Source organism: Rhinoraja longicauda, chromosome 10 (genome assembly GCF_053455715.1).
Source record: "Rhinoraja longicauda isolate Sanriku21f chromosome 10, sRhiLon1.1, whole genome shotgun sequence".
Classification (NCBI taxonomy): domain Eukaryota; kingdom Metazoa; phylum Chordata; class Chondrichthyes; order Rajiformes; family Arhynchobatidae; genus Rhinoraja; species Rhinoraja longicauda.
This window is the reverse complement of record NC_135962.1, coordinates 28,191,437-28,263,525: the sequence shown is the minus strand read 5'-3', so window position 1 is coordinate 28,263,525 and position 72,089 is coordinate 28,191,437. Positions and strand designations below refer to the sequence as shown.

At 44.3% G+C, this 72,089-nt stretch overlaps 1 protein-coding gene across 1 annotated transcript; it reads left to right on the top strand.

Moving 5' to 3' along the window:
* The first annotated feature begins 23,170 nt into the window (after positions 1 to 23,170).
* On the top strand, positions 23,171 to 61,273 carry LOC144597640 (tumor necrosis factor alpha-induced protein 2-like). The gene is made up of 13 exons (XM_078407155.1): positions 23,171 to 23,285; positions 24,796 to 24,900; positions 35,616 to 35,825; positions 38,545 to 39,190; positions 44,161 to 44,272; positions 44,421 to 44,543; positions 45,217 to 45,317; positions 47,733 to 47,831; positions 48,778 to 48,904; positions 51,150 to 51,272; positions 53,063 to 53,218; positions 57,108 to 57,229; positions 58,737 to 61,273. Exons 2-13 carry the CDS (start codon positions 24,876 to 24,878, stop codon positions 58,882 to 58,884), a joined length of 1,992 nt encoding a protein of 663 aa, XP_078263281.1. The 5' UTR covers positions 23,171 to 23,285; positions 24,796 to 24,875; the 3' UTR covers positions 58,885 to 61,273.
* The last annotated feature ends 10,816 nt before the right edge of the window (positions 61,274 to 72,089 follow it).

Sequence of the window (72,089 nt, the reverse complement as noted above, 5' to 3'; positions counted from 1 at the left end):
GGCATCGAACACCCGGCGCTGAAGGGAGGGCAGGCACTACCGGCCTGGGACGGGGAAGGGAAACATCACACCAGACTTTTGTGCCCGCAGGCCCGCAGGCCACCTGAGCCAACTTCAACCCCGAAGTGGTGGACTGGTATACCGAGGCGGTATCCGACAGAAGCTGTGCCTCCGCAAGCTCCTGGGGATCCACCTCGCAGTCCACCGCTGAAATGGGGGAAAAAGCAGGCCGAGACAGGGCGTCAGCAACGGCATTAAGCTTACCTGCGACATGACGGACATCGGTGGTAAACACGGAGATGGCAGTCAGGTGCCGCTGCTGGCGGGCAGACCATGACTTTCCCATTGTCAGATACCTCTGCTGCCTCTTGTGCCAGGACCTTGGCCCTCCATTGGGTGGCACGTTTCGGGGTTCCGGCTGTTATTACCACCAACAGGGGGCCACAGTTCACTTCGACACTCTGGGCCACGCTAGCAGAGCTGTACGGTTCCCGGTTGCAACACACCACAGCGTACCACCCCCAGGCTAATGGGCTTGTGGAGAGGTTCCACCGACAACTCAAGGCGGCCCTCAGTGCGAGGCTGGAAGGCCCGGACTGGGTAGACCAACTTCCCTGGGTCCTTCTGGGCATCCGGACCGCCCCTAAGCAGGATCTCGGTGCTTCGTCCGCGGAACTAGTATATGGCTCGCCACTTCGAGTACCCGGGGATTTGCTTCCGGACTCCTCCGGCCAGCTGCCTCCAGTCCCATCAGTCTTAGCATCGCTCCGGGCACGCGTGGGTTCCCTGGCCCCGGTTCCGACTTCACGTCATGAGTGTCCCATGGTACACGAACCGCCTGCCCTGCAGGACTGCGAGTTTGTATTTCTGCGTAAGGATGCCCATCGTTCCCCATTGCAGAGGGTCTATGAAGGGCCGTTCCGGGTTTTGCGTAAGGGGACGGTCACCTTCACCTTAGACGTGGGCGGCAGGGGTGAGCTTGTCTCGGTGTCCAGGCTTAAACCTGCGCACTTGGATCCGGACCGCCCAGTCCTGGTCGGCCAACCACCTCGGCGAGGTCGGCCTCCTGCAGTTCCGCTCAGTCCAGGACCCCCCCGCTCCGGTAGTTCCACCAGGTCTGGAATCCTCTGCTCCTGTGGTTCAGGCTGCCCCTCTCCTTACTCGCTCTGGTCGCGAAATCCAGCTCCCTGCTAGGTTCTGTACCTCGGGTTCTGGGGGGGGTCATGTAGCGACCATAGAAAGTGGTCCTAGTTGTCGAACCCTCAGATTGGCCAGCAAGGTCACGTGTGGGTGCGACCGTAGGGATTGGTCCAGAGAGCGACACCGCTGATTGGACAGCGTGGTCATGTGCGCTTTTGGCTCCCAAAAAGAGTCAGTTGGGAGACGTCTTCGAAGAGAACAGTTAGTTTTAATGGTTGTCTGTAATCTTGTTAAGAAAACTTTGTAATCGAATATTGCTGTCGCAATAAACTTCTTCAACAAAGAACAAGTTTCCAGACTCGCCATACTACAATCCAAATAAATGACTCCAATCAATTCAGCTTCAGAAAATACATCAGAAAAGTTAGTTTACAACACGTTATTACTATCTACATGTTAGACCGATGCATGGAAAACAATTCTATAGATTTGGAATCATAGCATTAGTCTGCGGCAAGCAGCAGACCTTCCATGAACCTTGCTATAACTTTTCAGGGCAAGTTACAACAACCAAATAAATCACTCCAATCGATTCAGCTTCATGAGATACATCGAAAAAGTAGTTTACGACATGTTATTACTAACTACATGTTAGTTAGAGGCCGGTGTAGAGAAAACAACTCTACTGATTTGGAAATACTGAATTCGTCTGTTTGGAGCAAGCAGCATTCACTTCCATGAATCTTACAGGAACATTTCAGGGCAAGGTGTCACAAACAAAGAGTCGACTCCAATCAATTCAGCTTTATGAGTTACATCGGAAAAGTTAGTTTGCAACATGTGATTACTAACACGGGATGTATGGAAAACAACTCTATAGATTTGGAAACTATTGGTCTGTTTGCAGCAAGCAGCATTAATTTCCATGAAACTTGCAATAACTTTCCAGGGTGAGGTGCTACAATCAAATAAATGACTTCAATCGACTCAGCTTCATGGGGTACACCAGAAACGTAATTTTACAATATATTATTACTAACTGCATGTCGTTAGAGGCCGCTGTATGGAAAATAACACTACAGCTTTGAAAACACTGAATTTAGAATGTTTGCTTCAAGCCGCATTCATTTCCATGGATCTTGCAATAATTTTTCAGAGCAAGTTGCAACAATGAAATAAATCACTCCAATCGATTCAGCTTCATGAGATACATCAGAAAAGTTCGTTTACAACACGTTATTACTAACTACATGTTAGTTAGAGGGCGATGTATGGAAAACAACTATAGATTTGGAAACTATTGGTCTGTTTGCAGCAAGCAGCATTCATTTCCATGAAACTAGCAATAACTTTCCAGGGTGAGGTGCTACAATCAAATACAGGTGCTCCCCGCCTTACGATGCTTCGACATGATATTTTGACTTTGCGATGGTGCAAACGACAGCGACCTGTAGCGAGCCACGGCTCGCTTCCGGCCGCGTGATCACATGTGTTCAATGCGTTTTGACTTACAATATTTTTGGTTTCCGATGGGTTTCTTGGAACGTGACCCCATCGTAAGTTGAGGAGCCCCTGTAAATGACTTCAATCAACTCAGCTTCATGGGATACATCAGAAGTGTAATTTTACAACACGTTATTACTAACTGCATATTAGAGGTCAATGTATGGAAAATAACATTACAGCTTTGGAATCACTTAATTTGTAAGTTTGCAACAGGTAGCATTCCCTTCCATAAATCGTGCAATAACTTTTCAAGGCAAGCTGCAACAATCAAATAAATCATTACAATCGATTCAGCTTCACTTGGTACATCAGAAATGTTAGTTTACCATACATTATCACTAATTAGATGTTAGTGAGAGACCATGTTTGGAAAACAACTATAGATTTGCAAAAAGTCTATCCCCTATTCCCAATTCCTCCGTCTACGCCGCATCTGCGCCCGGGATGAGGTGTTTCACACTAGGGCTTCAGAGATGTCCTCGTTCTTCAGGGAACGGGGCTTCCCCTCCTCCATTATAGATGAGGCTCTCACTAGGGTCTCTTCTACATCCCGCAGCTCCGCTCTTGCTCCCACTCCCCCCACTCGCAACAAGGACAGAATCCCCCTCGTTCTCACCTTCCACCACACCAGCCAACGGATCCAACGAATCATCCACCAACATTTCCGTCACCTACAACGGGACCCCACCACTGGTCATATCTTCCCATCCCCTCCCCTCTCTGCGTTACGCAGAGACCGTTCCCTCCGTAACTCCCTGGTCCACTCGTCCCTTCCTACCCAAACCACCCCAACCCCGGGCACTTTCCCCAGCAACCGCACGAGATGCAACACCTGTCCCTTTACCTCCCCCCTTAACTCCATCCAAGGACCCAAACAGTCTTTCCAGGTGAGACAAAGATTCACCTGCACCTCCTCCAACCTCATCTATTGCATCCGCTGCTCTAGATGTCAACTTATTTACATCGGCGAAACCAAGCGCAGGCTTGGCGATCGCTTCGCTGAACACCTGCGCTCGGTCCGCATTAATCAAGTGTCAATTGAATGCCTGAACTACAGAGAGTGGTGAACACAGCCCAATCCATCTCAGGCTCATTACTTCCTTCCATCCAGTTCATCTTCTTTTGGCATTCATCAGTAAAACTAAAAGTATGGTCAAGGATGTTTGTCATGCTGACCATTTCCTTTTCCCTCTTCTACCTTCTGGGGTGAAGATATAGGAGCTTGAAAGCTCCGACGTCCAGACTCAAGAACAGCTCGGACACAAAGTGTTGGAGTGACTCAGTGGGTCAGGCAGTATCTCTGGAAAACATGGATAGGCAATGTTTCAGGTTATGACCGTCTTCAGGAGCAGCATGTTTCCCACTGCTAATTGACTCGTGAACGAATCACCTATTTTTCACACCTCTTTTCCCGAGATGCTGCCACATTCTCTTACTCTTAACTCTACCTCTGATTATTCTGTCATTGTACTTCAATATTCTTCTGCACTATTTGGTTTTTGCACTACAATCTTGCACCATTGTGCAGGTTTGTGCTCAAGGTTGTATTTATTGTTATATTTATCGTTACTAGGCGTATGCTATTTATTCTGTGAGCTTTATGTCAAGAGGGAATTCCATTGCACCCTGGTGCACATGACAATAAATTCATCTGTAATCTTTAATCATCTATTGAAAGTTATGTTCATGCTTTTGTTACCTTTGACTTTACTGAATGTCTTTAAAAATGATCATGCTCCTCCAGATATGACCACTTGAGGATCCCCAATTTTGATTGCTCCTCTATTTACAGCCATTAACTGCCAACATTTCAAGCTTTAAAGTCTCGGGAAAAAAATTTGTTTGTTTGCAGCATATGTCAGAAATATTTATAAATGCATTTACAAGAACCAAATGGAAATTTGAGACCTTCCAATAAATTCCTCATCCCAGACATGGGGTGAATGGTGGACCCAAGTCAAGAAAGTTCCAAAGTGCACTCTGTTTTACAACCTAGTGTGGCAGCAATACAATAATACCTATTTTGTGATGAAATCCACCATCCCCAGAAAAAATACACACTTGTGCAAGACGTGGGTCCGGCTGCATTTGGAGCATTGTATTCTGTTTTGGTAACCCTTCTATATGTTGTTAAGCTGGAAAGGGTGCAGAGACGATGTACGATGATGTTGCCAGGATTTGAAGGCCTGAGCTATAGGGAGAGGTTGTGGAGGCTAGGATTTTATTCCTTGGAGCGTAGGAGGATGAGGGCCGATCTTTAGCCTTTAGAGATAGAGCATGGAAACAGGCCCTTTGGCCCACCAAGTCTGCTGATGGGTAAAGCTGCTGTGTTTATTTCATTTCAAGGAATATTGTGGGAAAAGCAGATGAATGTAGAGCCTGGATCAGTGCTTGGGACTTATGATCATTGTGGAAACATAGTCGCGAGGGGGATATTACTGGAAGCTCGACGTTCTATGGTTTTGATGTTTCAGACGTGATAGAGAAGGAGGGAAAAGAGATGGAGGATTTACTCATTAGAGAGAATGGTAGCACTAGAGAGGACATACTGGATGCACTCAGAGGACACTACTGGAGGGTCCGTCCTTCAGCACTATAATGGAGTTGTACTGTAGGTTCCACAATAGCCAGTGGGAGATAGAGGAACAAATATGTAGACAGAATACCAATGGATGCTAAAGCAACAGGGTTGTCTTAATGGGTGACTTTAATTGACTGGGACTTGCTCTGTGCCAAAGACTTAGATGGTGCAGAATTTGTGAGGTATATCCAAGAGGGGTTTTTGAAATAATGTGGATAGTCTAACCTGAGAAGGGAACATACTGGACCTTGTGTTTGGAAATGAGCCTGGCCAGGTGACTGGTGTTTCAATGGAAGAACATTTTGGGGATAGCGATCACAACTCCTTAAGTTTTAAAATTGTTTTAAATAAAGAAATATCTGGCCTGGCAAGAAGGTATAAAATTGGAGTAAGACAAATTAAAATATCTACTTTCGACAAATGAGAAAGTCTATCAAAGTATACAGCGGGACACAGATCATCTACAGAAATGTGAGGAGAAATGGCAGATGTTTCCAAATACACAGGACAAGATGTTTGAGATCCAAAGTGCCAAATGTCAACTTGCTCCCGGTGGTGATGGGAGGCTTATGCACTCACCTATGCTCCTCCGATGTTGAGAAAGGCTAGGCAGACACGTCATTGGGGTTATCAAGTGGGCACCTACTTTCATCGACGTTTCGCTGATTGGACCCACGACGTCTCCAGTAGGCTCAGCAGTGCATTCTGGCGTCCCAGAACCACCCCACTCTGCATCTGCCTAGCCGGCTTATTTCAGAGACCAGATTGGGTCTTTCCTCTTTAGCCAGAGCCACTGGCTACTCCGCTCTGCCACCTGTGATGTTTCCTTGATAGCCTGGCGTAGGGCTTGTCCGCTGATCCCCAGGTCCTTCATCAGTCTTACGGTAGATGTTGCCACAAGTCCTCGACATCCAACTTCTACCGGGCAGATCTTTGCTCTCCAGCCCCGCTGTTCTGCCTCCGCTGCAAGCTCTGTGTAGCGCAGTTTCTTTCTTTCAAAGGCTTCCTGCACAGCATCCTCCCAAAGGACTGTGAGCTCCACAAAATACACCATGCGCTGAGAGTTCGACCAGAGGACAAGATCAGGCCTCAAGTTGGAATTAAGTCAAAGGTTTCAAAGGTCTTTTATTGTCACGTGTACCAATTAAGGTACAGTGATATTCGTATTATCATACAGCCACACTAAAAAAAAAGTAACACGACACACAACTACATAAAGGTAGACACAAAATGCTGGAGTAACTCAGCGGGTCATGGACAGCATCTCTGGAGAGAAGGAATGGGTGACATTTCGGGTCGAGATCCTTCAGACTGATGTCAGGGAGGGGGGGAGGCAAAGATAGGATGTAATCGGAGACAGGAAGACTAGTGGGAGAACTGGGAAAGGGGAGGGAATGAGAGGGGAAGCAGGAACTGCCTGAAGTTAGAGAAGTCAATGTTCATACCGCTGGGGTGTAAACTGCCCAAGCGAAATATGAGGTGCTGTTCCTTCAATTTACGCTGGCCTCACTCTGACAATGGAGGAGGCCCAGGACAAATAGGTCAGATTGGGAATGGGAGGGGGAGTTGAAGTGCTGAGCCACCGGGAGATCAGGTTGGTTGAGACGGACTGAGTGGAGGTGTTGAGCGAAACGATTGCCGATCCTGCTCTTGGTCTCGCCGATGTAGTGAAGTTGACATCTGGAACAGTGGATACAATAGATGAGATTGGAGGAGGTGCAGGTGAACCTCTGCCTAACCTGGAAAGACTGTTTGGGTCCTTGGATGGAGTCGAGGGGGGGAGGTAAAGGGACAGGTGTTGCATCTCCTGCAGTTTCAGGGGAAAGTACCTCGGGAGGGGGTGGTTTGGGTGGGAAGGGACGAGTTGACCAGGAAGTTTCAGAGGGAACGGTCTCTGCGGAAAACAGAAAGGGGTGGAGATGGGAAGATGTGGCCAGTAGTGGGCGTTTTCCTACACAACTACATAAAAGTTTACATAAACATCCACCACAGCGGATTCCCCACATTCCTCACTGTGATGGAAGGCAATAAAGTCCAATCTTCCCTCATTTTCTCCCGCAGTCGGGGCAGTCAAGCCATCTGTCGGGGCGATCGAAGCTCCTGCAGCCGGTGGTCGAAGCCCCCGAATGGGGTGGTCGAAGCTCCCGTGTCGGGGCGATCGAAGCTCCCACGTCAAGGCGGTCGAAGCCCCCACGTTGGGGCGGTTGAAGCTCCTGCGGTTGGAGCTCCCGATGTCGGTCTCGAACCAGAGACCGAGCTCCACGATGTTAAAGTCCGCAGGCTCCCGCGGTTGGAGCTCCGAGGTCGATCCCTGGCAAAGGGATCGCGAGCAACACAATGTTAAGTCCTGCAGGCTCCCAAAGTCGGTCTCCAGCAAAGGTCGCCAACTTGATATACGATACGGAAAGAAATCGCATCTCCGTCAAGGTAAGAGATTTAAAAAAAGTTTCCCCCACCTCCCACATAAAACAAGCGAAAGAACACTAAAACATACATTTAACATATACTATAAAACAACAGAGATGGAAGGGACAGACAGACTATTGGTGAGGCAACCACTGCTGGTGCCTCCCGGCCAGTTCAAGCAAGTATGAGATGATGCACTTTGGAAGATCAGATACAAGGAGAAAATGTACAATTAATGACAAGACCCTTCACAGCATTGATGTACAGAGGGATCTTGGAGTCCAAGACCATAAATCGCTAAAAGTAGCTGCACAAGTAGATAGGGTGGTAAAGAAGGCATATGGTATCCTTACCTTCATTGACTGAGGCAATGAGTATGAGAGTCAGGAAATCATGGTGCAGCTTTATAGGACTTTGTTTAGGCTGCATTTTGAGTATTGTGTGCAGTTCTGATCACTTCATTATAGACAGGATGTGGAGGCGTTGGAGGCAGTGTAGATGAAGTTTACCAGAATTAGATCTGGATTAGAGTGTATTAGCTATAAGGAGAGGTTGGATAAATTTAGATTGTTTTCTCTGGATTGTATTCTTTAGAACACCAGAGGTTGAGGGGATACGTGACAGAAGTGTATAAAATTACGGAAGGTATAGATAGGGTAAACAGAACTTTTTTCCCAGGATAGAAACAACAAATATTGAATGCAGAATTTAAACGAGATATGCAGGGCAAGTTGTTTACAGAGAGGGTGGTGAGTGCCTGGAATGCGCTGCCGGGGGGAAGGGGGGGGGGGTTGATGTGGGCAGATATGATAGTGGTATTTACGGATAGGCATATGCATTTGCAGGGTATGGAGGGATATGAGTTAAGTGCATGCAGATATGAGTTGTCATTGGCATCATGTTCAGCACAGACTTTGTGGACCAAAGGGACTTTTATTGTGCTGTACTGACCTATGTTAGAAACATAGAAAAATAGGAGCAGGAGTAAGCCATTTGGCCCTTTAAGCCAGCACCACCATTCAGAATGATCATGGGTGATCATCTAAAATAAGTACCCAGTTCCTACTTTTTACCCATATCCCTTGATTCCTTTAGCCCTAAGAGCTAAATCTCATTCTCTCTTGAAAACATCCAGTGAATTGGCCTCCACTGCCTTTTGTGGCAGAGAATTCCACAGATTCACAACTCTGGATGAAGAAGTTTTTCCTCATCACAGTCCTAAATGGCCAACTCGTTATTCTTAAACAGTCACCCCAGGTTCTGGACTCTCCCAACACGGGAACATTTTTCTTGCATCTAGCCTGTCCAATTCTTTAAGAATTTTATATGTTTCTATAAGATCTGCCCTCATCCTTCTAAAGTCCAGTGAATACAAGCCCAGTTGACCCATTCTTTCATCATATGACAGTCCCGCCATCCTAACCTAGTGAACCTACGCTGCACTACCTCAATAGCAATAATGTCCTTCCTCAAATTAGGAGACCAAAACTGAACACAATACTCCAGGTGTGGTCTCACCAGGGTCCTGTACAACTGCAGTAGGACCTCCTTGCATCAAAACTTGCTTCACTGCCTGCTCTGCCTGCATGCTTTCTTTCAGTGACTGATGTACAAGCACATCCAGGTCTCGTTGCACCTCCCCTTTTCCTAATCTGACACCATTCAGATAATAATCTGCCTTCCTGTTCTTGCCACCAAAGTGGATAACGTCACATTTATCCACATTATACTGCATCTGCCATGCATCTGCCCACTCACCCAACCTATCCAAGTCACCCTGCAGCCTCATAGCATCCTCATCACAGCCCACACTGCCATCCAGCTTTGTGTCATCTGCAAACTTGGAGATGTCACATTTAATTCCCTCGTCTAAATCATTAATATAGATTGTAAATACTGGGGTCCCCTGGACTGAGCCTTGCGGCATCCCACTAGTCACTGCCTGACATTCTGAAAAGGACCCGTTAATTCCTACTCTTTGCTTCCTGTCTGCCAACCCGTTCTCTATCCAAGTCAATACTCTACCCCCAATACCATGTGCTGTAATATTGCATATTAATCTCTTGTGTGGGACCTTGTCAAATGCTTTTGAGATATACCACATCTCCCTTATTCATTCTACTTGTTACATCCTCAAAAATTTCCAGAAGATTAGTCAAGCATGATTTCCCCTTCATAAACCAATGCTGACTTTGACCGATCGTGTCACTGCTTTCCAAATGCGCTGCTATAACATCTTTAATAATTGACTAAAGCATCTTCCCCACGACCAATGTAAGGCTAACTGGTCTATAATTCCCCATTTTCTCTCTCTTTTCTTAAAAAGTGGAGTTACATTGGCTACCCTCCAGTTCACAGGAATTGATCCAGAATCGAGAGAATACTCGACTTATTACTTGTTCTATAATACTAACCAGCCAACCCCTTATTTTGATCAAGCTTTCATCAAGAAGTCAGAAGAAGGGTCCAGACCTAAAATGTCATCTGTCCATGTTCTCCAGAGATGCTGCCTGACTCACTGAGTTACTCCAGCATTTTGTCTTTCAAGCTTTTATCAAGATTTTCTTCTCGATCCCTGCCATGTGACAACATCAACGAAGGGTCTCAACCCGAAACATCACCCATTCCTTCTCTCCTGAGATGCTGCCTGACCTGCTGTTACTCCAGCATTTTGTGAATAAATACCTTCGATTTGTACCAGCATCTGCAGTTATTTTCTTACTCAACAAAAGAACAAGTCATTGCATAAATAAGATGATCCCAGTGTGTCTAGTTCTGTGCTCAATGATCATTTGTATGTGTAAATATCAGGGATAATGCTTGTCAATAAATTTTAGACTGCTGATAAAATTAAATGTCCATATAGATAATGTCTGCAGCCTTGCCCTTTTAGTTACTTCTTCAAAAACTCAATCACATTTGTGAAACATGATCTCCCACATAAAAATTCTTGCTGACTCTCCTGAATCAACCCCTATCTATCCAGATGCATATATATTTTATCCTTCAGAATCCTCTCCAATAATTAACTGAACCCAGACATTAAGCTCACAGGTCTATAATTCCCAGGCGTTTCCTTGCAGCCCAGACACAACATTGGCCACCCTTCAGTCCTCCATCACCTCACCCATGTCTAATGATGATTCCTTTAACTTTTGCAATTTCTTCTCTAACTTCCCACAGTGCCCTCGGATACATCTGATCAAGGTCAGATTAGTTGTTTGTATGTTGTTTAATCTGTGAGCTCCATGTGAACAAGAACTTTCATTGTATCCTGATGAACTTTATATGGCGATAAATTAATCGCCAGGAATAACTAAACTAACTGACATCTCATATGTTCATTATTGATTGCATTGCTGTTTATATAATTTTACCTGTGGTGTTTCATTGGGATATTTTTTCACGTTCTGCATTATGTAGTTCCATGAGCCCTAACTAATGTTTCTATCGGAATGAGCTCAGGTAAAATTGAGAGGATACCCTTTGGTGTAGCTCCTTGCAAACTACCCTTGCATTTTGTAAGATTAGTTTACAGCAGCGCAAATGTATCTTGTGTTGAAAATAGAATACTAGTCATTAACAGAAATGTTACATTTCCATACATTGTAAAAGTTCCACTTTCTATGCGAGTTTAGACCAGTATGTTTCATTATATGTTGGACTAACATACTTGTACTCCAGCTCATTATAAATGAGTTTGGGGAGCAGTAAATTTTAGTTCTGTTTCTGTAATCTTCTCTACCCCAAGTTTCCCCATCTCCTCTTTCCTCACAGCTTGACTTGGTTTTGAAAAGAAACAATAAATGAATATTGTTTGAATACGTTATCATCTTCCTCTCTTGGTTTATGGACAAAACATTTCATGATGAATTTTCCCAATGCAATCGTTAATAATTAATTACACACACACACACACACACACACATATATATATATATATATATATATATATACACGGATGAGCCAAAACATTATGACCACCTGCCTAATATGCTGTTGGTCCTCCGTGTGCCGCCAAAACATCGCCGACTCATCGAGGCATGGACTCTACAAGGCCCCTGAAGGTGTCCTGTGATATCTGGGACCAAAACATTAGCAGCAGATCCTTCAAGTCCTGTACGTTGCGAGGTGGAACCACCGTGGATCGGATTTGTCGATCCAGCACATCCCACAGATGCTCAATCGGATTGAGATCTGGAGAATTTAGAGACCAGTGCAACACCATGAACACTTCATCATGTTCCCCAAACCATTCCCGAACAATGTGTGCAGTGTGGCAGGGCGCATTATCCTGCTGAAAGAGGCCACTGCCATCAGGAAACACCATTGCCATGAAGGGGTGTACCTGGTCTGCGAAGATGTTTAATAGGTGACACATGTCAAATTGACGTCCACATGAATTTGCTAGACACAGGATTTCCCAGCAGAACATTGCCCAGAGCATCACACACCCTCCACCAGCATGTCGTCTTCCCACAGTGCATCCTGGTGCCATCACTTGCCCAGGTAAACGGTGCACACGTATACGGCCATCCACGTGATCTAAAAGAAAACGGGACTAATCGGACCAGGCGACCTTCTTCCACTGTTCTAAGGTCCAGTTCCGACGCTCGCGTGCCCAATGTAGGCACTTTCCACGGTGGACAGAGGTCATCATGGGCACTCTGACCGGTCTGCGGCTACGCAGCCCCATACGCAGCAGGGTGCGATGCACTGTGTATTGTGACACATTCCTCCCGTGACCACCATTAAAAATTTCTGTGACTTGTGCCACAGTAGACCTTCTGTCGGTTCGGACCAGACGGGATAGCCTTCGTCGCCCTCGTGCATCGATGAGCCTTGGGCGCCCAACACCCTGTCGCTGGTTTGTGGTTTGTCCCTCCTCAGACCACTGTCGGTAGATACTCACCACTGCTGACTAGGTACACCCCACAAGCCTTGCTGTTTCAGAGATGCTCTGATCCAGTCATCTGGCCATAACAATTTGGCCCTTGTCAAAGTCGCTCAGGTCTTTACTCCTGCCCATTTCTCCTGCATCCAACACATCAACGTCAAGAACTGACTGTTCACTTGCTGCCTTGACCACCCACCCACCCCTTGACAGGTGCCATTGTAACAAGATAATCAATGTTATTCACTTCAGCTGTCTGTGGTCATTATGTTTTGGCACATCGGTGTGTATATATATATATATATATTATTATCACAAGCACATAACCAGCACAGACCATTTTGGACACAGTAGTATTTTCTTTTTCTCTCTTTTTCTCTCTCTCATCCATACAAAACCTTGTCATTTATAATAGTCTCTATACAAGCTTCATTTAATCAAGTTTTTTGACATAATTCTTCAAATAATTTGGAGGGACAGATACAGGGAAATTTCTTCCCAGCTGCTATCAGGCACCTGAACCATCCTCCACCAACTACAGAGCGGCCCTGACCTCCCATCTACAAAGTTGAGAACATTAGAATGAACATTTCCCCTCCCACCCGTGACCTAGCTGTCTCACTAGTCTGTTCATCTAAATTGGACTGCTTCCAACCCGTCACTCTATCCTCCCTTGCAAAGTTTGTCTCCGCTATGAAACCTGCAACCTGCCCCCTTGATCCTGCCCCCACTGCCCTTCTGAAGGATGTCATTGCAATAGCCGGTCCCAGCATCCTCTCTATTATCAACAGTTCTCTGGCCACTGGCACTGTTCCAACCAGTTTCAAGCACGCGATGGTCCAGCCCCTACTGAAAAAACCTAACCTAGACCCCACCTTGCCTAGCAACTACAGACCCATTTCCAAACTGCCATTCCTGTCAAAAGTCCTTGAAAAGGCAATTCTAAACCAATTAGTGCCCTACCTGCACCAAAACACCATCCTGGAAAGTTTCCAGTCAGGTTTCAGAGCCCACCACAGCACAGAGTCTGCCTTGTTGAAGGTACACAACGAGCTGCTTCTCGCCATCGACACCGGCGACTGTGCAATCCTGCTCCTTCTCGACCTCAGCGCAGCGTTCGATACAGTGGACCACACCATCCTTATTGACCGTCTCCGGTACGCGGTTGGCATTGATGGCACTGCCCTGAGCTGGTTCGCTTCGTACCTCAAAGATAGGAGTTTCGCCATCAACATAGGCAGTTATTTCTCTGCTCCAGCTAGCCTCTCCTGCGGAGTTCCACAAGGCTCCATCCTAGGCCCCATTCTCTTCTCTCTATACATGCTCCCCCTTGGCCAAATCATTCAAAGGCACGGCATTTCTTTCCACTGCTATGCCGATGACACTCAGCTTTACCTCCCCCTGAAACCCAACAACTAGTCAAATTTAAACAGCCTCTTACACTGCCTTGAGGACATAAAATGTTGGATGGCACAGAACTTCCTCCAATTAAATGAGAGCAAGTCTGAGGTCATCCTATTCGGCCCCCCCCCCCCCCCCCCCCCCCGACTCCATCAAATTGATAACAGGCAGTCTTGGAAGCCTATCCTGCTTAGTCAAACCGCATGTCAAAAACCTCGGCATGATATTTGACTCTGCATTAAAATTTGATAAGCAAGTCAACGCTGTGGTAAAAGCCAGCTTCTTCCAACTTCGAACCATAGCTAAAATAACAGGTATAACAGGTATAACAGAGCTTTATTTGTCGTTCGGTACCGAAGTACCGAACGAAACTACATAGCAGTCATAGAAAAAAAAAAGAACACAAGACACATAACCCCAACACAAACGTCCATCACAGTGACTCCAAACACCCCCTCACTGTGATGGAGGCAACAAAACTTCCACTCTCTTCCCCACGCCCACGGACAGACAGCTCGTCCCCGACCGACCCGCACAGTCCCCGCACCGGGCGCTGAAACGTCTCGCGGCCGAACCGGGCGATGAAAGGCCCGCGACCAAGCCTTGCGCAGCTAAGTCCCGTGGTCGAGCCGCACCGGGCGATGTCAAGTCCGCAGCCGAGCCGCACCAGCGATGAAAAGCCCCTTTCCTCCAATTCGACGACACAGAAAAAATCATTCACGCTTTCATTTCCTCCCGCCTAGACTACTGCAACTCCCTATACACTGGGATCAGCCAATCTTCCCTGTCCCGCCTGCAACTGGTCCAAAACGTCGCAGCGAGACTCCTGACGGGTAACCGTAAAAGGGACCACATCACCCCGATTCTGGCCTCTCGCCAGTGGCTCCCTGTACGGTACAGAATCAACTTCAAGCTCCTCCTATTCATGTATAAAGTCCTAAATGGACATTCCCCCCCCCCCCCTACATCAAAAATCTTCTAACCCACCTCTCTAACTCCAGGTCCCTCAGGTCGGCCGACTTGGGGCTACTCACTATCCCGCGGTCTAGGCTTAAGCTCAGGGGTGACCGCGCTCTTGCGGTTGCAGCTCCTAGACTGTGGAACAGCATCCCTCTCCCCATCAGAACTGCCCCCTCCATCGACTCCTTTAAGTCCAGGCTCAAAACCTATTTCTACTCCCTAGCGTTTGAGGCTCATTGAGGAGGCGCTGTGAACTGTTTGCGTGCTACTGTATGTTTCTTTTTTTTTTTCCTTAGTACCTAATCAGATGTACAGCACTTTGGTCAACGTGGGTTGTTTTTAAATGTGCTATACAAATAAAATTGACTTGACTTGACTTGACTTGACCTCATCGGAGACCTTTGAACTATCTTTAATCAGACGTTCATGGACTTTACCTTGCAATAAACATTGTGCCCTTTATCCTGTACCTGTGCACTGTGAATGGCTTGACAGTAATTCGTGTATCGTCTCTTCGCTGACTGGATAGCACACAACCACAAAAACTTTTCACTGTACCTCAGTACATCTGACAATAATAAACTAAACTACCTAGATCATTACAGATTATAACTTCTGTGAAATTTCTATCCTTGACTAAATTCTGCCAATATCTATTGAGCTAAAGTAACATCTGAAATTTCCCATCTGAAATTACATCATCTCGCAAGTGTGAATGGTAAGTTATTTGGGAGCCACATGATCAGCTCTCCATTATCACCAATTCTTAGGGGGATTCCCACTAGAGGTAATACAAGATGTATAAAAGCCTAGAAGGTCTGGTGCCAAAACAACTTGTGCGAGACTAGTGTCAGGTAGGTGGAACCGCAAAGTGTTTTATCTACTAAGACAGGTAACAGTTACTAGCGTACCATTTAAGAAACATTGAGACAGGTACATGGATGTGGTAGTTTAAGAGGGATATGGGCCAAATGCAGGCAGATGGAACTAGTGTAGATGGGGCATGTTGGTCGGCATGGGGAAGTTGGGTCGAAACGCTTGTTTCCATGCTGTCTGACTCTATGACTCTATTGTCTTCACAGTGCTGAAGGTAGCAAAGGGGATCAGCTGGATGACTGGATAGCAGGGAGGAAGCCAGCGATCAAATGCGGCATTGGGTGAAGTTGGAATAGCTGAGGTCAAGCTTAGAGGCATCTTCAGAGGGACAACATCAAGGGGGAGGAGAACTTTGGGGGGTAAAGGGATTTCAGACACAATTAGACTGGGACTCTTGGGAGTAGTTTGGGCACAGGTTCGGCTCAGAATGCAGGGTGGATGATGGATTAGGTGCATCAAGTAGGGCATTTAGGGATGGGAGCAAATGGGAAACAAACTTTGCAGAAACCATCTGTTTACAAGAAGATTTATATCTCAGACTATACAATATATCAGATGCAAACCCAATTTGACACAAGTCACTATACATTTCCATTGGTGAAATCAAAGCCAACTGATGTACTTATAAATATCAGGCTTCATTGTAATTTTGAGCATTGCATGTACAGAGAACCCAGAATAAATTTTCAAATGTGCCTGAGCCTAGGACAAAAAGAAAGTCATGTTTAACAATCTGCTTTTTGATTAAGGTAGACACAAAATACTGGAGTAACTCAGCAGCACTCCGGAGAGAAGGAATAGGTGACGTTTCACCAAAACGATCGCCGATTATATCTCCTGCACATCAGCGAGGCCAAGCGCAGGCTCGGCGATCTTTTCGCTGAATACCTCCGCTCAGCCCATCGTAACCTACCTGATCTCCCTGTTGCTCAACAATTTAACTTACCCTCCCATTCCCAATCGGACCTTTCTATCCTGGGCCTCCTCCATTGTTGCAATGAGCCCCAGCGCAACACCTCATATTTCGCTTGGGTAGCTTACACCCCAGCGGTATGAACATTGATTTCTCTAACTTCAAATAGCTCTTGCTTTCTCTCTCTCTCCATCCTCTCTCCCTTCCCAGTTCTCCCACCAGTCTTACCATCTCCGGCTACATTCTATCTCTGTCCTGCCCACTCCCCTGACATCAGTCTGAAGAAGGGTCTCGACCTGAAACGTCACCCATTCCTTCTCTCCAGAAATGCTGCCTGACCTGCTGAGTTACTCCAGCATTTTGTGTCTTCCTTCGGTTTAAACCAGCATCTGCAGTTCTTTCCTACACATAATGGTTTTTGATTGACTTCTTTCATGCAGTGCACAAAAACCTTCTGCGATGCAAAAAAGATCCAACCCAATAAATAACGCGAGTGACCAAACCACATCTTTAAATGACTGTGAAATTCCTTCAGTCACCCTCAATCAGCAACTTCCTCAACAGAATGTCTTCAAAATCCAGCTAGTTGACAAAGCCTTCCGAGCATAAATTGCACAATGTGCAGGAATTTAACAAGCTGAGCTAGCTGGCAAAGCAATGCTTCTGAATGAGTAAAAAATTTGTAAAATTATTCTTTAAAATATTGAGAGTTACTCAAACCATTAAAATAACAAAACACTTAAAACAATTTTAAACATCGAAGTAGATTTATTTAATTTAAATAATTCACATTGAGTGAGTCATTGGGACTGTTCCGAATCATCCGGTTATCTCAGGAAATGTATAAAGAATCCAGTTGCACAGTAATCTCAGCCATCACAGACGAACTTGGGAACTTCCATGATTATGCATGCTTTTGCTGTCCAGAAAACCTGGCCAGTTGCATTATTATTGATAACTTGAAAGTGTCCAATGTTAGAATATACAGTTATGGGTGAATTATAAAAATGAAGGAACCATAAAAGGTTACAACTTAGATCCAATGTTATTAATCAAGTGGTTACTATGCATTTATGTTCATTATTACACAGAACATAGAACAATATAGCACAGGAATGGGCCCGTCGTGTCACAATGTTTGTGCCGAACATGATGCCAAGTAAACCGATCTCATTTGCCTGTACATGATCCATATCCCCCTAATCCCTGCACTTCCACGTGCTGATTGAAAAGCCTCTTAAATGCCATTATTGTATCTGCCTCCACCACCACCCATTGCTCCCACCATTCTTGTCTTTCTTTAAATTGACTTTTAGAATCGAGGGTTAAGATGCATTTAAAACATCAGAAAGTTAACCTGGTTTAAAACCAAATGGAAATAGCTATTGTCCCAAAGTGTTGATCAATTTTGTGCATCACTCACTACATTAAATCTGGAAATATTGTTTGTGGTTTGGTACTTTGGGGTCAACAATATGATTTGGACCTAAATTGTACTATTAAATTGAGAGTACTGAATGCAGATGAAATAGCAGACTTATATTTCAGATTGGTTTTATGACTTTTGGTTGTTGTGAGAAATTCATAGGGTTCCTTCTGTACAAATGTTAAGCATATCACTTTTTCCAAAATGGATCACATCAGGTCCTGGAGATTTACCAACCTTAATGCTCTTCAATGTGCCCCAATATCACATCCTCCTTGATCTCAAACGGCCCTAGCATATTACTATTCCCCATACTGATCTCACTGTCCTCCATGCCCTTCTCCTTGGTGAATTCCCAAGGAGGAATTCTTCTACCATCTCCTACCTTGCCTACATCGTCGTACTTCAAGGATAAATTCCCTAGTTTCTCTTTGAGTAATCCTGCCTTCTCCCTGATTACCCATTTGTTACTCATGCCTGGGGATGTGGAAGTTGCTTGGTGGTGTAAATAAGAGGAAAAGTAGAAGTGGCAGTACATGTCACTTTCTGCAAATATATTTGCAGAAATATCATTGATTGTGAAATTAAAAAGTAGAACCATTCCAAAATTGTTTGCGAAATATTTTAAATAAGTAACAGTTTGAGGTTTTTGAGTCATCTAGTTTCATTTCCTAATTGATTTAGCTGAAGAATAAAAGAGTTGAAACATTAGTCTAGGATTCCTTGGAAACATATGCCACTAAGGAATTGGTACACTAAAGGCCAAGAAAACCCAACCACAAATTCAGGGAGAAACAATGAAATGATCCATTTTCCCCAGAAAATAAGTTATGGATATCCACTCTGGGTCTCTTTGTTAGGGAAACATTTTGAAACCTCTTTTAAAACATTGGCCAGATTTCCAGTGGTCCAGGCCACAGTCTCTTTCAATGAGTTGATAAGGCTGATGTACTTTAATTGACAATGATCCCTTTGTGGGTCAGATAATTGAGAACCTAAAGGGCATGGCGTCAATACTCTTCCATGTCTTTTCAAGGTTAAATGAACATTTCTTCCTTTTACTAGGGCGAATACAAGACATATGAAAGCAGAGTGAGCCACTGTTCACAGTGGAAGATAGGTAATAGCTGATGTCAAATATACACCACTTCAAACCTGTCCTCCATTCGATGGGATGGTGCCTCAACCATTATATTATGCCCACTGTACCAACAATCCATTGATCCCTGCAAGTATCCCAAAAACCTTTGATTCCAGCCTTGAATAGCCTTAGTGGTGAGGATAAACACTAATATTATAGTTTGCTCACTTCTCTTCATAAATCAATATTTTTATTTACCTACATTAGTGCTGGATGACATTGCCTCAGCACTGAAACCTTTGCACATTTAATCTGAATATCAAACAGAAACAACGCACGATAAAAAGTGACAAGCAGACACCATATAAGAACTTTAGAGACTGATGCAGGACTAGACCATTTTGCTCCTCCCCTGCTCTGCTGATCAATAAATGTGGTAGCACCACTTTCCTGCAAAATCCCCATATTCCTTGATTCCCTTAAAATTTTAACATCTATTCACCTCTGTACTGCATATATTTCGCGAGAGAGGCACCACTGCACTATTGGTACTGAAATCCAAATATATCAGCGAGACCAAGCGCAGACTCACCGATCGTTTTGCTGAACACTCAAGCTCAGCCCGCTTCGGCCCGTGATCTTCCAGTTGCTAAACACTTTAACACCCCTTTCCATTCCCATACTGACCTCTATGTCCTGGCCTGCTCCATTGACAGAGTGAGGCCAAACATAAATTGGAGAAACACTGCCTCATATTTCGTTTGGGCACTTTACAACCCTGTGGTATGAATATTGGTTTCCCTAACTTCAAGTAACCCTTGTATCCCCTCACTCACTGTCACACCCCCACCCTAGTCATCGTACTAATTTTACTGTTGTCCTGCTGAGTTCCACTGTCTGTATTAACTTGTTATCACAGTCTACATGCCCTTTGCATCTGCCTCATAAGAATTTTCTATTTTCTATTGTAATCACTTCTCATTCTTCTTAACGCATCAAAAAACAGACCTAAACTGCTTAATCTCTCTTCATCGGCAAACCTGCCATCAATCAAGTGAGCTTTTACTGCAATTCCTATGTTGCAAATTATTCTTCCTTAAATCTGGAATGCGAACTTATTTCAGAAGCAGTCCCAATAGGGTCCACATAAGTATCTACCTTTTCTATGCCTCTCATAATTTTATGAAGTTCTATCTGGTCTCCCTTCAGCTTCTGATACTCCAGAGAAAGCAACATCCCTGGAGAACATAGATAGGTGACATTTCGGTCGGGACCCTTGTGCGGAATGATTCCAGGGGTGAGTGGAAAAAAGGCTAGGAGAGGCAGGACAAAGTATGGCAGATCATAGGTGAACACAGGCAAGGGTGGGGGTGGGACAATGATAGGCAGATGGTTGGACAAAGGACAGAGATGAGCGAGTCCAGGTCCGTGGATTTAGCCAGAGCACGGATCACAGAGTGGCAGCAGTGAGAGAAGGACTCACAGAACTTTGTTAGATCTGTACTGGAAGGTTTTTAACTCCTATTCTGAAGGCATTCTAGTATACAACAGACTCATTCTACGATTTTTTTGTTTCCAAATTAGTACCGATGATGTGTCAGTTCCTTTACATGTACAGTAATTAAATCCTCCTTCCTGGACACACACTGAACTGCAGATGATGGAAACTTGTACAAAACACAAAGGGCTGGAGGAACTTTGGTGGGTCAATCTGTGGAGAGATTGGATGGGCTATGTTTCTGGTCAGGACCTTCTTCAATTCTCCTTCCTTCTCTCTTTACCATCATGTATTTCTCCTTTTTCAGTGCCCACCTTATTCTTTTCCTTGTGCTGTACACCTGCATCTCACTCCACCCTCCCCCCCCCCCCCCCCCCCCACCCCACCACCTTGGATCACTGATGTCAGAAATTTTGAAATTATAAGGAAGATGAGTAGTTTGTAATGAGTTTAACCCTAGAGCTTACATACTGGCGAAGCATGATAAGAAAATGGCCAACATAGGGAACTTAAGGATGTTGGTGAGGCAATAAATAGATTTATCATGGCGTTTAGGTTCCACAGCTAGTTGAGTTAAAACATTGGAGGATACAAACTAAGCCGAGGATAATAAAACTGATCAAGGAGTACTGACTTTTATTACTCCTGTTTGTTATACAAATGGAAGAGTGGTTTTTCTAAGTACCAGGGAGCATACGATAACTCTTGGGAAAGACTAAGATGAAAGACGACAGAGAAAATGATCAATGATGACTTAATTAAAAAATGTAGAATCCACATGTAACCATTGTGTTGTGAGAACATAAAGATGCTGTTGGTGCTGTGAATCTTTGGAACACTTTGGGTTTTCTCAGAGTGTTTCCCCATTTTGTACTGCTGTGGGCTTGAATAATTCGACTTGTTCAAGAAACTTACCATTGCACTACAAGATGTTTTATTTTGTGCCTGTTCCTATCTGGCCCCAAATAACACCAGATTGAAAGTACAGGTATAACACAAAACTCCCTCCTACCATCACATTCTACCTCCCCCTACATTCTTCCAGCCTCCTCCTGCATAGTAATTTTGATTGGCACTGCATTGCGACATTGTTGATGCCTGTGAAATTCCTGAGACCCTGAGAGCGATGCCGCCTGGAGCTATGCTCCTGGTAGGGTCACCCATGGCGGTAAGGTCGAGGGGGAGGTCTCTGACAAAGAGCAATCCAACCAAGACCTCAATGGCGAAACAGGCGGAGGATGATGGCTGACTTTAGTGGAGCGTCACAACGGCTGGGAAGGCGATGAAGGCTGCAGTGGGCAGGTGCTATAGACGGGAAGGTAGACCTTCCCGTCCCCACGAGCCTTGGGCAGATGAGGCTCGTCAGCCTGGGAAGACAATCCATCTAGGAGAGGGAAAACTCTGATCTAAAACCTCCACTGGCTTGTGGCCATATCCAGTCATGGAAAAGGCTCCAGGAGTAAACAACCTCGTTCTGGCAGCTCCTGCGACACCCCCCAGGTTCCTGAAAGATTGTTGGAAGCAGACCCAACATTAATATTGAAAGAGAATTTAATATATGCTTGACGGGAAGAAAACCCATTTGGAAGCCACCAAGGAAAGAATGGGAAAGGGGTGCAATCAGTTGGCACAAGTCAGGGCCGTTTTTACAGCATTATGGCCCCCCGGGCAAAGCAGTGTACTGGGGCCCCTACCGTTACTCTCCCCCACCCCCCTTTCCCTACCAGCCCCCCCCCTGTCACTTACCGAAAAGCACTTAGCGATGGACTTAGGGTGCTACATTGTTGCAAAAAGTACTTTCAGATCGCTGTGAGAAGCACTTAGGGACCGAAAATATTGCGAAAAAAGCACTTATTGAACCTACATTTTTAAAGTAGTATTTATTTATTGCAAGTCACTTAACATACACAGATCAGCATGGGCCCCCTATGCTCGTGGGGCCCCGGGCAAGTGCCCATCAGGCCCATGCGTTAAGACGGCCCTGGCACAAGAACGCTCGTCTTTGTGCTGTTTAGTGCAATCGAAGTGAAGAATCTTTGAACATAACAGTGAGGTACAAAGATATCTGTTTTTGCTTGTCAGCACTAACAGGTTTTGGAGGGAGTAAGCTGTTGGTAGCTTTTCGGAATGCCTAACTTAAATCAATACCGTGTGTGATTTCAATTCTCCACTGACTTCAGAATACTACCTTCTAATGACCGAGTGAAAGTCTTTGCGATGCGGATCCCCGCGTTAGGTTGGTCTGGATGATAAATGTTGCCGCTGCTTGCAATGATATTCCACAGCCGGAGCTGCCAGGGAATCGATGCTATTAAATCTAACCGGCCCTTCGCTTATTGAACCCCAATTCTTCCACTGCTTGAGGAGAGAGCCCTTTTTCGGGCCCACCAGTCATAGTTGGACTTTCCCCACGTAATTCCCCATCACATGCAAAATCATTTCCCGATCCCACCCCCAAGTATAAATAGACACAGCCTAAAACGATCACCAAAGCTGCCAGTGGTTGCGACGGCCGGCTGCTTTAAGGAATCAAATATTTTCATGATCTTTGTCCCATTTCAACAGAGAGCAACTGTTTAACTAACGGAACGGGTGGATAATCGGTAAGTTGAGAAATTTGCTGCGTTGCGCTTCGACTTTTTGATTTATCCTGGTTCTTCGTTTTGACCGTGCGGAGTTTTACGGGAACTGGTCAAGGGAGAAGGAAATAGGAATCATGGAAATCCGAGTGCAAAAAAGATAACATCGGGTTCCAATTCTAGGTGGTGATTTCTCGCGTCCTGTTAAACACAAAGAAGGAAGGCAGATGGGTAGATACAAGAGTAAATGTAAAAGCAACACTAATGTTGGAAATGTGAAAGGAAATAATGCTGGAATACTCAGCAGGTCGGATGGCATTTGTCGGAAAAGAAAGAAACAAAGTTAATGTTTCATGCCCGCAACCGTTCAGCGGGGCTCCCGAGAGATCAACGCGGAATGGAGGTGAAACGGAAAGAAATTGTGAACGTTGCCAGATAGTTGGATGCCATTTATGAAAGAGAAATACATGCGATGTCTATTTTGAAATGACTCATGTTCTCCCCACAAATACGCGACCCGGTGGCGCAGCAGTAGAGTTGATGCCTCACAATGCCAGAGTCCCGGGGTCGATCCTGACCATGGGTGCTGTCTGGACGGAGTCTTTTCGTTCTCCATGTGACCGCGTGGGTTTTCTCCGGGTACTCTGGTTTCCTTCCACACTCCAAAGACGTAAAGGTTAGCAGGTTAATTGGCTTCGGTAAAGATTGCAAGTTGTCCCGGGTGTGCAGGATAGTGTTAGTGTACGGGGACTTGGGGGGGGGGGGGGGTACGGGGACTTGGGGTGGGGGGGTACGGGGACTTGGGGTGGGGTGGGGTGGGGTGGGGGGGGGGGGGCGGCAAGGATCTGTTTTCGCGCTGTATCTCGAAACTAAAACCTAAACCGCCGAACTCCTAACGCTTCCAAGATCGTTTCATGTAAATGTTTATGTAGGATTTATGGCAATCGCAATGTGTCTTTTGTTATTGGTGAAACGATGTCAGCCGTCAATTGAAAAAAAATAGAATACACTGGAGAACGGTGAATAAGGTGGGGGTGAACGAGAGGAAGGAATAACGCCGCTCTTCCGGAGCTGGCATGGACCCAAGGACCTTCTGTAGAGGTGAATAAGTAAAGACCTGAGAATACACACACACACAACTAGTCATGCCTATTCAAGGCATGAATAGTTTTTAGAAATGAAGAACTATTCATGCATGCAAAGTATACCAGTTTGAAGACATGAATAGTTGTGTGTGTGTATATTCTCAGGTCTTTACTTATTCACCTCTACAGAAGCACACACACAAATTACTACTTTAAGGACATCTAATATTCTGAGGGTCTGAAGGATAAAAAATTAACAAAAAGTGAGAAACAAGCAGCAAACACGTGATGATGCCGATTAATTAGTTATCACCTTCACTTTGCTGAACATGATGTTCCTACTACTAATGTTTAGTGGAATTTACCCGATGGTAAAACTATCTTTATAATATAGCAAACACTGAAATTTATTCTAGAAATGTAAGATGTCTATATCTTTGATATTTTAGGCTCGGTAATCTTAGAAGCTGATTTTGTGGATGAATCAAGAAGGAATTTGGAACCACTTGGCATCACGGTATTGTTAATCATGAAGAAATTCAAGAGTCACCTCGGTAAGCCTTTGCACTGATAGGTTATCTCTGATTTTTGAAGTTAATTTCATAAATATACATCATTGTCGTAAGCCCTAGATACCCAGTAACAAGAATTATGAGAGAAAATAAATACACAGCATAGATTTGGCTTCTTCTACTGCTTCTGTGTCAACTGAGTTTGAAGGCATGAATAGTTGCTCCTTCTGATACTTTCCCACATTGCACCAAGTTTCTGCAGGTGACCACCTGTGAGTTTAAACCATTTTTACAAATCTATCCAAGATAATAGACAATAGGTGCAGGAGGAAGCCATTCGGCCCTTCGAGCCAGCACCGCCATTCAATGTGATCATGGCTGATCATTCTCAATCAGTACCCCGTTCCTGCCCTCTCCCCATACCCCCTGACTCCGCTATCCTTAAGAGCTCTATCTAGCTCTCTCTTGAATGCATTCAGAGAATTGGCCTCCACTGCCTTATGAGGCAGAGAATTCCACAGATTCACAACTCTCTGACTGAAAAGGTTTTTCCTCATCTCCGTTCTAAATAACCTGTTCTAAATAACTCCGTTCTAAATAATCTTAAACTGTGGCCCCTTGTTCTGGACTCCCCCAACATTAGGAACATGTTTCCTGCCTCTAACGTGTCCAACCCCTTAATAATCTTATACGTTCGATAAGATCCCCTCTCATCCTTCTAAATTCCAGTGCATACAAGCCTAGTCGCTCCATTCTTTGAACATATGACAGTCCCGCCATTCCGGGAATTAACCTAGTAAACCTACGCTGCACGCCCTCAATAGCAAGAATATCCTTCCTCAAATTTGGAGACCAAAACTGCACACAGTACTCCAGGTGCGGTCTCACTAGGGCCCTGTACAACTGCAGAAGGACCTTTTTGCCCCTATACTCAACTCTTCTTGTTTTGAAGGCCAACATTCCATTGGCTTTCTTCACTGCCTGCTGTACCTGCATGCTTCCTTTCAGTGACTGATGCACTAGGACACCCAGATCTCGTTGTACGTTCCCTTTTCCTAACTTGACACCATTCAGATAATACTCTGCCTTCCTATTCTTACCACCAAAGTGGATAACCTCACACTTATCCATATTAAACTGCATCTGCCATGCATCTGCCCACTCACACAATCTGTCCAAGTCACCCTGCAACCTCATAGCATCTTCCTCACAGTTCACACTACCACCCAGCTTTGTATCATCTGCAAATTTGCTAATGGTACTTTTAATCCCTTCATCCAAGTCATTAATATATATTGTTAATAGCTGAGGTCCCAGCACCGAGCCTTGCGGTACCCCACTAGTTACTGCCTGCCATTCTGAAAGGGACCCATTTATCCCCACTCTTTGCTTTCTGTCTGTCAACCAATTTTCTATCCATGTCAGTACCCTACCTCCAATACCATGTGCTCTAATTTTGCCCACTAATCTCCTATGTGGAACCTTGTTGAAGGCTTTCTGAAAGTCAAGGTACACCACATCCACCGGCTCTCCCCTGTCAATTTTCCTAGTTACATCCTCAAAGAATTCCAGAAGATTAGTCAAGCATGATTTCCCCTTCGTAAATCCATGCTGCCTCGGAACGATCCTGTTACTACTATCCAAATGCTCCGCAATTTCGTCTTTTATAATTGACTCCAGCATCTTCCCCACCACTGATGTAAGACTAACTGGTCTATAATTTCCCATTTTCTCTCTCCCTCCTTTCTTAAAAAGTGGGACAACATTAGCTACCCTCCAATCCACAGGAACTGATCCTGAATCTATAGAACATTGGGAAATCATCACCAATGCGTCCACAATTTCTAGCGCCACCTCCTTAAGTACTCTGGGAATTTATCAGCCTTCAGTTCCATCAGTCTACCCAACACAATTTCCTGCCTAATGTGGATTTCCTGCAGTTCCTCCGTCACCCTAGATGCCACTAGAACATCTGGGAGATTGATTGTATCTTCCTTAGTAAAGACAGATCCAAAGTACCGGTTCAACTCGTCTGCCATTTCCTTGTTCCCCATAATAAATTCCCTTGCTTCTGTCTTCATGGGACCCACATTTGCCATGACTATTTTTTTCCTCTTTACATACCTAAAAAAGCTTTTACAATCCTCCTTTATATTATTGGCTAGTTTACCCTCGTACCTTATCTTTTCTTCCCATATTGCCTTCTTAGTCATCTTCTGTTGCTCTTTAAAAGAGTCCCAATCCTCTGGCTTCCCACTCTTCTTTGCTTTGTTGTACTTCTTGTCTCTTTATTAAGAGAAAGAACCAAGTTTAGTGAGATAAGAAAGAAATGCCAGAGATACTGTTTACAGTGGGCATTTACAATGAAGAATAAAACATATTTGTTTTGGCTGCTGTTGTTTTAATGTTTATACTGGAGTTGGAATAACTTTCCCTTGGTCTAAATTGCCCGGTAAACATCAGGCATTGATTCAACATTTTTTGGCAGATGGAGAAACTGCATATTTGACCTTTAAATTGCTTTTAAATTTAATAAATGTGGAAACTCCAACATGTATCGATGTCGGAGAACTGCAAATGAAAACATTCTAAAAGATTTTTAACTTATTAAGTTTCTGGGACGAATGTACAAAAGCTCACACAGTAGCCAGTGAAGCATTAGATTGAACTTTGCAGGATGTTAGACACAAAAATAAATTTAGTGCTTGCAGAAGATTTTCATCAACAGTACCAGCAATACCGCAAAGTATAAAAACAGATGAATTGAAATTTATTTATTTATTCATTTAGATAGTTTATTTGTCATTCCACTCCTTACAGATCATGCAACGAATGGGATGAAACAGTGTCACCGGGGGCCATAGTGCAATACAAATGCAAAACATATAGACAGGGGATGACATTGCAGTGCAATACGATACAGTACAATACAATTAGACAGTGCAATACAATATAATACATATAGACAGGGGATTAAAGCATGTAAACGGTAAAAAGTAAAGCATTTAACCTAGCGTTTAAAGCATGTAAGTGGTGAATTTAAAACCATCAATGAGAGCAGGTAAATTATTAATTGCACATTAAATGAGACTATAAAGTGCAGAGTGCTAGGTGAGGTGCTAACCCCCCCTCTGAGTCAGGTAGGGCAGTTCAGTACTGGAAAGCCAGTATTAAAACATTATATTCTTGGGGAAATATTGAATGATTACACTTGAAAACCAATATGCAAGTGGATTTGAAGGGTGATCCATCAGTAAAAGAGTGCTTTGAATGTACTCAAATTAGGAAATGGGTTAATTAAACATGAAGACTCAACAAGAATGACTTTGTGAAAAACTTGAGCCATATTGTTTTATCACTTTATGATCTGCTTTCCCAAATGCCACTAAACACCATTTGAATTGCCAATGGTTGCATGAAAGATCAATTTTAGCAGCAAAAATTGGCGCAGTGCAGGTCATGAATAAAGATCTTCCTTCAAAGCTGCTGAACAAATTGTATAATGTGAACCTGTTGACAGTGTGACAGATGTTGATAAGGCTATATATATATATTCTGTTTAGTTGCTAAACTCTCTCATTATTTGGCTACCATCACATGATCTTGAACTAAAAGAAGGAATGCCAATCATGTTGCTCAGGAATTTGGATCCACAATACCATGCAACTGCATAAGATTATGAGTTGAAAAAATATTACACTTGAGATATTACACTTGAAGGTACTAGACAGTTACATGGATAGGACAGGTTTGGAGGGATATGGACCAAATGCGGGCAGGTGGGACTAGTGTGGCTGGGACATTTTTGCCGGTATGGGCAAGTTGGGCTAAAGGGCCTGTTTCCACACTGTGTAACTCTCTGACTCTACACGTGTAATTGAGGCTACAATAATGGCTGATAATGATGTTGAGAAAAATGTGTTCAACCCTTGAATGCCAATTATCCCATCTGATTTATCATTATCAAGAGCCAAGAGTGTCTCTTGTCATATGTACCTAAACAGAACAATGAAATTCTTAGTTGCAGCAGCACATCAGATATGTAAACATTGTACTCTGTAAAACCCATAATAAACACAAATCAGTTCAGTATATATGTATGAAACAAACAGACAAGTAAACAAACAATAATAATGCAAAGCCAAAAAATGATGCCCCAAGTCTCTGTAGTTCCATAATCATAATAATCCTAATCATACTTTATTAGCCAAGTATGTTTTGCAACATACGAGGAATTTGTTTTGCCATTCAGTCATACCAATTAAAAGCAACAGAACACACGAAATACATTTTAACAGAAATATCCACCACAGTGACTCCTCCACGTTCCTCACTGCGATGGAAGGTGAAAAAAAGTTCAATCTCTTCCCTTTGTTCTCCCACGGTCGGGGGCCTTGAGCCTTGCTTTGACGGGACGATCTTGACTCCCGTAGCCGGCGGCGGTCGGGCCCTCCGCATCGGGGCGATCAAGCTCCTGCATCCGAGGGGGGGGGGGATCTCAGCTCCCCTGCACCGGGCGATCTGACCCCTGGTCAGGGCTGGTCAAAACCTTCTGCAGCTGGAATTTCCTGACATCGGTCTCTACCCAAGACTGCGAGCTCCTCAATGGTAAAACCTGCAGGCCGCAGTTGGAGCGTCGATCCCACGCAAGGGAGCGTCGATCCCAGGCATGTTCGGAACCTGTTTGGACATTGTAGTGTTTAATGGCCTGATGGTAGTAGGGAAAAAGCTGCATCTGTTAATTAACATGACTTCAGTTCCCTGTTCAACTTAGTTTTGTTATGTGCATTAACAAGGTACCGGGACAATCAACAAAAGATGTTGTTCTTAAACAGAAGCTCAATGTTTCGCCCATGACCAGCTCTATGTTGGTTGCTCCAGAGTTGGACTTGGCAACTACAGAATTTTACACCAGCTTCAAAAGAAAGAAATATAGTGTATTCTGAAGCACTTCAACATTGAAATCAAGTAAATTTACACACACTATTCATTGGTACATTCCTAATTAAAGAGAACTATATTGAATGTATTTTTAGCCACACATTTATTTTCAATGAGTATGTTGTTATTGGTAATTTTATTTTAAATTATATAATTTTTACTACCTAAATATATTGTTCATGGAATAATTATCTATATATTACTAGAACTCTGTGACGCAGTGGTCTTGTTTGTTTGGCTGATGTTTGAGGTTAGTTGTTTGGCCGTTAACCGTATTTGTGCCCCCGTCACACGTAGCATCAGAGGTAGCGCGACAATTTTAGGACCACCTTACTCACCTTTGCACCGGGGACCCTGTCATCCAAGTTTCATTCAAATTGGTCTTATGTTTTTAAGAGTTAGAGAGATTTTAAAGTTTAAAAATTTGGTTCATAAACTGAAGCTTGACAAGGTTCAGTGCGTGACGTCACAATGGGAGGGGGGCCACGGGCAATGAGGGAGCGGGCGGGACCCGCCAGAGTGACGGTAGGGACGGCCAATGGGAGAAGGAGAGAATTTTCTCATTTAAAAAACAGTTTAGCTTAAAGAGTAAAAAAAAAGTTTCGTTTATTTCATTCTTTCAAAAAAAAAGTCCTTCAATAGCCCTCACGTGGGGGGAGCGCCGCACATAAAAAAAAATAACGTCCTTCCATCCAGCTCGACGCCCGATTGGTCTGGGTCCCATGGGGGGGGGCACATGAGCGCTATTGAAAAAAAAATCCATTAAATAAACGTTTAAAAACCCGTTTGTTTTATCGAGTAGACTTTAAAAACAGCCGTTAAAAAAGTTAAAAAGACCGAAAAAAACCCCCTTCCCCATCTTAGGAAAACCCGTGTGTTTCACACAATAGACTTTTTAAAAAGCCGTTAAAAAAGGTTTAAAACCCGGAACAAACGGGGGGGGGGGGGGGGAATGGAGTGGGTGAGTGGGGGGAAGGGAGGGGGGGTGGAGTGGGTGGGGAGAGCGGGGCTAGAGTGGGGGAGGGGGATGGAGTGGGTGAGTGGGGGGAGGGGGGATATAGTGGGGGAAGGGGGATGGAGTTGGTGAGTGGGAAGGAGTGGGGGGATGGAGTGGGTGAGTGGTGGGGGGAGAGGAAGATGGAGTGGGCGATGGGGAGGGAGTGGGTGAGTTGGGGGGGATGGAGTGGGTGTGGGGGGAAGGGAGGGGGTGGTGGGTGAGTGGGGGGAGGGAGGGGGGATGGAGAGGGTGAGTGGTGGGGAGGGGGGTGGAGTAGGTGAGGGAGGGGGGAATAGAGTGGGTGAGTGGGGGGGAGAGGGGGGATGGAGTGGGGGAGGGGGGGTGGAGTGGGTGAGTAGGGTGAGTAGGGGTGGGGGGATGGAGTGGGTGAGTGGGGGGGAGAGGAGGATGGAGTGGGTGATGGGGATGGAGTGGGTGAGTGGGGGGTGGAGTGGGTGTGTGGGAGGGAGGGGAGGGGAGGGGGGCTGGAGTGGGTGAGGGGGATGGAGGAGTGAGGGGGGTGGAGGGGGCAGGGAGTGGGTGAGTGGGTGGGGTGGGGAGGGGGAATGGAGTGGGTGTGAGGAGGGGGAGGGAGGGGGTGGAGTGGGTGAGAGAGGGGGGATGGAGTGGGTGAGGGGGGATGGAGTGGGTGAGGGGGGATGGAGCGGGTAAGTGGGGGGTGGAGTGGGTGAGTGAGGGGATGGACTGGGGAGGGGGGATGAAGGGGTGAGGGGGGGGAGGATGGAGTGGGTGACTGGGGGGTGGGAGAGTGGGGATGGAGTGGCTGTGTGAGGCAGGATGGAGTGGGTGAGTGGGAGGGAGGCAGGGGGGTGGAGTGGGTCAGGTGGGGGGAGGGGGTGGAGTGGGTAAGTGGGGGGGAGATGGGGATGGCGTGGGTGAGTAGGGGGGAGGGAGGGGGATGGAGTGGGGGAGAGGGGGGATGGAGTGGGTGAGGGGGATGGAGTAGGTGAGGGGGATGGAGTGGGGGAGGGGGGATGGAGTGGGTGAGGGAGATGGAGGGGTGAAGGGGGGAAGGAGTGGGTGGGTGAGGGAGGAAGGGGGGGATGGAGCGGGTGCGTGGGGGGGCAGAGTGGGGGAGGGGGGATGGAGTGGGTGAGAGAGGGGGGATGGAGTGTGAGTGGGGGGAGGGGATGGAGTGGTTAAGTGGGGGAGAGGAAGGAGGGAGATGGAGGGGTGAAGGAGTGGGTGGGTGGGGAGGAAGGGGGGGATGGAGTGGGTACGTGGGGGGGGGGGCGGAGTGGGGATGGAGTGGGTGAGGGAGGGGAGGGGGGATGGAGTGGGTGAGGGGAGAAGGGGGGATGGAGAGTGAGTGGGGGGAGGGGATGGAGTGGGTAAGTGGGAGGGAGGAGGGAGGGGGGATGGAGTGGGTCAGTGGGAGGAGGAGGGGGGATGGAGTGGGTTAGTGGGGGGGAGTGCCCCTAAGACTGAAGGGGGGGTGAGGGGAGGAGGGGGGTTGAGGAGGGATGGTGGGTGAGGGGGGGTGAAAAGAGGGGTTGAGGGAGGATGGAGTGGGTGAGTTGGGGGGGAGGGAAAGGGGGGGAGACGGGGAGGGGAGGGTGCTACACCAATGCAGGAGAGCTTTGGGCCCAACGGATGGCCATCGGATCCGCGGTTGGGGGAGGGTTGCCATTGTTCAGCTCCGGCGTGTCCGCAGTTGGGGGAGGGTTGCCATGTTGTCTTGAGCTTTAGCACGTGTGCAGTTGGGGGATGGTTGCCATTTTGTGTTCAGCTCTGACCACACGCTCGACGCCCGATTGCTGCGGGTCCGACGTGGGGGGAGTGCCGCTCTGATTGGTCGCCGGCGCATCCTGATTTGCTCCTGCCGCTCACCCCTATGTGGGGTCCATTGATTGGTTACGACCTCCCGCTCGACGCCCGATTGGCCCGGGTCCCCATATGGGGGGAGCGCCGACACTCCCCGCTCTGATTGGTTGCCGGCAGGTCCTGATTTGCTCCTGCCGTTCACCCCCACGTCGAGTCCATTGATTGGCGACAACCTCCCGCTTGACGCCCGATTGGCCCGGGTCCCCACGTCAGATCGAATGATTGGCTCCGACCTCCCGCTTGACGCCCAATTGTTCCGAGTCCCACATGGGGAGCGCTTCCTTCCCGCTCAAAGCAACTGCTGTCGCAGTCGGGTTGGCGCCGCTGCTGTGTGCGGGCACAGTCTCAAGGATCTCCAAGAGAGGATTTTAACCATAAAAAGCAAAAACATTCCAGATAAGATTTATTTTATTTTTAAGAAAAATACACCATTTATTTTAAAGAATAAACGCGATTTTCCCATGTCACGATGGAACCCAACGAGGAATGGGCCTAGCAGGTCCACTTGGTCCAGTATATAATAAAGTTAGAATTTATTTCATTTACAAGGAGTGCTATAAAACCCAATTCCTTGGAAATAAACATCACGATTACCAGCATTATGACTTGAGGATCCGGTTTAAAAAAGCACATACAAGGCTGGTCTGAGGAAAGATGAGCTCTTACATGCCTGCTTTGAGCAATGGACTGGTCCCGATTCAATCACTCGGCAGCATGCCGCTGCTGTCACAGACTTTTACCAGCGAGTGTGGAGGACTATATGCCAAAGACAACCATCTGTGTTTCTCAACCAGAAATCTGGGTGAAGCATGAGAACCACTTCTTACTGGAGTCCGAGTCTAAAGTGTTCTAGTCAGGTAACCCTGAACTGTGCAGGATATCTTGGTATGACCTTTGTAGAGTCTTCAGGGATGCCAGGGGACAATACCAGCTCAAACTATAGTCCCAGACTAACCACACAAATGCCAGTTGATTGTAGCATGTCTTGCATGCTCTAACATATTACAAAGTGAAGTATTGGTATTCATTTATTACTGTCAAGTGTATTGCGACACAGTGAAAATCTTTATCTATGTGTGCTATCCAGGCAAATCATGCCATACATGAGTCTGTCAGATAATTCAAGAGTAATTAGACAGAGTGCAAAATATAATGTTACTGAGAAAGTGCAGATACAGTGCATTCAGAAAGTATTCAGACCCCTTCACCTTTTCCACAGTTTGCTACGTTACAGCCTTATTTTAAAATGGATTAAATTCTTTTTTTTAATTATCAATCTACACACAATACCCCAGAATAAAAAAGCGAAAACAGGTGTTTAGAAATTTTTGCAAAGTAATTAAAAAGATATAACTGAAATATCACATTTACATAAGTATTCAGACCCTTTGCTATGACACTCAAAATTGAGCTTATGCTCATCCTGTTTCCATTGATTATCTTTGAGATGTTTCCACAACTTGATTGGAGTCCACCAGTGGTAAATCAAATTGACTGGACATGATTTGGAAAGGCACACACCATACTCTATATAAGGTCCTACAGTTGACAGTGCATGTCAGAGCAAAAACCAAACCATGAAAACGAAGGAATTGTCCGTAGACCTCCGAGACAGGATTGTGTTGAGACACAGTTCTGGGGAAGGGTATAAAACAATTTCTGCAGCTTTGCAGGTCCCGAAGAGCACAGTGGCCTCCGTCATTCTTAAATGGAAGAACTTTGGAACCACCAGGACTCTTCATAGAGCTGGCCGCCCGGCCAAACTAAGCAATCGGGGCAGCAGGGCCTTGGTCAGGGAGGTGACCAAGAACCCGATGGTCACTCTGACAGAGCTCCAGAATTCCTCTGTGAAGATGGGAGAACCTTCCAGAAGGACAACTATATCTGCAGCACTCCACCAATCAGGCCTTTATGGTAAAGTGGCCAGACGGAAGCCACTCCTCAGTAAAAGGCACATGACAGTCCTTTGGAGTTTGCCAAAAGGCACCTAAAGGACTCTCAGACCATGAGAAACAAGATTCTCTGATGTGATGAAACAAAGATTGAACTCTTTGGCCTGAATGCCAAGCGGCACCGCTCATCACCTGGCCAATACCATACCTACGGTGAAGCATGATGGTGGCAGCATCATGCTGTGGGGATGTTTTCCAGCAGCAGGAACAGCGAGACTAGTCAAGATCGAGGGAAAGATGAACGGAGCAAAGTACAGAGAGATCCTTGATGAAAACCTGCTCCAGAGCATCTGGACCTCAGACTGGGGTGGAGGTTCACCTTCCAACAGGACAATGACCCCAAGCACACAGCCAGGACCGCGCAGGAGTGGCTTTGTGACACATCTGTGAATGTCCTCCTTGAGTGGCCCAGCAAGAGCCCGGACTTGAACCCAATCGAACATCTCTGGAGAGACCTGGAAATAGCTGTGCAACGATGCTCCCCATCCAACCTGACAGAGCTTGAGAGGATCCGCAGAGAAGAATCGGAGAAATTATCCAAATACAGGTGTGCCAAACTTGTAGCGTCGTACCCAAGAAGACTTGAGGCTGTAATCGCTGCCAAAGGTGCCTCAACAAAGTACTGAGTAAAGGGTCTGAATACTTACTGTGATATTTCAGTTATTTCTTTTTAATTACTTTGCAAAAATTTCTAAACACCTGTTTTTGGTTTTTTATTATGGGGTATTGTGTGTAGATTGATGAAAAATAAAAAAGAATATAATCCATTTAAAAATAAGGTTGTAACGTTGAATGTTGAAGTGAAGGGGTCTGAATACCTTCTGAATGCACTGTATAAAGGTGCGAGGGCCACAACGAGGAAGATTGGGAACTCATTTCTAGCATACTAGAGGTTGGTAGAAAAGATTAATGATCATGTTGGCTGCTTTCCTGATATATCTCAATACATAGGACAGTATTAAACCAATACCAATAACCTGAGTAATGCTGGGTATTAACAACTTTTTAACATTATTTTACAGTGGGAGACAAGAAAGCCATCACACAGAATAATATTTCACCGAAAACTGACTGTTCAGGAATAAGCCCAAAACTAAATGTGGAGAAGAAATACAATAGGAAATGGGCCATTTTCCCACCATTTTTCCACAAGAAGGAAACAACACTGATTTCAACAGACAACATTACAGATACTGAAGAGATCAATGAACAATATATAAAAATACTATCAGGTAGATTTTTCTTAGTTAATGTGTAAAGAAGGGGTTAATCTCGACCAGAAATTATACCCGCTCCTTCTATCCAGAGGTGCTGCCTGTCCCGCTGAGTTACTCCAGCATTTTGTGTCTACCTTTGGCTTATTGATGAATATTGATTTATAAATCTTAAGACATTATGTTGATGTTAAGGAGATGGTTAGGCATTATCTTGGATAGAGAGGCTGAAGAGAGGCAGAAGGTGCAATCCTTCACAAGTATTTGTTGATCATGAAACAATGTTAGCACATTATACTCAAACTGTTTAAATAAAATATCAGTAAGCTTTTTATATTGGGTCATCTAGCAGTCTCTTCAGCATAGTAGAGTGACCTGTTGGCATTGAAAATATAATTGGATTGCAATTCAAGGACAAGAGATTACAAAGGTACAGATGAGACACAGATAGGTGGTCTAAAATTCAATTCAGTAAAAAAAAACAAGGTTATGAACAATCTGGTTCAGACAGTATCCCAGAGAGGGAATGGGTTCGGTGTCCAGGCGTGGAGATCAAAGTTGATAGTCTAGAAACTTATTCATGCCATGATCGTGCAAATGAAAATCATGTTAACATGGAACTTAGCAATTTTGTGACAGCGTCTGACAGCATTAACACTAATTGCTAACAAGTATTAACACTAATTGCTGGTGAAAGATGTTTATTTACAAAACCCTCTGCTTGCTTTTGATTGCAGAAGTCAAGAAAAATTCTACCAGCAAAGTGGTGACCCTTCATTTTTAGTCATTTCAGGCAGGAGAATTTGATTGTAAAAATCCAGCTATTCACAAAGAGCACTCATGACCTTTTGGAAACTCCCACCTTCCATGCATGCATTTTGCAGGAGGCAGCTTCCAATGTTTAAAGGTCTGTGCTGGTCCTTTCATCCCACTGGAAGGATTCGGCCTACATCCTACCCCCCAACCCCTATCAGACATGGTTCTTTCATTGCAACATGTAATTATTAACAAGTAACATGCTAAAAGCTGGTGTTAATTGGGAAATACAATCCTATGCCCACAATTCAGAATCAGCTTACACAAGCATGTCTACTCACAGGATATTGGAACTGGACTAATGCAATTTGTCACCACTTTTTAATCACCTTTTTCAAACAACATTTGGGAGATTGGCACCATCATTTTAAGATTAGAGAAACCTTGCGGGCATACATGTTGACTGGTGACTTCAGTTTTCTTGATATTTAATTTAAAGAACACCAAATGTTCCACAGATTCTGTACCAAACTTCTACAGATGCACTACAGAAAGCATGTTGCCGTGTTGCATCTTAGCTTGGATTGAGTCAGCTTTACCCAAGACCGAAGAAATTACAGAAGTTGTAGATGTCGCCCAGTCCATTACACAGACTAGACTCCCCACCACTGACTCCATCTACACTTCATGCTGTCTTGGAAAAGCAGCCAACACAATCAAAGACTTGTCTCAACCTGGTCATGCCTTCTTCTTCCTGCTCTCGTCAAGCAAAAGTACATTAGCTCAAAAGTGAGCACCATCATACTTAGGAACAACTTCATCCCCTCTGTTATCAGACTTCTGATCAGTCCTTCCATAAGCCAGGGTACTGTCCAAATCATCTCCACCCCACTGCAGTCATTAGACTCTTTATCAATGGAACTGAAGCACTACAATGCTGAGAATTATATTCTGCACTCTGTATCTTCTCCTTTCCTCTTTCTGTTGTACTTGAGTTTAGTATTATCTGATCTAATTGGACAGCTTGCAAAACAAAGCTTTTCACTGTACCTCGGTTCACCTAACAATAATAAACCTAAACGTAATGTTATGAAAGGAGGGGTGGGGCAAAAAAGTATTATTAGTTAAAGTTTTGTTAAGACTGCATGGAGAAGAGCAAAAAACAGTTCCATACTACAGGGTGATGGCATAGAAACATTGGAGGAGGTTATTTTGGTCAATTATGTCACAGGGTACAGACAGATTGAGACTGAGCAGGGATGGATGCATTTGTAATTAGCACTTAGAATGCTATTAATGGTCAGAGCTGTTTCAGTATGATATTCCAGATGGGCATATATTTAGGACTGTACTATGCAAACAAAGACTTTTGAGGGGTGGTTGCAAATGGATTAAAGATATTTCTCTTTTACTCATATTAAATAATACTATTGTTGACTTTGTAGGAAATAAGGATGTATTTTCTAAACTGCCTGAAACTGCAAATGCTTCAAATAATTGGTTCAGAACGTTTTCTCAATTAAATAATGAATATTTCTTTCTTTACTAATTAATAATTATGATAATTGATTTTGATGGATAAGGATTTACTTTAAAATATGAAGAATATATTTGTTTACAATTTAACCAGAAGTTGATCTAAAGACTATGTAAGTGGTGAATGTTTTTCCAGTAAAGATTATTGAAAGCAATGTGAACACGCATGCTGGAAATTTGAAATAAATATCAAAAAACTGATGTTTATCTCTTTCTTCAGGTAAGGCCGCATCTGTGGCAAGCAGAATAAATATTTCAGATTCTAGACCCTTTGCCGATATTGTTTCTCTTTTCCCAATGCTGCTTGAGCTGCTGATTGACTCCAGCATCTCCTGTTGATGGAAAGCAAACCTTACATTAAACAAAATTGAGTATTTTTAGTTGTCATGCAAGCAGGTTTTTGTGTACCTTAATGGAATAGTAATAGTAACTTTCTTTTGCCTAGAAAAAGACATCAAAGGACTTATCGAACAAAAGCAATATTTTAAGGCTGACTGCCACCTCATCAAATTGGAATATGAGCGATATGCTAATGACAGTATGGAAATTAATGAAGATCTCATCGAAGAGGAAAAGAAAGGAGTTGAATCATTGTATGAGCTGCTTAGTGTTGAAATTTTCACAGTTGCAAAAAACTCAATGAACATTTCCAAGGAAAATCCTAATCTGTTGAAAATGGCAGTGCAAGTGAAAACCCAAGAGGAAAAGTTAGATCAGATGTGTCTGGACGAGAAAGGGACATTTGGAGATATTGCAGAAGTTAGGCCAAGAAGATGGGAAGCTAAATGGCTGGATACTTTAGAGCAGTCTGTGAATGAAAGATTAGGCGAACTGCCCAATGTTTCTGACGTTGACAAAGCCAAATGGCCCATTGAGTGTTTAGTGCAACATCACAAAAAACTGAAAGAGGATTTTGATACCATTGTGAACTGCATCAAGCCTTGTTATCCCCAAGAGTACAATATATGTGAAAAGTATGTGGAATATTATCATAATAAAAGTTCCTCCCATATGGAATTAATCGTAGAAAGTGAACCTAAAGGAAAAGAAGTTTATCCCATTCTGCACTGGATTTACACTTGTTATCCAAAGTAAGTTGGACACAGACCCATAAAAATGTTTTTAAAATCTATATTTCTGTTAACTATTGTATTTTAAGATCAAGATTTTTTTACAGCACAGAAACAGGTTCTTCACCCAAACTCTTCCATGCCAACTAAGTTGCCTACCTGAGTCCTGTTTGCCTGCATTTGGTCCATATCCCTCTAAATCATTCATATCCATGTACCTGTCCAAATCTTTCTTAAAACATTGTAATTGTTCCTGTTTCCATCATTTCCTCTGACAACTCGATCCATATATCCACCACCCTTGGTGTGGAAAAGTTCCACCTCGTGTCCTCTTTAATTGTTGCCCCTCGCACGTTATCCCAAAGTCCTCTTGTTTTAGACTCCCCTTCTTCAGCAAAAAGTCTACAAATTTAGAAATTGTGGCATGGATCCTGAAGACAAGGCCATTAATACAAAACTCCTTGTTTATGCCCCTCATGATCCATAAGGCCACCTCTCTGCTTCCTACACTCCAGGTAAAACAGTCCCAAGCCTCTCCTTACAACTCAAACCCTTCAACCTCAGGTACCATTTCCTCCTGGTAAGTTTCAGGGTCAACCACTGAAATTTCAAACAATATACCTTTGCTGTAAATTAGATGAATTCAATACCATCAAACGAGAAATTAATGTGGAGCTTTTTTGATGCAATACGTTTTATATTTTATTGTTTTACTAAGTGATTAGGTTTTTCATCATGGCTTTCTTTTTCTTTCTGATCTTTCCGCTGTCCTTGATTGGATCGTCCACACTGTACTTCTCCAATAGCTCTTCATCGCCTTCCATCACAAGCCTAGTTCACTTTTTAAACAATCTAGTTATAGATAAAGAACCATCTGCAATTGAGTCTCTCTCTGCGTTGACATTGTTATCTCTTCTGTCCCGAAAGATCAATTGTCCCTCATCTCCATTGCCCCTCTGTCCTTAGATGAAGGGATTAAAAGTAACATTAGCAAATTTGCGGATGACACAAAGCTGGGTGGCAGTGTGGCAGGAAGGCAGATTATTATCTGAATGGTGTCAAGTTTGGAAATGGGGAAGTACAAAGAGATCTGGGTGTCCTTATTCATCAGTCACTTAAAGTTAGCATGCAAGTACAGCAGGCAGTGAAGAAAGCTAATGGCATGTTGGCCTTTATGGCAAGAGGAGTTGAGTATAGGAGCAAAGAGGTCCTTCTGCAGTTGTACAGGGCCCGAGTGAGACCGCACCTGGAGTACTGTGTGCAGTTTTGGTCTCCACATTTGAGGAAGGATATTCTTGCTATTGGCGTACAGCGTAGGTTCGCTTGTTTAGTTCCCGGAATGGCGGGACTGTCGTATAATGAAAGACTGGAGCGACTAGGCTTGTATACGCTGGAATTTAGAAGGATGAGAGGGGATCTTATTGAAACATATAAGATTATTAAGGGATTGGACACATTAGAGGCAGGAAACATGTTCCCAATGTTGGGGGAGTCCAGAACCAGGGGCCACAGTTTAAGAATAAGGGGTAGGCCATTTAGAACGGTGATGAGGAAAAACGTTTTCAGTCAGCGAGTTGTAAATTTTGTGGAATTCTCTGCCTCAGAAGGTAGTGGAGGCCAATTCTCTGGATGCTTTCAAGAGAGAGCTAGATTGTGCTCTTAAAGATAGTGGAGTCAGGGGGTATGGGGAGAAGGCAGGAACGGGATACTGATTGTGAATGATCAGCCATGATCACATTGAATGGCGGTGCTGGCTCGAAGAGCCGAATGGCCTACTCCTGAACCTATTGTCTATTGTCCAACTATTTCACCAGTCAAAATCATCCAAAAAAGCAGCCAATTTCCATGTGTGCACTGCCAACACCCAACTCAAGTAAACATCACCATCTCCATTGACCTTGCCCCCTCCCCCCACACACCCCAACTGAAACTGAATCCCAATTCTCTAATTGATTGACGGTCATTATGTTGAAAGAGCAGAAGTCACCTCTGAATTAAAGTAGGAAGGCTAAATCCATTGTGTTCGAACACAATCATAGAGTCATAGAGTGATACAGTGTAGAAACAAGCCCTTCGGCCCATCTTGCCCACACGGGCCAACATGTCCCAGCTACACTAGTCCCACCTATCAGCATTTAGTCCATATCCAGGCCTCCAAACATTTGATTTTACAAATTCATAATTTTGATGTCCAATATTCCGAATTTTACATCAAACTTCATTATATGGCGCGTAATGCAACTATTCAGCAAAAAAAAGTATGCACGCCAAATGCCCATAAGCGTTGCGCTACATTCATGTGTGAAAAACAACTATTATTTCCAACAGTCTGTAGTTCTTGGACTATATGTACAATGTCAGGCCTATCATGAGTATATTCTGCTATTTATAGAAAGGTTATTGAATAGAGATACTTTTTGCAACAGTATTTTCTACTTTTTCCTTGCACATCCCAATTCTCTTGGTATTGAATAAAAAAACAATGCATGACTAAGTTATGAAGAAAGAGAGAGTTGATATATGCGAGTCGACTAAGCATACGGAAGTACTTGTTGAAGTAAATTTACACATTAATTGACAATCAGCCCAAAAAGGTGGTAATTGGCTTTTCTGCTGTATTTTATATATTAACCCAGTCTTAATTAATTAATAATGTTATATAATCTTGCACTTAAATGTAATAATTACTTATTACAGTTCCACCACTGATTTTCTGGCACTCTTGGTTCCAGAGCTTTGCTGGTTTATCCAGCTGGCCAAGGAGGTCAGCTGTGGGGATAGATGTACCGGCTCCAGCTGGGCTGGAGTTCCAGAACCCCGGCCACAGGTTGCAAATTCAACCCACCGATTGGCCATGGAAGTCCCGATGAGGTCGAGATTGGCTCCCTTGCCCAGCCTAGGGTCCACATTTTTGGGGAAACCTCTAGGGCGGGGGGATTTCTCGTGGAACCCCTAGAGATCTCTAGCGGCCGAATTGACAAATTGCAATTGCCGACTGTTTTGCGGAAAAATGTGAGGCGAAATCGGAATGGCGGAAATTAAATAACAAAAGCGGAAAATTTCCGCCAAATTCGGAAGGGTTGGGAGGGGTGCATATCTCTCCAAACCTGTTCTATCCATGTACCTGTCTAACTGCTCCTTAAATGTTGGGATAGTCCCTGCCTCAACTACCTCACTTGCAGATTGTTCCATACATCCACCCTTTGTGTGAAAAAATTATTCCTCAGATTCCTATTAAATCTTTTCTTCACCTTAAACCTATGTCCTTTGGTCCTCGATTCACCTACTCTGGGCATGATACTCTGTGTATCTACCCGATCTATTCCTGTCATGATCTGAAACACCTTTAAAGGTCACCCATCATCCTCCTGCGCTCCAAGGAATAGAGTCCCAGCCTACTCAACCTCTACCTATAGCTCAGACCCTTTAATCCTGGCAACATCCTCGTAAATCTTCTCTGTACCCTTTCGAGCTTGACAATATCTTTCCTATAACATGGTGCCCAGAACTGAACACAAATGTGGCCTTACCAGCATCTTATACAACTGTAACATGACCTTCCAACTTCTATACTCAAAACTCTGGCTAATGGAAGGCCAATGTGCCAAATGCCTTTTTGGCCACCCAATCCACCTGCGATTCAACCTTCAGGGAGCTATGCACCTGCACTTCTAGATCTTCACTGTGTCGGTCCTGCCCATGTTAGACTTCCCAAAATGCAACACCTCGCATTTTTCTGCATTAAATTCCATCAACCATTCCTCAGCCCACTTGGCCAATTGATCAAGATCCTGCTGCAATTTTTCATAACTATCTTCACTATCTGCAAAACCACCCTCTGTTGTATCATCTGCAAATTTGCTAATCTTACCGTGTATGCTCTCATCCAAATCATTGATATAGATGACAAACAATGATGGGCCCAGCACCATACCCTGAGGCACACCACTAGTCACCAGTCATAAAGTTATGCAGCATAGAAAAGACCCTTTGGCCCAACTTGCCCATGCTGACCAAGTTGCCCCATCTGCGCTAATCCCACCTGCCCGCTTTTGCCCATATCTCTCTAGAACTTTCCTACCCATGCACCTGTTCACCTTCAGAAACTCTACACTTTCAGAAACTCTACTTACAAACCATTCTCTCCATCTCCTTGCCACAGCAACAATCTGAAATAATCAGGTTGTTCTGGAACACTTGAACTTGAGGTGAGTTTCAGATTATCAGAAAGATTCTTTTGTCACCAAGTTTATCTATTCCATCTTGGCTTCACCCCTGCCCAAGCTCATCTGATGCTGAAATCCCTCACCATGTCTTCAGTTGATAAGGCCCCAAACTCTGTAATTTCTTTCTCAAATCTCTCTGCTTTAGCACATGTTTTTTTCCTTTATGTTGCCCCTTAATGTTTGCCTCTGTGATACAGTTTAGTTTAGTTTAGAGATACAGCGCAGAAACAGGCTCTTCGGCCCACCGAGTCCGTACCGACCAGCAATCCCCGCATATCAACACTATCCTACACACACAAGGGACAATTTACACATACACCAAGCCAATTAACCTACATACCTGTACGTCTTTGGAGTGTGGGAGGAAACCGAAGATCTCAGAGCAAACCCACGTGGTCATGGGGAGAATATACAAACTCCGTACAGACAGCACCCGTAATTGGGATCGAACCCAGGTCACCGGGGCTACAAGCGCTGTAAGGCAGCAACTCTACCGTTGCGCCACTGTGGCCGCCCTAAGTTGTGATCATCTACGTTGTTATCTCCTTATGTAATGTCATACCAATTTTTTTTGTGAGAGGTTTTGGCGCATAAGAGGCATTATTTGAGTAAAGGTAGCTTCTAGTGTGTGAAAGCAGTACAACTTTCCATAGAATGCATGGTATTGACAAATAATAATTGAAGATTGACATGATTTCAAATTTTAAAACATCGTTGTGAAAGTCGTCGAAATGGTCAATTTGAAAATTTCTATTCCTTGCTCAGACTTATGAATACCATCACACAATCTGAAGAAACAAGCCAGGAACTGTCACGTACCTTGCTCCCAGAAAGCATGATCAGTCATTTGAAAAGTGAATACTTTTCCGCTTTGCAGGTAAAATGTTAATCACATCCTTACATTAAAAAATGGTCGAACTATCACCAAAGTTCCAACAACTACTGTTGCAATTCTTTGTAGATTACCTTTTAGTAACATTAATCATTGCATAACATATGATTTCAGTTGCTTTTTTGATTTTTAGTCAGATGCTCGAATGCACATGGCAAAGAGTCTCCATATAGAAGAGGAGAATTGGAGAAGTGAAGAAGAGCCCATTGTGCTGAATGAGCATTATCACAGCGAATTACCTATCGACATAATCCAGGTACACCAAATGAAACCCATGTACAAACATTGGCAATACATAGCTCACGAAACTGGATGTGTTTTTATTATGAGAAACTAGGAAAAACCTTCTTATTTCAGTGAGCTTTCACCTAGAACCTGTAGCTAGGTGAAATTAAGCAGGTGAACTATTTTTACATGCAACTAAATAATGCCTTCAAAGACTAAGCATCCATAAAAATAGACACAAAGTGCTCGAATTACCCTGTCGGTCAGGCAGCACTTCTTAAGAACATGTATGGGTGATGTTTCGGTTTGAGACCCTTCATTGTAACCAGAATTTGCAGTTCCTTGTTTCTATTACGCATCCAATAAAATGCTTTGATTTTATTTCATCAAAGCCTTGAAACAACCAATTACTATTAAAAATCAATTAGTAACATTTACAGCCTAGTTTAGTCCGTGTCGCTACAAAGATAAAAATTGCTGGAATGGTAGACATTACTTTCAATTTAGTAAACTACACAAATTACACTATTTTTCCTGCTGTTTATTTACTCCATCTGTCCACACCATTTTAAGACAAGGAATGACTATTATTTTTACATGCTATAATTTTAGCATATTGATCCATTGATTCCAAATAAATAAGGCAATTGCTACTCTTTACCCACTAATAATTGAATGTGTTTTTCTTATTTTGTCTTTTTCAGATAATTGAGAGTGCTTTCCAGGACACCAGAACTCTTACTAATGAAATGTCCAACAGGGCACTAGACATTATGCTAGAGGAAGCACATTCCTTCCTGGAATGGTAAAGTAGTTCAGTAATATAGATTACATCAAAATTCTTCTCATATTTAAATCATGACTTCAAAACTACAGAGGTTTATTGAGAATAATAAAAATCAAGAATTTTACATTTCCTGATCTCTGAGCAACGTATTTGAATGGTTTTTTTCAATCTTAAATAATTGTATTGCAGACCTTATGTACATTTGAAACTAACAAATTAGATTTCAAAATGAGATGCATAGTTTTTAGATTAGTATAAGAAGGTATCCTTGGTATGGAATCGTATGGAAGGTGCATTCCCAATCTCGTTGTACCCCTGTACAATGACAATAAAGATATATTGTATTGTATTGTATTGTATTGTACTAATAATGACTTCTTGATCAGTAAGGGGGTCAGGGATAATGGGAAGAAGATAACGGAAGATTGGCCAAATACTCTAATTCTGCTCCTGTAACTTATGAATTAAATTTTTAAAGAAAAAGTCTTAAGGCTCAAATTTACCCACATAAATAAGAATACTACATTCGACACCCAAAATGTAGTCAAGTGTTGTTGGCATCCACTGATCACAAAGGTCCTTAAACGGACCAGCATTAGCTGCTCCTTCTCTAGAATCACGTGGGATCAGCCAGAGCCAAGCAAGAGTGCAACAGTGAGAAGCAAGATCTAAACATGCCACGTCTAACTTCGATTTATAGACTGTCCAGGAGGAGACCCAAAGGACTTTCAACCTGCCGGCCTCATTCCTTATCAGGTAGACTACAATGAGAAGGTGAGGAGTGGGCAGGCCGGAATAATAAAAGAGGGGCTACAATCTTCCATGCTCATTGGAAATGTGGAACATAGAGTAATCCAGATTGTGAAGGCTGTAGGAGACACAGAGTCTATGAACTAATTTAAAAAATAATTTGACTGAATTGTTCAAATCATGCTATCATAACACAAATTTGTGATGAAATAAAATGAAAGCATTTTATGGGATGCATATTTGTCATGTGCTTGAACTTAGAAGGCTTTATTTAGTATAATTGAAAAAAGAGCTCTCCTGCCTAATTTAATCCAACTATGTGTTCTGATGAGAGGCAGTTGAAATATGAACTTTTTTTCCCAGCTTCTAATCGAAAACAAATGCAGTTTGGGGAAATTCCAGCTTCTAATCGAAAACAAATGCAGTTTAGGGAACTGGCAAAGATACTGATGTTCATTTCACTGGAAAGCTGTAATAATTTCAGAACGAGGCCAAGTAATGCCGCGTTCCCATTCAAAATATTCCATTATGTTAAATGAGAACTGCCGCTGGAATGCCTTGAGGTTGTAGTTCAACAAGAAGAAAATATATATTTTTACGAAATAAGATACATGCGAAATTATAAACTGTCAAGAATTAATTTTAAACTAGATTGCAAGAACCTCTTCCCATCTACTGGAGTTTAGTCCACCGTTCTTTGGCATTAAACCGCAACGTTCATTTGACTACATTGACCAAAAGACTAATCTACACTAAGATGATTCTATGACTCTAAAATGAAGAGTTATAAAATGAATCTCTGCTGATCTCAGTAGCAGCAAATTTAAAAAAACATACCCTGAAAGGAAGGGGACATACTTAACAGTACAAAAAATTAACACGCCAATCACCAGAATTATTATTGGAATGGTAGGTTTGTCATAAGAGGAGATGAAGTAGTTTAGGCCTGAATTGTTTTCAATTTAGAAGAGTGACAGAAAGCATTAATGATTTCCACCACCCTATATTTAAAAATGTTTTTAGTTTTGTATTAGTTTTATACAGCATGGAAACAGGCCTTTAGATCCACTGAGTCCACGCCAAATATCGATCACCTGTTCTCACTATTTCTATGTTCTCCCACTTTCTCATCCACTCCCAACACACTGCAGGTAATTTTAAAAGGCCAATTAAGCTACAAATCCTCACTTTTTTAGGATGTGGGAGGAAACCGTAACATCCAGAGGAAACCCAAGCAGTCAAAAGGAGAACATGCAAACTCCACACAGACAGCACCCGAGGTCAGGATCGAACCTGGATCTCTGGCACTGTGAGGCAGCAACTCTACCAGCTGTGCCACTCTGCCACCCTGATTTCAGTTCTTCAATAGTACATGGCTCTAATTTAAAAAGATTTGAGATCTATTGTTCTTGATACTTCCATCAAAAATAAATTTATTGTTAATTACCCCATTAAATCTTTTTAATATTTTAACATTCAATCACCCTTTAAACTTCTACTGTGAATGAACTTAATAAAATGGAGAAATCCAGTCAGTTAACCTTGATTAGTTAGGATTAAATTTTTAAAAAACACTATTGAGTTTGAGTATTGAGTTTGTGTGGTGATATAAATGTGTTTATACTTCAGTAATTCTTTTCTGTGATATGCTTAATAAGAAGTGAATTGCAAAATGTTTTTCAGCTTCCAGCGATCAGCAGAAGATTTTGAAAAATCCTATTTCAACAAACCAAATTTCATTTCCATTACAATTTTAATCATGAACTGTTGTGAAGTCATCAGGTAGGTTGTTAAAGCAGGGCAACATGATGTCAATCCATATAAAAGGCATAACTATAAATCTTTTGCTCATTGATTGATCTGTGGACAAATAAAGTACAAGAATCATTGAGTTATAGCGCTATGCAACACAGAAACAGACACTTCAGCCAAACTCATCCATACTGACAAAGTTGCCTGGCTGTGCAAGTGCCAATAGTCAAATAAGACCACGCTCTGTGACCACACTAACACAATGTAGAAATCAGCCTTCATTGAAATCATTATTACAGTGAAAGTGGAAAGAGAATCCTTAATTGTATAGAACTAAACCCATCATCCCAATAACACATGAAATATATCCAATGCTAAAATGTAATTTATTGTTTTTACCCTTTTTCCCATGGATCAATAGTATTCCATGGAAGAATGTCCCACATCTGATTTTGTTATCATATTCTCCCCTCTCCCCAACTTAGCCAAAGTCTTGCCAAAGGACTAATAGCAGTAATTTAGCTTGCACAAATTTCACAACTGATTTTGTAGAAGGCATATTTGAGAAGTGACAGGGACCGATATCTTGACTACATTCCATTTAGGGAGAATTTGGGGCTTTTTAATTCAAAATTAGAGCAAATTCAATTTCTGTTGGCAGCTGTCGGAGATTTAAAGTATGCTATTAATTCTTGGGGTTAAAATAATGAAAATCAACAAAGATACATGATGATACATGGTGGATGGATAATATGACAACTTTCTCCCTAATACATTATTATCCAAAAATAAAATGATCTACAATATGGTTACCTTTGTAAATGTCTCAAAGCACAGTTAAAGAAGGGTCTCGACGCGAAACGTCACCCATTCCTTCTCTTCTGAGATGCTGCCTGACCTGCTGAGTTACTCCAGCATTTTGTGATCACAGTTATATTGACAAAAACAGAATTATTGTTTTTAATGTTTTTTTCAGGAATTACATTGATACAAATGAGAAAATCACTAATGCAGAGATAAAGGAGAAAGTTCTATCTATTTTGAATGAAATGGAAAAGAAGAGAAAAGACATTTTGCTAAAGACCTTGTTTCGTAACTTAAAGGTATGTTGAAGACCCAGTCAGACAGATCTATCTTCTATCTATCTACCCTTATATATATATATATATATATATATATATATATATATATATATATTTGTATGTATGTATATATCTTGGAAATTGTGGAAATACAGCCAAAATGGTAAACCATAGCACCACAATTTTTGCACCACCTTAATCACCACACTCCTGCCGACTGTTGAAAACAAATTTTATTCAAATTGGTCGTATATGTTTTAAGTTAGAGAGATTTTAAAGTTTAAAACTTTCATTTCTAAGCATATTTTTTCAAATTGCTGTGCGTATGACGTCACCATAGGGCTCACACGGCCTCTCTCTTCACTCGCACAAACAAGATGGACACCATTAGCGGAGCTGTCCGCACGCAATCAGGGACTCCCCTCCTTTCCCCCCTCGCTTCTCTCCTCTCTCCCCTCGCTTCTCTCCCCTCTCGTACACCCGCCGCAGCCCGCCTCGAGTAGTTCCAGCTCGGCAGGGCCACATCCGCGGACGCGCTGCCTCCTCTTGAGTAGTCCAAGCTCAGCCAGGCCAGAGCCGCGCTGCCCGACTCGAGTAGTCGCCGCCAACGCTCCACGGAAGGGAGTGGGGGGTGAGTAGGTGGGGGGAAGGGTGGGGGTAGGAGGGAGGAAAGAGTGGGGGAGGATAGAGGGGGGTGGTGGGGAAAGGGGGGGGTGGGGAAGATTGGGACTGGGGGAGAAGAGAATGGGTGGGTTGGGGGGAGGAGAGAGTGGGGGAAAGGGGGTAGGGGAGGAGAGAGTGGGGGGAAGGGGGACAGTGGGGGTCAGGGAAGAGGGGAGAGTGGGGGGGAGGGGAGAGGGAAAGGAGGGAGGGTGGGAGAAGGGGAACAGTGATAGTGGGCATGGGGAGGAGGGGGAGGGTGGGGGGAGGAGAGAGGGGCTGTGGGGGGAAGGGGGGTGGTGGTGGGGGAAGAGTGTGGGTGGGGGGAAGGGGGACAGTGGGGGTCAGGGGAGAGTGGGGGTGGGGAAGAGGGGAGAGTGGGGGTGGGGGGAAAGGGGTGGGGGACAGTGAGAGTGGGGGGGGGAAGAGGGGCTGGGGAGGAGGGAATAGTGGGGGAAAGTGGGGGTGGGGAGGAGGGAATATTGGAGTGGGGGTAGAGTGGGGTGCGGGCAGGGAGAGTGGGAATGGGGGTGGAGGCAGGGCTGGGGGGAGTGGGGGTGGGGGCAGGGGAGGGGCAAGTGGGGGTACGTAGGGGGGATGGAGTGGGTCAGTGGGGGGAAGGGGGGTAAGGGGGATTGAGTGGGGGGGTTGAGAGTGCTACACCAATACAGGAGAGGCTTTGAGTCCAGAGCTCGCTCGCTCGCTCACTCACTCACTCACTCACTCACTCACTCACTCACTCACTCACTCACTCACTCACTCACTCACTCACACTCTCTCCTCTTCCCTGCCCCCCCCCCCCCCCCCCACGAGGAATGGGCCCAACTTGGTCTAGTATATTACTAAAACTCTCATGTTGTCTTGTTTGTTTGTTTGATTGTGCATACCCGAAATACAACCAAAACGATACACGATAGCACAACAATTTTAGGCCCATCTTACTCACCATTGGCCTGCGGTTCAAATGGTTGTTATATTTTAAAAGTTACTCACTTTTTAAACTTTAATAAATCACTTTTTAAACTTTAATAAATCCATTTTCCACTTTCCCTGCCGGTCAGTGGCGCCAGCGCAGTAATTCCTCCGTGTTCGACGTCACAATGAGAACCCAACGTGTCCGCGCCTGCGCAGTTGGGGCCCGTTGATCTAATACAGATGCCTCCCGACTTACGATGCTAGGGGGGGTTGAAGGGGGATGGAGTGGGTGAGTTGGGGGGAGGAGAAGGGAGGAGGTGGGGAGGGGAGAGTGCGAGACCTATGGAGAAGAGTTTTGGGCCCAACAGGTCCACCCTTTCCTAGTATCTAATAAAAAGGCTTTTGCAGAACTGTGGCAGTAACCTGCTTCTTACCATATTTCAAAATGTTGAGTAAGATTTTTCATTTTCTTTGGTGCATGATGCATACTTAACTTCAATGGGGTCAATCTGACATATTCTTTTAAAACAACTATTTAATGCACATTGTTTTTGAAAAATGCAAAAGAAAAGCATTAGATTCAGTTGAACGTGGAGGTATTTAGTTTTCCTCAGAGTTGGATTTTGTTAGAAGTGGATACTTGCACTGAAATAATTTTTGTCATCACAAAGTCCTTTATATTATTTCGTAGCCTCACTGTAAAAAGCTGGTGACAGAAAAATGGTTCAAGTCCTCAGATCCCATCGACAAAATACTTGAATTATTGGAGGAGCATCTTACAAGATTATTGAAATTAAAAGCACCACTGTATCAGGTATGAAACAAACAATCTAACTAGTGATATGACATATTGCGATTACCAGGGTTATCAAATCTACAGTAAAGATGGGCGGCACAATGGCACAGCTGGTAGAGCTGCTGCCTCGCGGCATCAGAGACGTGGGTTCGATCCTGACCTCGGGTGCTGTCTGTGTGTAGTTTGCATGTTCCTCCTGTGACCGTGTGGGTTTCCTCACAAATCTCAAAGACGTGCGTGTTTGTAGGTTAATTTGCCTCAGTAAGTTGCCCTTTATGTGTAGGGAGTAGATGAGAAAGTGGGATAACTTAGAACTAATGTACACAGCTGATCAATGGTTGGCGTGGACTCAGTGAGCTGAACGGATGTTTCCATGTTGTATCTCACCAAACTAAACCAACCTCTGCTTCAGGTTTTTACAATCAGCCTTTAACAGAATGCTGCAGTGCTACCAAAAAGGTCAACATATAAATAGCTCATTTGGTTTGGCACTGACCTCAAGTAGTCCAAGAATATATTCAGGCTCTCTTAACTAGCTTCATCTAGCACGGCAATATTCTTCGCTAAATCTCTGAAAGAGAGGATCAATTCCAGCAGAGGAGTTGAGGGCAGCATATATTAACCACTATCATATTGAATGGCGGGGAAGGCTTGGTTGACCCATTCTGCTCCTATTTTCTTGTGTCCTTGGAATACTTCATTAATTTTAGCCGAGAGAAGGAACAACATAATACTGAATCCCTACAATGATTCCTAACTCATGCTGAAGCTATCCATGTATGGGCGTTGAGTGAGGACAGAAATTAGTGTTGCTTCAATATTCAAAATTATTCCCAAAGTACAGATGTAGACATAAGGAACTGCAGATGCAGATTGGTTTATAAAGAAAGCCACAAAGTGCTGGAGTAAAGTAGAGGGTCAGGCAACATGGATAGGTGATGTTTCTTCAGAAGGTTTTCCTAGGACTCGCTGACTCCTAGGACAGCCTGACTCGCTGTTATTCCAGAACTTTGTGGGGTTTTTTCATCAAAGTGCAGACATCTATATACTAAAACTCTCGTTTGTTTGTTTGTTTGTTCCTGAACTACAGCCAAAATGGTTCACGATAGCGCGACAATTTTAGGCCCACCTTACTCACCGTCGTCCCTTTGGTGCTAATGGAAGAGGTTTCATTGAAATCTGTGTTATATTTTTAAAGTTATTCACATTTTAAAAGTTTAAATCTATCTCCTAGGGACGGAGGGAGGGAGGGGGGGGGGGGGGGAGGAGGGAGGGAGGGAGGGAGGGAGGGAGGGAGGGAGGGAGGGAGGGAGGGAGGGAGGGAGGGAGGGAGGGAGGAAGGAAGGAAGGAAGGAAGGAAGGAAGGAAGGAAGGAAGGAAGGAAGGAAGGAAGGAAGGAAGGAAGGAAGGAAGGAAGGAAGGAAGGAAGGAAGGAAGGAGGGAAGGAAGGAAGGAAGGAAGGAAGGAAGGTAGGAAGGAAGGAAGGAAGGGGGAGGGAAGGGGAGGTGGGAGGATAAGGGGGGGGTTGAGGGGGATGGAGTGGGGGGTAGAGGGGAGGGGGGAGTGGGGGAGGAGAGGGTGCTGCACCAATGCAGGAGAGGTTTGGGCCCAACGGGTCCACTTGGTCTAGTTGGTGCTAAAAAGCCTATAAAATATGTCAGTGCTCATATTTTCAAAAGTGGCCTAAGACCTGCAGTAGTAGCACAAAACAAAAACAGGAAGAAAACCGTGTCTTGAATGTTTTTCTTTAGTTTTAGAACTGGTATCCACAACTTACTCTAATTTTATGTTTGCTTTATTTTAAATAGAATCTATTGTGGGACATCCATAAGCAGCTCATTACAGAATACATAATAAGAATTATGAAGAAAAGGCTCTATTGCAAAACAGAAAATAAGCAGAAAAGTGTGGCAGATCAAATAGAGAATGAAGCTGTCCAGTTACAGAAACTCTTTACTTTTTATGTAAGTAAACTAGATATTTGCTATTATTCATTCTAGTATGATAACTTAAGTGATGGAAATTATTTAATATAGTGGAAGTATATTTTTCCCTTATCAATGATCTCTGAACTGTCCATTTGTAAAAGTTCAATTTTCTGTGCTATCAGACAACAACCACATTAGACACCTTCACGATGAAACGATGCCTTTTTATTCATGCATGCGGGTGTGGGGGAGCAAGCTTGAGTATGGCCAGAGGCATACTCACTGTCTCGCGTGGTCCCACACAATTACAGAGTGTTTCAAAGCACATTTATACAAAACACAAACAGCCTTGCAAATAGTCACGAGGTCAGTCACCTGCATAGTCATCATATTCCCTATGCTCAGCTTTAACATGACTGTATATGGACTTATCTTTCTTAACTGTATTACTCGTCATCAGTTCCCTGTTCTTTGTCCTCGTGTTTTCTGTTGTGTTTTAATGGTTCCCTCTATTAGTTATTAGCTAGCAATTTAAGATAAGCCAGACAAGTTTCTGCAGCATGTAATCTAGTTATGCCAGACATGTTTCTGCAGCATGTAATCTAATTACGCCAGATTTCATCATCCATCCCCTGGCCACGTACGCAATAACTCTTGGATTCCCTTTTCTCCTTTACACATTGTGCTAGGATTATGATGTGTCAATAATTATGATGTGTCAATCTACTTTCTCCCACTATTTTGCACTTGTACGCAGACATTATGAATACTGGCAGTCCCATTGTAAAGATTCCATTGCTGAGAACTGTCCATAAGCCGATTTATCCAGAAGTCAGAAACGTCCAGAGGAACTATTCTAACATCCTGTTTTATAGTATAACTCAGGTGATATTGCTCCACATGCATTCAATATAATTCTATCAGTTCATTGAATTGTTACCCTATTAATACCCATAATGTAACTAATGCGTAGTATTCTGTCATTAATGAATACCGTGTGACATTTTAATATTCTCCATTTTCCGGATATTTCAACCATTACTCCAACATCCCATTCCTGAAACTCAAATTTGCTAGGTAATGCTAACATACAAATTCTATCACTCCATAGCTTGAGTAATAATTCTATTTCTGTTGCTTAGTTTAGTTTAGTTTATCGCTACGTGTACCAAAGTACAGTGAAAAGCTTTTTGTTGCGCGCTGTCCAGTCAGCGGAAAGATTATGCATGTTTACAATCAAGTCATCCACAGTGTACAGATATGGGATAAAGGGAATAATGTTTAGTGCAAGGTAAAGTCCAATTAAAAATAGCCTGAGGGTCTCTAAAGAGGTAGATTGTAGTTTAGGACTGGTCTCCAGTTGTTGATAGGATGGTTCAGTTGCCTGATGACAGCTGGGATGAAGCTACCCCTGAATCTGGAGGTATATGTTTTCACATTTCTGCACCTCTTGCCTGATGGGATGGGGGAGAAGTGGGAGTGTCCAGGGTGAAACTCGGCCTTGATTATGCTGGTGGCTTTGCTGAAGCAATGTGAAGTGTAGATGGAGTCAATGGAATGGAGGTTGGTTTGTGTGATGGTCTGGGCTGTGTCCACAATTCTATGTAGTTTCTTGCGCTGATGGATGGAGCTGTTCCCAAACCGTGCCGTGATGCATCCCAATAAAATGCTTTCTACGGCGCATCTGTAGAGGTTGGTGAGAGTTGTTGGGGACATCTCTCACCAACTTCTACAAATGCACCCTTCAGTTATCCTTCAAGATATTTCTGGACTAAGCTCAATTGTGTTTCAACTCTTCCATGCCTTAGTAACCCACTATGTATATTTTCTGATTTAGCAAGGTTTGCCATATCAATATCTCATTGCTAAATTTGAGCAGCCTTACTTTTCCAGTTTCGTCAGTACTTCTTCATTCTCTCACTCATCTCAGCTGCACCATTTGCTGCTGGATGATATGGTGAAGTAGTGTATTAATATATCTTATTCTGTAAAGCTTTCAAAGAAATGAAAGCAAATGAGGATCATCATTTTGGACAAGGGTCTCGACCCGAAACGTCACCCATTCCTTCTCTCCTGAGATGCTGTCTGACCTGCTGAGCTACTCCAGCATTTTGTAAAATAAATACCTTCGATTTGTACCAGCATCTGCAGTTATTTTCTTACACATCATTCTGGACTAACTTCCCTGATAAAGCATGACATGCAAAAATAAATCTCAGATCTTAATAGTGCTTTGCAATTTCATGGTACATGCTCAAAAAAGGAAGAATATGTAAGGTTTACGATTAATTTGGGCTCTTGAGAAATATAAAGGAAGCAGAATAAAACTTAAACAGGGAATCATGAGGACAAAAACGGGTATTAAAATTTCTTTGGTGAGTAGGATTAAAGAATTTTATAATACCTTGGCATTATCCCAGAGAAAATTCCTAGGCATTAAAAACAAGAAGGTTACTTGGGATAGAGTGGAACCACTTATAGACAAGGAAGGGGATTAATGCCTGGAGCAAGAGGAAATCAGTGAGGTATTAAACAAGTACTTCATATCAGTATTCATCCAGGAGGACATAGAAGATAGCGAGATTAGAAAGGGTATGCTGAATTCTGGGGCATGATGATATTAAGGAGGAGGTGTTGGGCCTCTTGAAGAGCATTGTGGTGGATAAGTCCCCAGAGCCTGATGGGATCTATCCCAGGTTATTGAGGCAAGGGAAGAGATTTACGGGGCCTCGAAAAAGATCTTTGTATCTTCTTTAGCCACAGGAAAGGACACAAAGGACTGAAGAATTGCCACTGTTTTTCCTCTTTTTAAGAAGGGCAGTAGTGGCAAACCAAGGAGTTATAGGCCATTGAGCATTGTATTAGTGCTAGGGAAATTAATGGAGAAGATTCTGAGGGATAAAATCTTATTTCATCTGGAAAACCAAGACTTATTAGGGATAATAAGAGTCCCTTCATGCAGGGGAGGTCATGTCTTACACATTTGATTGACTTTTAGAGAAGGTGACAAAGATGATGAAGATAGGACATTGTATACATGGACTTCAGTAAACCTTTTGACAAGATCTCTCATGGTAGACTGATCCAGAAGAATAATGCACAGGCGATCCATGAAGACTTGGTAGATTGGATTCAAAGTTGGCTTGGCCATAAAAGACAGATGGTAGTGGTGGAGAGGTGTTACTCTGACTGGAAGTCTGACATGATATTCTGCAAGAATCAGTGCTGGGAACTCTGTTGTTTCATACATACATACATACATATACATACATGTACATACATACATAAATACATGCATACATACATACAGAAAGCCAGAAGAATGGAGGGTTTCTAATGTTGCGCCTTTATTTAATAAGGGTGCAGGAAAAAAAATGTAAATGTAGTTTGGACTCGAGGCAATGTGTTAAGGCAGCCTATAACTTAATTCTTTGGAGTTTAGGAGACTGAGGGGGTAATTTTATAGTGGTGTATAAAATCATGAGGGGCATGGATAAGGTGAATGCACAGTCCTTTTCCCAGGGTAGTGGAATCAAGAATGACAGGGCATATGTTTGTGAAAGGAGAAAGAATTTATAGGAACCCAAGGAGCAACAATTTTTTTTTACACAGATGATGATGCCTTTCTGGACTGAGCTGCCACAGGAAGTGGTTGAGGTCGGTTCAATGACAACATTTAAATATACATTTGGATAGATATATGGATACGAAAGGTGCAGAAGGTACAGAAGGGTATGAGTGAAAACCAGGCACATTGGACTGATGTAGATGGGCATCATGGACGTTGGACCAGCGGGACTGTAACCATGCTGCGTGTCTCTCTGACGCTCACCAGATGATGCTGATGCCTTTTCCAATCTGCAATCAAAGCTTCACAGTTTTATTTATCTAATGGGTGGATTGTTTTTGATTTTCATTTTTATAGCAGTCTGAAGATACATTTCCAGAGTCTGCACTCCTTAAAATCGCTGAAATCATCAGGCTTAAAGATATCAAAGCTATTACAGTGGAAGTTGCTGCACTCTTCCAAGACTTCCCAGATGTTAGGTAAGAACAGTCACTAAATTATAGTCACAACATTTGAAATTGTCAATGCAACTGAAGGTGATCTTTGAAGAGTGAATGGATTCTAATCCAAATAAAGAATTAATTTGGGCTCATTATTTAATTAGCTAAGAGTAAATGTTCATTCAGTAAGTGAATTATTTACAAAAGGCCAATTCGTGTGATGTGCTTTTTTAGATTTGAGACAATGGGGTACTCCCTCATGGGGAGTACCTAATGCAGAGGGAAAAGGTGTGAGTTGCTGGTGGTCTCAGAACTCATTATACAATCCCAGGGAAGATTATAAAATGAAAGTATCTTACTTCTATTTTTGTTACAGACATCACAGTTGATTGTGTGATAAAATGAATAACATAGTCATAGAGCTATACAGCATGGAAACAGGTCCTTGTGCCCAACTTGCTCATGTCGCCCAAGATGCCCCAACCACACTAGACTCACCTGCCTGTGTTTAGCCCATATCCCTCTAAACCTTTCCAATCTATGTACCTGTCCAAATCTCATAAAAGTTGTTATAGCACCTGCCTCAACTACCTCCTCTGGCAGCTCGTTCCATACACCCATCAACCTTTGTGTGAAAAAGTTGCCCCTTAGGTTCCTATTAAATCTTTCCCCTCTCACCTTAAACCTATGTCCTCTGGTTCTTGATTCCCCTACTCTTGGCAAATGTGCATCTACTCTATCTATTCCGCTCATGATCTAAAACACCACTATAAGTTCACCTCTCACCCTTTAATAGGATTAAAGATATTTTTAAAGAGATTGAAAAAGTTGTGTTCACAAGCATGAATCCGTTACGTGAAATTTGTGTCATTTAAAATTTATTTCTCAGCAACAGCACATTAGGATATTCCAAAGAAACATCTGATATTGTGATTCTATCTTCAGTGGACATGGAAAACTAGCTGTAATGTGGTGCTAGACTTGCCACATATCAATGTCAAAATCTTCAAGGAAATAATATTATACTATGATGGAAATTCCGATTCAGTTCAATGCTCTAAACAAGCATACAGGTCAAAATCCTTTATTTTAAGAACAGGTAATGCCGGAAATAAGCATCACCTGTGGAGAAAGAAATAATTAAAAATACCCAATCATAGGTCATTAATCTAAAAGAATAAATGTTTCTCTGTCTATAGATGCTGGCCAATCTGTTGACGTATTTCAGTTTATCCGATTTTATTTCAGCTTTCCAACTGACATTTGTCTTTCAAGATTTCATTGTTGTTATGTTTATCCAGAATTTTGAATGTTTAAGCTATTAATTCACAGCTTCATTGGGCAATAATCATTCATCATTGTAACTATTAAAACTGACTCACAGAATACTATTTTGGGCTGCACTTACCATTTATGTGATGCTTTTCACTGTACCTCGGTACACGTGACAATAAACTAAACTGAACTGAACTATATATGCTGCAGTTGTTATTATAGTCAAGTTATTTGGAGGATTCACTCTAATCCTATGTTCCATTCTCTGCAGAAAACAGCACATTGTAGCCATCTTGTACATTAAAGGGAACGTGAAAAAAACAGATGAAAAGGAGATTCTGAACATTCTTAATGCTCTCCTGAATGATGCAGATACTTTCATGGACATGAAACTTTTTACCACTTCTACCGTTCTATAGACTTTCTGAGAATCAAAACTTTACTGAACTGAGACACCATCATAATCTTTGTATATTTTGTAGTCTCATCATTTTCCAATGATTCATTTGTAAGGCAATGGCATTTCAAGTGCATGTTGTCAGTCCTATCGTATGTCTGATGTGGCACATTTGTTACAGCATAATTTACAGCATTGTGAATTTGTCACTTTCCTCAAACCACCAACCTTATGACTGAACGTCTTTCGAGAAATAGCGACATTTTCTTTGGCATATATTGTGGATTTTGTTTGATGTCTGAATGTACTTTACAACTTTTCTGACAAAGATGCATTTCTGGCCAAGTTATCACTGTGAGCTTGGGAAATACATGTTAAAAATGGTATGGTTCACCTGAATTTGGCACTCAGTAGGTAAATTAATTGGACAATAAGCCTTGGAGCTGGAGGTCATGTTTCAAATGGTAAGTTGCAGACAATGGAAGGCGTATGAACATTTATTTGCTGCTGTACAACCTTATTCATGGAACCACGGAGGGTGGGCAAGGAGTGGCGGATTATATTGTCAGAATTTGTTCTTCAGTTGGGGGAGGAGTAGTCAAATTGATTGAAAACTGGGAGGGAGGCAGGCAAACACGAAATAATACTATAATAATAAGAACAGAAAATACTGGAAACACTCAGAAGATCAGGTAGCATTTGTGAAAAGAGAAACAAAGTTAATATTTCAGGTAAAGACACTTCATCTGAACTAGAGAATAAATAAGTTAGATTAGTCTCTAAGATGGGCTTCCACCTTGAACTGAACGTGAAAGGCGCACAATTGAATTTCTTATAACAAGCTGCTGGTGAGAAAGATATTCCAAAAGCACAATTATGACTGTCTGCTGAAAGTATAGTAAATTGATATTTCTTATAGCAAAGCTGAAGCTACAGCTGAATGGAGTGGTTATTTAAGATGTCATTGCGTACTCCATGGTCAAATGTTAAATAATAAACCAGTTTAATAATTCACATTTGGCCTGATCTCGCTCAGACGGCCTTTGATGAGATTTAAACAATATGCATTCAAATGTTTGCTTCATTTCACAAGCGGTATTGTTACTGTGACCCCATTGAACTAGAGAATCGAGATCGGAATTGTAGCAACAGTTGACAGATTCTCTTTAAAGTGGAGTCAGTTTTTTGCTGTGTGCAAAACACAGTGCTGCACATGTTTGTGATTGGGAACTAAAATATCCAAACATACCCAAATATGTGGAACACTCACTCAGAAAACTTTTATCCCATTAATTTCTAAAAGATGTGAACCTAAAGGAGAAAGATCTTCATTTCTCCTTTAGTACGATGCACAGAACAGCAGACAATATCAGAAAAGTTATCTTGAACTCAAGGCAATGTTGATGTATATTCTGCTTATTTTAGCACACACAATACCAGTATTAACCGAGACTTCTGTAATTAAAGCTATTTTTAAGCATTTACTTCATGTGTTGTGGCACAGAGAAACATCTAATTATCTATAAGTAAAACAGCTAATTTAATGCACATTAACATTCAAAATGTCTTGCGCAACATTCCTTTGAAGCTGAGCTCTTAAATAATATTTACTCATTCTTTTACTAAGCCTTTAAAACTATTTTCTGCCTTATAACCATGAAGCAAAATTCATTTGTTTTCAAAAAAATGTTTCTGATTTGTTGTAATACTGACTTCAGGTATTTCTTTGCTAACCAACATTATACTTTCTGTTATTTGATTTCATTGGATAATGGATGTGCCTGTGCAGAACTTAACTCAACAGTTTGGTTTGTGAAGTGAAAATTCTTCAAATTATATTCCATGGCATTTTCACAGACGTTGTGTGGCATATTGTATGACAACAAAGACAGTTACCAAATGCAAAAACAGCAAATGCTGCACTCAGACGGTTAGACGGCACACTTGCAGAGAAATGCAGTAAAGGTTTCAGGTCCAGCCTGTTTGTCTGAACTGATTCTGTTTTTATTTCAGATTTCCAGTATATATGGTAATTTTTTAAATGTTTCATTAATCTATTGCTTCTGGAGTGAACCAATCTGTGACTATTGTGGAGAAAGGAATAGATGAGGAAAACCCATTTTTTAATATAAAAGCAAAAGTACTTTTATTTCATTCTGAACAAATGTCTGATTTTTAAGCATTGAATAACTTTTTTTGCATACTGGGACGTTGTGTTGTCCAATACTGTAGCAGAGGCTGATTGCTTGTACTAAAATAGTAGATAGAATAATATAAATTGAGAATGCTAAGCATTTACGGATATCAATAACAGTCTTTTCTAAGCACTATATTTTAAATATTGTTGTTTGCCATTACAATTAACATCATACACAAATTACAAGTCAACAAATGTGAATAATAAAACTACTTGATCCTATGTCTTGTTATGGTTTTTAAACATTTTCCTGATCTTCAGCATAAGTAATTCATGTTCATCATATAGTAACTGCTACATAAATACTTCGGTTTAGGAATTGACTGCATCAAAAATGTGTGCATAGTTTATAACAAACCGAAAAATGATACAGGCAACATATTATACAGTTAGTTACTACGTCAGGTTTTTAAATACATGAGTATACATATGTGCCCTAATATTCTACGATGTTATAGACATCCTGCCATAATTTTATCTGGAAGGTTACAAAAATGTGATTTTGTAATAGCTTTCCCCTCACTTATCTGTACCATCTTGTGGTTGGAAGTAATAATGTTATGATGTTATGATGGTTAACTCCACCAATGAAAAGTACAAACACTGGTTGGCATTCGTGCTATTTGAGCATCCCAATGTTATCATCTAGTTTCCAAACAACAAGGCATTCTCTATATTAACAGTGTCTGGTTGTCTACATTAGCTTACTAATACTGAATCTTTGGTAATAAAATCTATTTATTTATTACTTTTTTAGGAAATTATGCACTGCAGCAATATTATAGCTGGGTATTACTTTGAGTCGCGCAACCTCAGCAATATCTGATTGATTTTGATGTAGATACACTTGGTCAACCAGACAGAACATCAACATTAGGTTTCTTCAATGCCACAAATGTGCCTGAATATTATTTTCTATTTTTCCTGAAATGGAGGAAATATATTTCCTGAAGTACAACTTAAAGCTTTTAAAACAAATATGAAATTTTTAATCACTTTGGATATTTCGTGAAGTACATTTTTCCGTGGGACCTTACATAATAATCTAATGTTCCAGAAATCAATTGTATTACTTGCATTGAAAATCAAAAAACTGCAGATACACAAAACATAAAATAAAAACAGAAATGCTGCAGACAATCAGCAGGTCAGGCAGACGGGCCTAATTTCGGACTGGCATTTTATTTAAGCCAATTGAGACTTGAAATACTCAACATTTTAGTAGATCCTTCAAGGTCGAAGTTTCACCCAAAATCAAACCTTGGATTTCTGATGAGCAAAGGGTGTCTATTGCATTTCCTTCAAAGTGAAACTAGCTCTGTGCTCCACTGTAAAACATTTCAAAGTTTCATAAGTTCAGAAGACATAGAGCAGAATTACGCCATCTGGCCCATCGAATCTGCTCCGGCATTCCATCATGGTTCATCTATTTTTCCTTCTCATTCTCCCCATTCTCCTGCCTTCTCCTCTTAACCTTTGATACACTTACTAATCAGTCTGAAGAAGGGTCTCGACCCGAAACGTCACCCATTCCTTCTCTCCCGAGATGCTGCCTGACCTGCTGAGTTACTCCAGCATTTTGTGAAAAAACTATCAATCTCTACTTAAAAATACCCAAATGACAAGGCCTCTGCTGCCATCTGTGACATTGAATACCAAAGATTCATCATCTTCTGGCTAAAAATAATAAATCCTCCTCATCTCCATTCTAAAGGGACATCCTTTAATTCTGCGGCTGTGCCCGCTGGTCCAAGACACTCCCTCTACTGAAAACATCCTCTACACATCCACTATCAAGCCCTGACATGATAAACTATTCCACAAAAAAAAGCAACTTCCCAGTATCGAGGACCGAGCTATTCTCAGTCCACGATGTTAGGCAAGCCATGCTTCTTCAATGCAGACTACCAAAAAAGATATTCTACATCGAGTTCTATCACATTAAGAGATTACCAGGTGGATAGACATAATGCCGTCTGAAAAATGCAACATCTCCACTGATTCCTGGAATCCGCTAGCACATGATCAATCAAAGTGAAGAAGTGGCATTTAACTTGGTATTGAGAACCTGGAGCTCATGTATCAGGAATACACAAAAGTTCTGGGTAAGAAGTAGAGGGAGACCATCACCTCGCAAGCTATCCACCACATGTGAAGAGACCTGCCCCAATCGTGGAATGGTCAACAGTTCTTACCTTGATCTCATCTGCCACCTCAAGCCACAAAACCAGAGTCATTCTTGATACCAGGGACTGCCACAGAAGAAGTAGGAATTAGGGCAGCCAATCGTCAACTTCCAACTAACAGCAACGTGATAATGACTAGATGACTTATGGTCATTGCACATAAGTGTGAGATGCAAATGTGAGTGCTCACAATTACGATGCTCGAGACAATCTAGAGAAACAAGTATTTTATTTGCAAGTCTGCAGAGTTGGGTGCCTTCCCTCTCAAGACACACCGAGGTCGGGAAAATCCCTTCTTTTTATTCACTTCACTTTACAATTGTCACATCTTAAATTCCTCCCCTTCGGGCTCCTTCCAATCGGAGCACTGAGGTGCACAATCTAACGACACCGCCCCTGTTGCCTCCCACATCATACATCGCATGTACATTTAAATGAGGCATCTTGTCATGCGGGGCGTTTTTGCAATATTCATTTATCTCATTAGGCAGGCGCAGTACAGAGTAGTTCATGCCCTCTCCCCTAGTGCTCTGGTCATCTTGCCCTCTCTCCTAGTTCTTTGGATATCTTGCCCTTATCCTCGGAATGTCACTATTTCCTTTGGATATCTTGCCCTTATCCTCGGAACGTCACTAGGGGAGAGGGCATGATGCCTCATTTAAATGTACATGCGATGTATGATGTGGGAGGCAACAGGGGCGGTGTCGTTAGATTGTGCACCTCAGTGCTCTGATTGGAAGGAGCCCGAAGGGGAGGAATTTAAGATGTGACAATTGTAAAGTGAAGTGAATAAAAAGAAGGGATTTTCCCGACCTCGGTGTGTCTTGAGAGGGAAGGCACCCAACTCTGCAGACTTGCAAATAAAATACTTGTTTCTCTAGATTGTCTCGAGAATCGTAATTGTGAGCATTCACATTTGCATCTCACATAAGTGTTGATAATGACACGTGTATGATCCATTGCGGGTTGGTAACAAATCTGTTATCAGTGTTGCTGATAGTTTGACTGGGAAATTATTGAGAATAATTATTCTGACGCTACTTTAAAGAAATCTTAGCCCAGTATAGAGATGTCAGAGGTACTTCCCGTGAAAATGACAACTAAGGAAAGGTCTCACTATTGAAGGCTTGCAACTCTTATTGTTTGTACATGGAACCCTGGGTGACCTTGCACCACTTTCTCCCCTTCCCCTAACCATTTCATCCCTTCCAATGCAAATTTACTAGTCCTGAGCGCAAAAATGTGCAACTCTTTATCGTATTTGGGCTCACATCTGTTGTAGGAGCCATTTATGCTTAAATTAGCTACTGTCATTATATTATGGTCATGTTTAATATTTCTAGTTTTTGTCTTTTTTGCATGCTTGCGGGTGTGATTTGATACATAATGGGGAGTGTCTACATCTGAGGAGGCGAGTGTAGCCACAGAGATTGGGGGTCAGTTTAGTCTCGGAGGATGGAGAGAACAGTTTTTTAGCCACGGCCACACGGTAACGACTGTGTTGTTTGAAGAAGAAACAGTTGAAAAGAGCAAAAAGCTATGAATTATTCTTTTGATTTGTGCTACTTTAATAAAAAACAATTAATCAAGAAACAGCGTCTTGTAGTGGCCTGGACGCGGCCAGAAATAGGCTAGACGCCAGGCAGGTTTCGAAAGTTCTTTAATGAAGGTTGTGAGCATCCACTCACACGAGTTCCACTGAAGGGATGAAACACTCCCCCAAAACCCCTGAGTAGAAACCCCGTAGCCTGTGGGCAGTCTCTCGTCCCTGTCCGTCAAGTGCCGAGGGGACTGACCCTAGGAGTGGCCTAATATCCAGGGACCGCCACAGGAGCCCCCCCCCCCACAAGAACCGGAGGTACGAAACGGACAGGAGGGCGCACGAGGCGACCAGCCCGGGTGCGCACCACGCCCGGCGCAGGAACCGGCGACCGACCACCAGGTGGAGGGGATGGAGTAGACACTGGAGGAGGTAACCTAGACGGAGGGCGACCTCGCAGGCGGGGCCGCGCGACCAGCACCGGCCGATCAATGTCAACATGCGCTGGCTTCAGCCGCACAACCAAAACGGTCTCACTCCGACCCCCCATGGCCAGGACGAATGTGGATGAGCCATGTTGCAGGACCCGGAAGGGGCCCTCGTACGGCTGCTGGAGAGGTGGCTGATGAGCATCCCTACGCAGGAAAACGCTGGCAGTCCGCCAGAGCAGGAGGAACGTGCAGGCGGAAGGACCCATGACGAGACGTGGGCACCGGCGCCAGCTTGCCCACCGTCTGCCGAAGATGTTGCAGGGTGTCCGAAGGCTGCTCTACTTGGCCCTGTGCTGGTGGGATGAACTCCCCGGGAACCGTCAATGGGGCCCCATACAGCAACTCGGCGGAGGAGGAGGCCGTCCTCTTTGGGTGCGGTGCGGATCCCCAGCAAAACCCACGGCAGGGCGTCCACCCAGTCTGGGTCAGTGAGCCGTGCCTTCAGGGCAGCCTTCAGCTGGCGGTGAAACCGTTCCACCAGGCCGTTCGCCTGTGGGTGATACACCATAGTGTGGTGTAGGCGAACTCCCAGGAGACGTGCCATGGCCGACCACAGTTCCGACGTAAACTGAGGCCCCCGGTCGGACATTATGTCCAGCGGCACCCCGAACCGGGCGATCCAGTGCGCCGCCAAGGCCCAAGCGCAGGTTGTTGTCGAGGTGTCCGCTAGCGGAATAGCTAGCCGCGCAGACCATGGATCTGAAACCTTGGCAAATGCGAAGGTGGGCGGCTTGTAATCTGTAAAGGCAGTGAAGGGCCTCCCCTCCAGGAAGTACTGAAAGTGGCGTAGTGTGAGGTACAGGGCAAGGAGCTCACGGTCAAAAGCGCTGTAACGTCGCTCAGCGCCGCTGAGGTGCCTGCTGAAGAAGGTGAGCGGCCGCCAGCACCTGTCAATGAGCTGCTCCAGCACCGCCCCGACCGCCACCTCAGAAACGTCCACCGTCAGGGCGGTTGGGGCATCCTCCCTTGGATGGACAAGCATTGTGGCCCCGTGCGGCCAGGGCCTCCTCGGCATGCTCGAACGCCGCTCCTGCTTCGTCGGACCACTCGACTTCCTTGCGACGACCAGTCCGGAGGTGGAAAAGCGGTCGCATGAGTCCTGCTACCGCCGGCAAGAAGCGGTGATATAAAGAGACCATCCCCACGAATTCTTGTAGGCCCTTAACGGTGGTCGGACGGGGGAACTGGCGGACAGCGTCCACCCTGGCCGGAAGAGGTACCACCCCTTGTGGAGTCACGTGGTGGCCGAGGAAGTCGATGGCCGTCACCCCGAAACAGCACTTGGACATGTTGATAGCCAACCCGTAATCGCTGAGGAGCTGACACAGCTGGTGGAGGTGGGTGCGGAGCTCCTGCCGCGAGCGGCTGGCTACGAGTACGTCATCCAAGTAGACGAATACGAAGTCCAGGCCAGGGCACACACAGTCCATAAGCTGTTGGAAGGCCTGTGCGGCGTTCTTCAACCCGAACGGCATCCTCAAGAATTCAAACAGCCTGAACGGTGTAATAATGGCTGTCTTAGGGATGTTGTCGGGGTGGACCGGAATTTGGTTGTACCCGCGCACAAGGTCCACCTTGGAGAACACTGATGCTCCGGCCAGGTGAGCATTGAAGTCCTGGATGTGCGGGACCGGGTACCTGTCGACAACAGTTGCATCATTCAGGTGACAGTAGTCCCCACACGGGCGCCAGCCCCCGTCCGCCTTGGGGACCATGTCAAGTCAAGTCAATTTTATTTGTATAGCACATTTAAAAACAACCCACGTTGACCAAAGTGCTGTACATTTGATTAGGTTCCAATAGAAAAAAAAATGAAAACATACAGTAGCACGCAAACAGTTCACAGCGCCTCCTCAATGAGCCTCAAACGCTAGGGAGTAGAAATATGTTTTGAGCCTGGACTTAAAGGAGTCGATGGAGGGGGCAGTTCTGATCGGGAGAGGGATGCTGTTCCACAGTCTAGGAGCTGCAACCGCAAAAGCGCGGTCACCCCTGAGTTTAAGCCTAGACCGTGGGATAGTGAATAGCCCCAAGTCGGCCGATCTGAGGGACCTGGAGTTAGAGAGGGGGGTTAGAAGATTTTTGATGTAGGGGGGGGAGTGTCCATTTATGGCTTTATACGTGAATAGGAGGAGCTTGAAGTTGATTCTGTACCGTACAGGGAGCCAGTGGAGAGAGGCCAGAATCGGGGTGATGTGGTCCCTTTTACGGGTACCCGTCAGGAGTCTCGCTGCGGCGTTTTGGACCAGTTGCAGGCGGGACAGGGAAGATTGGCTGATCCCAGTGTATAGGGAGTTGCAGTAGTCTAGGCGGGAGGAAATGAAAGCGTGAATGATTTTTTCTGTGTCGTCGAATTTGAGGAAAGGTTTGATTTTAGCTATGGTTCGAAGTTGGAAGAAGCTGGCTTTTACCACAGCGTTGACTTGCTTATCAAATTTTAATGCAGAGTCAAATATCATGCCGAGGTTTTTGACATGCGGTTTGACTAGGCAGGATAGGCTTCCAAGACTGCCTGTTATCAATTTGATGGAGTCGGGGGGGCCGAATAGGATGACCTCAGACTTGCTCTCATTTAATTGGAGGAAGTTCTGTGCCATCCAACATTTTATGTCCTCAAGGCAGTGTGAGAGGCTGTTTAAATTTGACTGATTGTTGGGTTTCAGGGGGAGGTAAAGCTGAGTGTCATCGGCATAGCAGTGGAAAGAAATGCCGTGCCTTTGAATGATTTGGCCAAGGGGGAGCATGTATAGAGAAAAGAGAATGGGGCCTAGGATTGAGCCTTGTGGAACTCCGCAGGAGAGGCTAGCTGGAGCAGAGGAATAACTGCCTATGTTGATGGCGAAACTCCTATCTTTGAGGTACGAAGCGAACCAGCTCAGGGCAGTGCCATCAATGCCAACCGCGTACCGGAGACGGTCAATAAGGATGGTGTGGTCCACTGTATCGAATGCTGCGCTGAGGTCGAGAAGGAGCAGGATTGCACAGTCGCCGGTGTCGATGGCGAGAAGCAGGTCGTTGTGTACCTTCAACAAGGCAGACTCTGTGCTGTGGTGGGCTCTGAAACCTGACTGGAAACTTTCCAGGATGGTGTTTTGGTGCAGGTAGGGCACTAATTGGTTAAGGATTGCCTTTTCAAGGACTTTTGACAGGAATGGCAGTTTGGAAATGGGTCTGTAGTTGCTAGGCAAGGTGGGGTCTAGGTTAGGTTTTTTCAGTAGGGGCTGGACCACCGCGTGCTTGAAACTGGTTGGAACAGTGCCAGTGGCCAGAGAACTGTTGATAATAGAGAGGATGCTGGGACCAGCTATTGCAATGACATCCTTCAGAAGGGCAGTGGGGGCAGGATCAAGGGGGCAGGTTGCAGGTTTCATAGCGGAGATAAGCTTTGCAAGGGAGGATAGAGTGACGGGTTGGAAGCAGTCCAATTTAGATGAACAGACTAGTGAGACAGCTAGGTCACGGGTGGGAGGGGAAATGTTCATTCTAATATTCTCAACTTTGTTGGTGAAAAATTTAGCGAATTCTTCGCACTTAGCAGGGAACCCAACTAAGCTGGTACTGGGGGCGGGACATATGACAGAGGTAATTGTTCTAAATAGGACCTTGGAGTTATGAGAGTTTTTGGAAATAAGGTCGGAGAAGTATTGTGCTCTAGCAGACTTTACTGCTTCCTGGTATTTGAGAAGATTGTTTCTCAGAATTTCGAAGGAAATTTGAAGCTTGTCACATTTCCATCTCCTTTCTGATTTTCTGCACTCCCTTCTTAGGGCTTTGGTGGTGTCATTGAGCCACGGCCGACCTTTGGGCTTAGGCTTTTTCATTTTAAGGGGAGCGATAGAATCCAGGATGGAAGAGCAAGTGATATTAAATAAAGAGGCGAGATCCTCAGTGCTGAGATGGGGGGGAGAGGCCTCAATAGTGCAGATGTTGGGGGCAGCTGTGAGAGCCTCGGAGAATTTACTGGCAGTCAATGAATTTATGTCGCGGGAGTAGCGAACAGGGAGATGAGATTTTGCGGGAGATAAAGGCAGAGATGCGTCAAAAATGATAGCGCTGTGGTCCGATAGACAGGCTTCAGTAGTTTCAATGTTGTTGATTGGGAATCCGGACGATAACACTAGGTCGAGAGTATGGCCTAACTTGTGAGTGGGTCCCGTGGTGTGAAGAGTCAGATTGAAGGACTCAACCAGGTGCATAAATTCACTCACAAGAGGCTTAGTGGGACAGCAAACATGAATATTAAAGTCACCAAGAATCATGATCCGGTCAAATTTGGGCAAAATGCTAGAAATCAGATCAGCAAATTGGGTGATGAAGTCCTTATGCATTTTTGGTGGGCGATACACAAGAACAATTAAGAGGGGGTAGGCTAGGCCTACTTTAATTAGTTGCACCTCGAAACTGGAGAAATGATCAGCGTTCAGGAGGCGGCAGTTGAAATGTTTCTTAAACACAGTGGCTAAGCCCCCACCGCGTCCGGAGAGCCTAGGCGAGGTGAAGAAGTGACAGTTATCAGGACAGAGTTCCACGAGTGGAGCAAGCTCACCAGGGTTAAGCCAGGATTCTGTGAGCAGTAAAAAGTCCAATCCACAGGTGATGAAGAAGTCGTTGAGGATGAAAGTCTTGTTTTGGAGGGATCTTACGTTGATCAGGGCCACTTTAGTAGGGACAGTAGGGACAACAGGTGAGCTTCGGTCCGGTAGCGGCTCCCACGCCAGCGGGCGGAGGTTCAGGGAGACCACGCCGCTGCGCTTCACAGATGGCCTTGCTGGGAGCCCATGGGCCGGCAGTCCAGGGACCGGGATGATCGGTCGAAGAGCGGCATACCTGAGCTCGAGGGAGCGCCGGTGGATGGAGCTGTAAGGTCGACCAGGTCCGACTTCGCAGCGCTGGGCGAGGTAGGCCGCTGTTGGATGAGCGCGGGCGAGGTTTTTTAAATTTTCGAAAGTTCCCGCGCGTTTACCCCGCCTCCTAGCGCGGTGCGTGCGGCGGTGGATGTAAGGCTGGGCCCGCACATCTACCGGGAGTTGATCGAGGAGCGATCGCTGGAAGAAACTTTGTCCGGGACCTGGACTGAAGAAGTCGACGACGGAGGGTCGGATCGGAGCTTGTCTGGTGCATGACGCCGCGCACGGGCGTGCACGGGCGGCCCGGTAGTAGGGATGTGGTACTCCACCCCGTGCTTGGGAGCGGAGGAGCGGACGTGGGGTTCAATGATGTCCGGGAAATCCGCCAGGATGCGCACATAAGTCACATCCACGGACGACAGGGGGCCAACATGGAGGGAGACCGGCTCCAGCGTGCTGCAGTGCACCAGGCGCTGCTGCCTGACATCCACGAGCATTGAATGCGCTCGCAGGAAGTTGGCGCCCAGCAGCGGCTGAGAAACGTCAGCGACAACAAACCCCCACGTAAACCAGCTATGGCCGAAGTTGAGGGCGAGCGAGCGTAAGTACTGATAGGGCTCCTGTTCGCCGCAGTGTGGAGGGGGCAGTGTTTGCCCGCACGGATGTCGGCGATGGAAGGAGGCAGGACGCTCACCTCCGCTCCGGTGTCCATGAGGAACCGACCCCCGGTGCGACGATCCCGAGTGAACCCGTGATGGATCTGGCCGGCCGCTGAAGGAATCACTGACGGCCGGCCCCTGCGTTTCCAGGGAAGGCACAAGGCAGGCGACATTGCTTGGCTGTTGCTCCCCAGCGGCGGTGATAATAGCACCAGCCCCCTCTGCTGGTGTCCTGTGGTATAGGCAATGATGCTGACTGGACCAACCACCAGCGACCTCTGGTGGCATCCAGCGGTATAGGAGGTGGTGCTGACTGGGCCGACCACCAGCGACCTCTGCTGGCATCGGAAGGAACTGCCGGCGGGCCGTGCGGGGATGACGTGCCTGCGCCGGGGTGCCCGATGGCGGCCGGATTTCACCATGGACAGAAGCCCCGACCTGCTGTGCGCCTCCCGACACCGCGAAGAGGACAGCCAGCGCTTCCAGTTCCTGCTGACGGGACATCCACAGCTGGTCAGCGTGCTCGCCCAGCGCCTCCGTGTTTGTGAAGGGATCGCTGGCGAGCTGTAGGTGAATGTCGGCTGGGAACTGCCGAAGGTAGGCATGCTTAAACAAAAAACAGGGCTCATGGTCGCCCATAAGGAGGGCCGACGGCCGGCGGTCACCGAGGCCGTCCATACGCAAAATCCGAGTTGCCCGCTCGGACTCGCTAAGGGCAAACCTCCTGATGAGCAGGGCCTTGAGGCCCACATATTTGTCAGCTGCCAGGGGGCCGCGGAGGTAAGGTTTAACTCGCCTCGCAGTCGCCTGGTCCAGAGCGCCGACAACATCGACAGATTTGGTTTCATCCACCGTCACGCCCCGCACAGCAAACTGTGCCTCTGCCTGCTGGAACCAGACATCAGGCTCTTCGGTCCACAAAGGCGGGAGCTTTAGCGCGACGGCGTGGAGGTCGGCGGGACCAGGTTGTATATCGTTCTGGTCCATCATGACGCGTGATGAACTTTGGGGTTACCAGTGTAGTGGCCTAGACGCGGCCAGAAATAGGCTAGATGCCAGGCAGGTTTCGAAAGTTCTTTAATGAAGCTTGTGAGCATGCACTCACACGAGTTCTACCGAAGGGATGAAACACTCCCCCAAAACCTCTGAGTAGAAACCCCGCAGCCTGTGGGCAGTCCCTCGTCCCTGTCCATCAAGTGCCAAGGGGACTGGCCCTAGGAGTGGCCTAATACCCAGGGACTGCCACAGTCTGGAAGATTCATTTTTGTTACCTTAGAGGGCGATGTGCACGTAAGCTATATCTCAAC

Bases quoted from the DNA above. Each gene is read 5' to 3' on its own strand.
- LOC144597640 (XM_078407155.1), top strand. From the start codon at position 24,876: ATGAAGAAATTCAAGAGTCACCTCG. The intron at 44,544-45,216 runs GTACACCAAATG...TGTCTTTTTCAG, and splicing joins TACCTATCGACATAATCCAG to ATAATTGAGAGTGCTTTCCA. The intron at 48,905-51,149 runs GTATGTTGAAGA...ATTATTTCGTAG, and splicing joins CCTTGTTTCGTAACTTAAAG to CCTCACTGTAAAAAGCTGGT.